Source organism: Eleutherodactylus coqui, chromosome 6, assembly GCF_035609145.1.
Source record: "Eleutherodactylus coqui strain aEleCoq1 chromosome 6, aEleCoq1.hap1, whole genome shotgun sequence".
NCBI classification, from domain to species: Eukaryota; Metazoa; Chordata; class Amphibia; order Anura; family Eleutherodactylidae; genus Eleutherodactylus; species Eleutherodactylus coqui.
Genome location: NC_089842.1, coordinates 218688685 through 218760773, shown reverse-complemented (window position 1 = coordinate 218760773; position 72089 = coordinate 218688685). Strand labels below are relative to the sequence as shown.

At 46.1% G+C, this 72089-nt stretch overlaps 3 protein-coding genes across 5 annotated transcripts; 2 read left to right on the top strand and 1 right to left on the bottom strand.

Moving 5' to 3' along the window:
• The first annotated feature begins 28288 nt into the window (after nucleotides 1–28288).
• On the top strand, nucleotides 28289–37134 carry KLHDC9 (kelch domain containing 9). 2 transcript variants are annotated; one of them, XM_066608775.1, is made up of 5 exons: nucleotides 28289–28340; nucleotides 31994–32507; nucleotides 34207–34375; nucleotides 36420–36618; nucleotides 36744–37134. In XM_066608775.1, the coding sequence occupies exons 2-5, from the start codon at nucleotides 32002–32004 to the stop codon at nucleotides 36905–36907; spliced, it is 1038 nt and encodes a 345-aa protein (XP_066464872.1). In that variant the 5' UTR covers nucleotides 28289–28340; nucleotides 31994–32001; the 3' UTR covers nucleotides 36908–37134. The 2 variants fall into 2 exon arrangements, with proteins under 2 accessions (XP_066464872.1, XP_066464873.1); XM_066608776.1 differs by having other exon boundaries at nucleotides 28297–28340; nucleotides 31997–32507.
• A 3267-nt stretch (nucleotides 37135–40401) lies between these two features.
• On the bottom strand, nucleotides 40402–44531 carry PFDN2 (prefoldin subunit 2). Its single transcript, XM_066608774.1, has 4 exons — nucleotides 44427–44531; nucleotides 41144–41232; nucleotides 40934–41057; nucleotides 40402–40834 (listed from the first exon to the last, which is right to left on the bottom strand). The coding sequence occupies exons 1-4, from the start codon at nucleotides 44463–44465 to the stop codon at nucleotides 40655–40657; spliced, it is 432 nt and encodes a 143-aa protein (XP_066464871.1). The 5' UTR covers nucleotides 44466–44531; the 3' UTR covers nucleotides 40402–40654.
• A 2-nt stretch (nucleotides 44532–44533) lies between these two features.
• NIT1 (nitrilase 1) lies at nucleotides 44534–56326 on the top strand. Of its 2 annotated transcripts, none has more exons than XM_066608773.1 (6): nucleotides 44534–44556; nucleotides 44860–45111; nucleotides 45213–45310; nucleotides 55001–55134; nucleotides 55541–55666; nucleotides 55734–56326. In XM_066608773.1, exons 2-6 carry the CDS (start codon nucleotides 44870–44872, stop codon nucleotides 56001–56003), a joined length of 870 nt encoding a protein of 289 aa, XP_066464870.1. In that variant the 5' UTR covers nucleotides 44534–44556; nucleotides 44860–44869; the 3' UTR covers nucleotides 56004–56326. The 2 variants fall into 2 exon arrangements, with proteins under 2 accessions (XP_066464870.1, XP_066464868.1); XM_066608771.1 differs by having other exon boundaries at nucleotides 44535–44619.
• The last annotated feature ends 15763 nt before the right edge of the window (nucleotides 56327–72089 follow it).

Sequence of the window (72089 nt, the reverse complement as noted above, 5' to 3'; positions counted from 1 at the left end):
TGCTGCACGGGGGCTTCGGGTCTCTAGATGGTGCTACAGTCTGGAGACGGGAGTATAGATCCGCTATTAATTATTTACCATTAATGAGGAGAACATGTAACGTTCACACGTGTCATACGGACAGGGCATTAGTAGAATGTCCCTGTGCGATACAGGAGGGGCTCATCTCTGCGATGCTGCATGTAAAACTCCATAGGTACATGGTGGGCTTTATACCCCCCCTAACCACCATAACCCAATACTGGCGGAGTCCGGGGAAGAGCGTTCAGCTGTATGGGGAACTGAGAAAAATAGATATGGAGTTGGAATTGTAAGTAGGACTATCGGTCTGGTGTATGGAGAAGTCAGGGGAAATCGCTGACGAATGAATGAGCATTCATGTGTGGGGGTTCGGGGAAAATAGCGGTTGGAAGAACAAGCATTCATGTTGGGGGGGCGGTGGAAATAGCTGGCAAATGAATGAGTGTTAATGTGTGGGTGGAGTTGGGAGAAATAGCTGTCAGTAGAATGAGCATATTCATGTATGTGGGGGCTGGCGGTGGAAATAGCTGGCGAATGAATGAGCATTCATGTATGTTGGAGTTAGGTAAAATAGCTGGCGAATGAATGAGCGGTCATGTTTGGGGGGGGGATAGCTGTTGGTAGAATGAGCGATCATGTGTGGGGAAAGTCGGGGAAAATAAATGGTGAATGAATAAGCATTCATGTGTAGGGGAAGGCAGGCGGGAAATAGCTATTGGTAGAGCGATCGTTCTAGTATGGGGGGGGGGGATCAGTGGAATTAGCTGGCAAATGAATGAGCGTTCATGTGTGTATGTGTGTGGGGGGCGTGTCAGGGGAAATAGCTGTCAGTAGAATGAGCATTCATGTTTGGGGAAGTTCTGGGAAATAGCTATCAGTAGAATGAGTGTTCATGTATGTGGGGGTCGGTGGAAATAGCTGGCGCATGAATGAGCATTCATGTGTTAGGGGGTTGGGGGATAGAGCTGTTGGTAGAATGAGCGTTCACGTGTGGGGGGAGTCAGGAGAAATTAATGGTGAATGAATGAGCGTTCATACGGGGGGTGAAAATAGCTGTTAGAGCAATCACTCATATACTGGGAGGGTCAGTGGAAATAGCTGGCAAATGAATGAGCTTTTATGTGTGGGTGGAGTTGGGAGAAATAGCTTGTGGTAGAACGAGCATTCAAGTATGGGGGGGGTCAGTTGAAATAGCTGGTGAATGAATGAAGTGTATGGAGGGAGTCGGGACAAATGGCTGTCGATAGAATGAGCGTTTGTGCGTGAGGGGCATCGGGGTAAATAGCTGAAAGTAGAATGAGCATTCATGTGTGGGGTGAGTCAGGAGAAAAAAATGGCGAATGAATGAGTGCTCATGTGTGGGGAAAGTTGGGGGGGGATAGCTATTGGTAGAGCAATCGTTCATATATTGGGGGGTCAGTGGAAATAGCTGGCAAATGAATGGTATTTTCCTTCAATACCCCCACGTGAATTCATTCGCCAGCTATTTCCACCAACTCCCTCCAAACATGAATGTTCATTCTACCGACAGCTATTTGTTCCAACTCCCCTCATACAAATAAATGCTCATTCATTCGACAGTTATTTTCACCGACCCCCTCCACACATGAGCACTCGTTCTACCACTAGCTATTTCCCTCGACTCACCGCACACATGCTCATTCTTTTGGTAGAATGCTTTAGGTAGAATGAGCATTAGTATATGGGGGGAAGGGGGGTGGTGGAAATAGCTGGCAAATGAATGAGCATATGTATTTGGGGATGGTCTGGGGAAGTAGAAAAGTAGAATGCGCATGCATGTTTGGGTGGATTTGGGGGAAGTAGAGGTCAGTAGAATGAGCGTTCATGTATGGAGGTTTGGGGGAAAATAGCTGTGAGTAGAATGAGAATTCATGTTTGGGGAGGTTTGGGGAAATATCTGGTGAATAAATGAGCATTAGTGGTGAAGGGTTTGGGTGAAATAACTGTTGGTAGAACGAGCGTTCATGTGTCGTGGGAGTCGGTGGAATTACTGGCAAATGAATGAGCATTCATGTTTGGGGTTATTCATGGGAAACAGCTGTCAGTAGAGTGAGCATTCATATATGTTGGGGTCGGTGGAAATAGCTGGCAAATGAATGAGTGTTCATGTGTGGGGATCGGGTAGCTGTTGGGAGAACGAGCGGTCATATGTGGGGGGAGTTGATAGAAATAAATGGTGAATGAATGAGCGTTCATGTGTGAGTGGAGTCGGGAGGAAATATCTATTGGTACGAGTATTCATGTATGTCGGGGTCGGTGGAAATAGCTGGCGAATGAATGAGCATTCATGTGTGTGGTGAGTCGGGAGAAAAAAATGGCGAATGAATGAGTGCTCATGTGTGGGGGAATTTTTTTTTGGGGGGGGGGGTGATAGCTATTGGTAGAGTGATCGTTCATGTATATGGCAGGGGTCAGTGGAAATAGCTGGCAAATTAATGGTATTTTCCTCCAATCCCCCACATGAATTCTTTCGCCACCTATTTCCACCAACTCCCCCCAAACATGAATGCTTATTCTACCAACAGTAATTTGTTCCAACTCCCCCCCCCCACCCATACAAATGAATGCTCATTCACCAACCCCCTCCACACATGAACACTCATTCTACCATGAGCTATTTCTCCCGACTCCCCACACACATGAACGCTCATTCATTTGCCAGCTATTTCCACTGAACACCCCCCCCCATACATGAATGATCGCTCTACCACTAGCTATCCCCCCCAAATTCCCACACACATGAACACTCATTCATTAACCACGTTTTTCTTCCGACTCACCCCACACCTGAATGCTCATTCTTTTAGTACAATGCTTTTGGTAGAACAAGCGTTAGTATATTGGGGGGGGGTGTAAATAGCTGGCAAATGAATGAGCGTATGTATGTGGGGGGTGGTCCGGGGAAATAACTAAGTAGAATGAGCATTCATGTTTGGGTGGATTCGGGGGAAATAGAGGTCAGTAGAATGAGCGTTCATGTATGGGGTGTAACAAGTTCTTTCAGGGGGTTGGGCGGCAAAGACACTCTGAACTCCAAACGTGCCAAAACTTACTTCAGTTTTTATTATGCTCCAGGCAACAAAGGAAATGCAACACCAAATAAAGTCCATGCAGGAAACAAAATGCACCGCTGCACCACGCAGGGTGCTCAGGTAAATTCTTCCTCAGGCTGTTAGACTGTATGTCTCTCCTCAGGCTGTCAGGCCCTGACTTCCTGGAGCTGCAGTCTTTTATGCTCCATTAACGGGACCAGTGCCTGTAGCTGCGCTTTCTGAGAGCTAGGGTGAAGTTGTGGACTGGACCGCCACCCTGTCCAGACTAAAAGCCTGGGAGGGAGGTATACTCCATCCACAACTTCACCCTTTAACTGCCTACAGGGGGTTTGGGGGGGGGGGATAGCTGTGAGTACACTCGTTCTACCACTAGCTATTTCCCTCGACTCACCGCACACATGAATGCTCATTCTTTTGGTAGAATGCTTTAGGTAGAATGAGCGTTAATATATGAGGGGGGGGGGGATAGCTGGCAAATGAATGAACATATGTATTTGGGGATGGTCTGGGGAAATTACTAAGTAGAAAAGTAGAATGAGCATGCATGTTTGGGTGGATTTGGGGGAAATAGAGGTCAGTAGAATGAGCGTTCCTGTATGGAGGTTTGGGGGGTAATTGCTGTGAGTAGAATGAGAATTCATGTTTCGGGAGGTTTGTAGAAATATCTGGTGAATGAATGAGAATTCATTAGTGGTGAGGGGATCGGGGGAAATAACCGTTGGTAGAACGAGCGTTCATGTGTCGTGGGAGTCAGTGGAATTACTGGCAAATGAATGAGCATTCATGTTTGGGGTTATTCAGGGGAAATAGCTGTCAGTAGAGTGAGCATTCATATATGTTGGGGTCGGTGGAAATAGCTGGCGAATGAATGAGCATTCATGTGTGTGGTAAGTCGGTAGAAAAAAATGGCGAATGAATGAGTGCTCGTGTGGGGGAATTTGGGGGGGGGGTGATAGCTATTGGTAGAGTGATCGTTCATGTATATGGCAGGGGTCAGTGGAAATAGCTGGCAAATGAATGGTATTTTCCTCCAATCCCCCACATGAATTCTTTCGCCACCTATTTCCACCAACTCCCCCTAAACATGAATGCTTATTCTACCAACAGTAATTTGTTCCAACTCCCCCCCCCCATACAAATGAATGCTCATTCATTCAACAGTTATTTTCACCAACCCCCTCCACACATGAAATAGCTGTCAATAGAGTGAGCATTCATATATGTTGGGGTCGGTGGAAATAGCTGGCAAATGAATGAGCGTTCATGTGTGGGGGTCGGGTGGCTGTTGGGAGAACGAGTGTTCATATGTGGGGGGGGGGTGGGAGAAATAAATGGTGAATGAATGAGCATTCATGTGTGAGTGGAGATGGGGGGGAAATATCTATTGGTACAACGAGTATTCATGTATGTGGGGGTCGGTGGAAATAGTTGGCGAATGAATGAGCATTCATGTTTGTGGGGGGAGTTGGGATAAATAGATGTCGATAGAATGAGCATTTATGTATGGGAGGTCAGGGGAAATAGCTGACGAATGAATGAGCGTTCATGTGTGGGGGCTCGGGGGAAATAGCTTTTGGTAGAACGAGCGAGCGTTAATATATGAGGGGGCGGTGGAAATAGCTGGCAAATTAATGGCACTATAACTATGTGGGTCACTACAATTTTGACGATACCAGAATTATATATATTTTTTCCACTTTGCACAATAAAAACCCTTTTTTGTAAAATAATCTATTTTCTACTTTTCCACGGATGGAGCTCTGTGAGGGCTTGTCTTTTGCATGACAAACTGTAGTTTTTATTGGTACCATTTTGAGGTACATAGGACTTTTTTTTACTTTAATTAAAGGGGTTGTCCCGCGCCGAAATGGTTTTTTTTTTTTCAACAGCCCCCCCGTTCGGCGCGAGACAAACCCGATGCAGGGGTTAAAAAAGAAAACGGGATAGTGCTTACCTGAATCCCCGCGCTCCGGTGACTTCTTACTTACCTGGTGAAGATGGCCACCGGGATCTTCACCCTCGGTGGACCGCAGGGCTTCTGTGCGGTCCATTGCCGATTCCAGCCTCCTGATTGGCTGGAATCGGCACGTGACGGGGCGGAGCTACGAGGAGCCGCTCTCAGGCACGAGCGGCCCCATTCAGAAAAGAAGACCGGACTGCGCAAGCGCGTCTAATCTGGCGATTAGACGCTGAAAATTAGACGGCACCATGGAGACGAGGACGCCAGCAACGGAACAGGTAAGTGAATAACTTCTGATAACTTCTGTATGGCTCATAATTAATGCACAATGTACATTACAAAGTGCATTAATATGGCCATACAGAAGTGTATACCCCAACTTTTTTTCGCGGGACAACCCCTTTAAATTTTTTGAAAGGCAGAATAAACACAAATAGCATTTTGCGTCCATTTGTAATTTATTTTTGGGTTGTTACAGGTGCAGTGAAAGTAGTTTTTTTTTTACTGGCATATATATTTCACCATTTTTATTTATTTTTACCTTTTTCTATGTCCCTGTAGGGCACCTGAGCCTGTGATCCTATGATCACTCAGATAATACACTGCAGTACTTCTGTATTGCAGTGTAATATCTTTTCTCTCACCAAAAGGCCCTGTTGGCAGTCAGAAGCTTATTGCATCTCCGGGTTTAGGTGGTGGAGGGCCGATGACATCACAAAACCTTCCATATACAGCAATCAACATTCATGGCAGCATGTAAGGGGTTAACTACCAGGATCAGAGTTATCTCCGATCCTGACTGTCAGTTACAGGCGGCTCCCACCGCAGATGCTGCATATATGTGGGATTTCGCATTTCCCTCCCATACCATGTATGTTCATCATGGCGCGGGAAGGGATTACGCTAATTTACCATGCAGGGCTCTGGGAAATCCAGGTGACAAACGCGATGAGATCTTCAGTTGCAGCCAAACTGGTTCTGATAGACAATTTTTGATCTTCAATAGAAGATAATATTCAAACGCGTATTCATGTAAAAAAAATGGCGCATAGTAGATCCGGTATTAAAAGATCAAATCGGGTCAGTGGAATAAAATTGTCGCAGACGGGGGAGGGGATTTCATTTTCACAGGACCAAATTGTCATTTGGAGAATATTTCTATGTAAATATTAGGGGATGCAAGTCAAACAGAGGAGCATTGTGCAAAGTTTAGGTGAAATGGCAGAAAGTAAGAAGGCGGAGACAAGCGGTGGAGATGGCGAACCGATTAATCTGTGATGATGGCCCTGAGACGGCGATGTATATCTCTTAAGATGTGTATACCAAGGAACTAGAAGAAGGGAATTCTTCCTCTTATTCGGAGTCATCAAATATTCCCGATCCGTGTATTTTATTAGTTTGAAGAAAAGCTGAGCATCCAGCGAGCTCTACCCATACAAAGACATCCTAGGCTGGATGTGTATCGCCATCTATTGGTCAGCAGAGGTACTGCACAAACTGTGGGTTAGGGTTTGCAGTCTTGTTTCCCCCTTAACAATAGCAATAGAGGTGTAAACAGTGCCTCACGCGTGTATTTGTCCCCTTTGGTGGTTTTGCTTTTTTGTTACATTACAACTTGGAAATGAAATGGATTTTAATTAGGTTGATGTAAGAAAGTTAACACAATATCCAAATTGTTATTGTGGAATGCAAAAAATACTGAAATACCTGTAAAAGCTGAAAAAGTTGGGAATGTGTATGTATTCACACTCTTTCCTTCCTAAAGTCTGGTCCACCCAAGTGACGGCACGTAGTTGAATAAGGTGCCACCTGATATCAGTATAAATGCAACCGGATGACTGAGGAGCAAACAGGTAAGCGATCAGGAAGATCACACGGAGTGCCATTATATCCACTACACCAACATGGAGAGAGAACCTCACCAACCAGACAAGAAAGACACTGACCAGAACTAAAGGAGCTCCAAAACTCCAGAGAGGAGATGGAAAGATCTGCATATGGAACTCTATAAGCTGTACAAGATATGAGGTGTTAAATGCGTATATACAGATATATCTACATACACAAAGTATTACTGCTGTACTTTATGCTTCTGCCAGGACCTTCAGAGAGATGTCACATGACTTTGTTCTCTCTGATATCATTGCTATGGACTAATAGGACCTGAGGTGCTCATTAATTTGCTGACTGGCTGGGTATAAAAGAGACATCCTATTCCAGCAATATGCCATTTTGGTGCAGACAACATTCCTTCATGGTACGCAGTCGAAGTGAAAAACCGATTTGAAGCGTTAAGCACCAACGGAAAAGACCCTGACGCATTATGGGAGGAAATCAAATCCATCACGCGGAACACAGCTGAACAAGTCATCCCCTTCAAAAAAATCTGCAAAACGACCGCAATGGATATCAGATGAATCCATCAGAATTGCCAACAAGCGCCGAGTAGCTAAAGCAGTGGGCACCATCTTTGAATTCACACAGCTAAATGCGGAATTTCAAAGAATAGTGAAATGAGATAAGAAGCGCTTCTGGAATGACCAATGCGTGAAACTGGAAGAAGACCAGCAAGGCCACACCCGAGCTCTCTTCGCCCATGTGAAGCAGACCCGGGCACCGTTCGCACCATGCAAGGCAGCAACTATCAAAGACTGGGATGGCAAATTATTACAAGAAGATCAAATCAAGCGTAGGTGGCAAGAAGATACAGCTGAGCTCTATGCAGGCGATCAGACAACCCGTTGGATCATGTACGTCACGTAGAACAAGAAACGGGCATTCTGGAGGAAGATGTCACATGGGCCCTGAAAAAACTACCAAACAGGTAAGCTCCAGGCGTTGATCACATAGCAGCCGGACTGCTCAAACCAGTGTCAGTCAAGATCCTAACTGACCCATGTCAAAAGATCTGGAGCTCCAAATCGTGGCCCAAAGACTGGTCAAGATCTGTCGTCATCACACTTCCATAAAAAGGTGATGCTTAAGAATGTTCCAGTTACCGCACCATCGCCCTTATACCTCACAACAGCAAAATTCTTCTAAAGATCATTAAAAAATGCGACAATTGTTGAACGGGAACCGCCGGACGTTCAAGTTGGCTTCCACAAAGGACATGGCACCAAAGAGCAAATTGCGAACCTGCGCTGGATCATGGAGAAGACGCAGGAGTATCACGTGTACATGTGTTTCATCAACTACAGCAAGGCATGTGATTGTGTTGAACATGAAAAGCTTTGGAAGTGTCTGAAGCAAATGGGTGTCCCAGAACATACTGAACAGCTTATAAGGTCGCTTTACATCAACCAAGAAACATCAGTCAGGACAGCTTATGGAGACACGGATTGGTTTGGAGTCGAGAAAGGCGTATGGCAAGGCTGCCTTTGATCACCAGTCCTTCTCAATCTGTATGCAGAAATGATCATGAGGCGATGCAATCTGGACGAATTAGAAATCGGTGGCAGAAATGTCTACTACCTCTGATATGCAGATGACACCACCCTGCTTACGGAAAGTGAGAGGGAGTTGGAATACTTTATCCAACCAGTGCAAAGGAAAGCGAACGCATGGGACTGTACCTCAACAGCAAGAAAACGAAAGTCATGACCACGGTATGCAACGGTACAGGGAACATAAAAATTATCACCAAAGAAGTCGAGTCGGTCCAAGATTTCATCATCTTTGGATCTAAAATCGATTGCAATGGGGGATCTGGACCTGAGATCAAGAGGTGGATTACACTTGGTAGGATGGAATGGAAAAGATCTGGAAAAGCAAGGATATTAGCATTGCAACAAAAACCAGACTGGTCAAAGCATTCATCTCTCCCATACTTACGTGTGGCTGCGAAAGTTGGCCGCTCAGGAAAACCGACAACAGGAATATTGATGCGTTTGAACTCTGGTGCTGGAGGAGAATGCTACGGATACCTTGGACCGCCATGATAAAGAACAAGGTAGTGTTAGATCGCGTCAAACCGAAAATATCACTAGAGGGCGAAATCATCAAACAGCAGCTCTCTTTTTTTGGACACGTGATGCGGGCAATCTCACTGGAAACAGAACTGATGCTTGGCAAGGTCAGTGGGAAGAGAAGAACAGGACGACAAAGAACAAGATGGTTAGATACAATCAAGGCCACCATGAACATGTCAGTCACACTCCTGAAAGACAGGCGTGCGTGGAGAACATTGAACCATAGAGTGACCGAGGGTCAGATGCTACTGAACGGATAATCAGCATTCCCAGACTCCGGTGTGTCTTAGCAGTTAGGCCAGCTGCACATGGCCAAATTTGCATTGTGGATTCTGGAGCAGGGATCCGCCTCTGGGTTCCACAGCAATTGCCATCCATAACATGCTATGGAAAAGCACATGAGAGGAAATCAATTACGATTTTTCACTTGCGGCGGAAAAATTGCAGCATGTTCTATTTTTGTGCGGGCTCCACACGGATGGTTTCCATTGACTTTGTACAAAGGTGAAGGATTCCGCGTAATTGCTCAGCGATAATGCAGAAAAAGCGGAGATTTAAAAAAAAAAAAAATTCTGTACTGCGCATGTCCAACGGCAGACCATCCGCAGTATAGAAGAGAAGCCAAAATGACAGGTCTGCGCGGACGCCAGCCGGGCACAGGGTTGGATACCACTGTGGGCTTAAGCATACGGAATCTGACTCAGTCGTGTGCCGCCAGCCTTACAGGGAGTGCGGGAATGAGATTCCTGGGAGCTGAAGCAGAAAGAGACCTGCAGCTGGACTTTGGGAGAGCCGGAGAGGGAGAGTCTCTGGTGATGGATGCTGCAGCTTCTGTAGTAGTAATAGCCGCAGCACAGACTACAGGTGCGCTCTGTAGGGACGCCAGTAACGCTGCAGGTGAAGGACAGCCGCAGCACAGACTACAGGTGCGCTCTGTAGGGACGCCAGTAACGCTGCAGGTCACAGGAAGACCCCAACAAGAAATGGATCAATATAAAGACCAAGGAGACTTGTTGCTAAGATATGTAAATGATAAAGTTGTCAAGCACCTAGCTCCAATCTGTAGCATGTGGGAGGGGCTTCAGTGGCGTCAAAGCCGGATTGAGGGCTCCTTCATATAGGTGGATTTGCATGCGCAATACGCAGAGAATAGAACCCATTGATTTTAATGGGTTTGTTCATGTTTCCATATTTTGAGCATGCAAAAAAAAACAAATTGCAGCAAGCTCTACTTTTCTGCGCATTCGTGCACCAAAGATCCCCATAGAAGTCAATGGGGATGTTCAAATGTGCGTGCAATATGCAAGGAGGTGCGTTATTCGCTGCATAATTCCACTGAAAACGAACACATCTGGAACTAATTAGCCATATCAAGCGGTGCGGAAAAAATACAGTAAAATACTTTGATATACACACAAAAAAGCATAGATTGCTCCACTGAGGTGTGCGCAAATACACATTCGCTTGTGTGAAGGAGCCTGAAAGCAAGTTTTTTAGCCACATGAATCCTCAAAAATCAGATAGTCTTGTATGATGGTGCGACGCCTCCTGCAGGCTGACGTGTCAGTTATCACTACAAACTGAGAGTGACAGAATCCTTGAACTTGGAGGCCTCAGTTTATCACCCGCAGCTTGCTGAGCGCGTGGGCCGAGATGTCAGCGCCGTTCAACATTAGTTGTCCCAGTGGTTGGAGAAAAGTCATAAACTTTAATGACAGCAAGAGGTGCAGAGAGGAGAACCCCTGCGTGGACAGGAGAACCTCTGCGTGGACAGGAGAACCCCAGGGTGGACAGAGAGAACCCCTGGGTGGACAGAGAGAACCCCTGCGTGGACGGGTCATCAGAGTGAAATTGAATGTCACATCCAGAGCCTCGGACGTGGAACAGTGTCTACACAAACTATGCGGAGGCGCTTGCATGACATTGGGCTATGAGCCAGACAAGTGATCCATTGACCTCACGCCACCGCTCTCCGTAGTTTGCATGGTGCAGAGCAGGATGGCAATGGCGGCTGGACTCTTCAGCGATGGGTCGCGCTTTTGTCTTGGATGTAATGATAGCTGGAGATTGGTCTGTAGACCACGTGGGCAACGCCTTAAAGCGGCATTTACAAGGGGTGACACATTGGTCCGATTTTGGTGTGAGGTGGCATAATGTATGGTAGCCGCACCCCTCTAGTCTTCATTCCAAGTACACTCCAAGCTTAGTGTTACGTTGATTTGGTCGTGGCACTAGCGGTATGACCATTTCTCTGAAGTATCCCAAGAGACGTTTTTCAACATGACAGCACCAGGCCGCTTGTTGCTCATGTAGCCGTGAGCTGCCTGCGTGGCTTAAATATTCTACCACGGCCTGCAGCGTCCCTGGATCCGTCTCCCATCGAGCGCATCTGGGACGTCATTGGTTGGCTACTGCAAAGGAGCTGCCAGCAGCAAATCTTAATGATTTGTGTGCCCAAGGACCGTTCCTCCGACAATCATTAATAAACTCATTGATAGAATGCCAAGGTATTTAAGAATGTGTATTTCTGCACGCAGCGCTCATACTGATGAATATATTGAGAGATTTGAATATTTTGTTTTATGGGGTTTTGGGGTCGGGATGCCCTGTTATGACTTTACAGCCAGACCAGCGCTCCCCGTTACACATTTTTCCTGAACCCTATACTGCTTTTGCTTTCCTTTTTTGTTCCCACCTTTATATCCACTTCTGGTATCTCTTTCCGGAAATGAAGACACCCCCCCCCCATATCGGGGGGGGGGGGGGGCGTTCCAGCAGCTGCAGCACCAGAGCCCCATCTCACTCCTTCCTCCAGATCTGACTTTGAGGCTTTATTCCCACGAGCGCATATATGCCGCGTGTTCACGCCCGGGCGCATATACAGTATCCATGTGAAGCATTGGTTTTCAATGCAGCCGTTCACACGGGCGAATATATGGTGCGTACATATAGAACATATACGCGTCTGGCGCATATACGCTCATATTTGTGCCAATATATCCCATAGACTACAATGGAAGCAGGGAAAGAGAAGGGTGAGGGAGGCATTTTTGCAGCATACAATGCTGCGAAAGCCTACAGGTGTCTCTATATAGGCACTGGAAGGCATCCTGAGGAATTTGGCAAAGCGAGGGTTTTACTGGGTGCAGCGTATTTTTATGCTAAAAACGACGCCCACGGTCGTGTGAATGGACAAGAAAACGCTGGCCCTGATCGCTGAAAGACGCCCATTCAGGTGCTTATACAGAGCAGAAGTGAAAATGTAAAAACGCCGTTGCCATTTATGTGCTCATGTGAAAGAGCCCGGAGGTTGATGGTAGTCCAATCTATTAAGGGAGGAGATTGCTGGGACTTGTAGTGCAGCTCTGTGTCAAGCATTGCTCAGCAGAGCACGCAGGCTGTTCGCTCAGACTCTCCTGAACCTCTTCATAGGCACATCTCTCAGCTCCAGTTTTTCCTTAAAGGGGCCTAAGCGCTGCCTGCAATTGGCTGAGCGCTCAGCCAATCAGCACAGTCCTTTCAGGAGGCAGGGATTTTTAAATCCCCGCCTGCTGAAAGTGCTGGACAGCAGTGCAGGGGAGCCAGCCGGAAGACGCACCTGAACAGCGGAGAGGTGAGTAAACATTTTTTTTGTTTTTTTAAACAGCTAGCAATGATTTTCAGGGAAGGGCTTTTATTTCAAGACCTTCCCCGAAAATCATGCTGCAGGGGTTGACACAAAACTACTGCTTTCAATGGGGCCAGAAGCAGCTTGAGGAAGGCACTCATTTACTACCTATGTCAAGAGGGAACTCAAGATGTCTTTGAAGGTCTTATAATACTATAATGCTAAGCCATCTGGTCCTGGAGATTTTTTTTTTAAGCCAAAGCCCAGTCTAACTTCCTCTTTCCTGATCTCTTTTGTCAAAAAATCAAGTGAGGTTTCTACTCTCTGCGCTGCGGAATAAGTTGGTGCTATACAAATAAAGATTATTATTATTACTCCTGACTCAGGGACAGTTTTAACCAGGAAAGCCAACATCATGTCCAAATCTAGATGAATACAGTTTCAACAGGCATCTCGTCATCCAGGGGGTCTCTGCAACATTCAAAGAAAATATTAGACAGTGATTGGAGAATTCCACCACTTTGACGGACACTGGCGAAGAGATGGCTTCCTCCTTCAAATAAAATCTGTCTATTCTAGACCTGCTCCTGCTTTTATAAAAGGTAAATCCGTCGTGGCCTGGGGTGTGCCGGATGTGGACATCCATCAGGCAAGCTTCACAAGCTACGGTATTAAGCATGACGCTGTCAAAAGCCAACCGTCTGCCTCCCCTATCACAGGCCCTTGTGACTGTATTAAAGTCAACACCAAAGACAACTTGACGGTTGATCCTCACGAAGAGACTCTTCTTGCCCTTTTTTAACTGGGGACTATGGATGTTGACGAGTCTTAGTTCTTGTCCCTTCATGAGGACATCTAAGATCAGGTACCAATTTCTAAATCAATAACTCGTCGGCATTGAACCGTAGTGGTAAAAAGGAGCGCCTCTCTGCTATATGTCTCGGCAGCAAGAGACCAGTAGGAAGGACCTGACCTCCACTCCCTTTTTGCCTTTTGCTTGGCTGCAAAATCAGACAGCCTGGTCTCCTGCAAAAATAAAATATTGGCTTTAACCCGACCAAGAAAATCAAAGGCTGCAAATCTCTCCGTATTTGACTAATTGCTGGCAATGTTAATCGATGTCAGCGGAGTGGGTGCCGACATCATGAATAATTAAATTAGACGACTTTGTTCCTTGCACCCTCTTCCTCGGGGTCAGAGCAAAGCCCCTTGTTTCTCTTTTTGGACATGGATGTATCCATAGCAAAGGGTCCCTGACCCCATTGTCCTTGTCTCAAGGTGCCAGAGTAGCCCCTCCACAAGGAGACTCAGCACCCCCCCATTGACCCTTTCTTCGCCCTACAAACCTTGCCCTCCACTTTCCCCTCAGAAGAGGGGGAAGAGAGGTCCCGGAACCTATTGGAAAGTCCAACTGGAGGTGAGCAGGTTTCTCCTTCCAGGACCTGGCCCGCAGTGGGAGAAGATCTTGAATCCCCCTTTTGTTTCCTTCTCATGGCACCTAGCTTACGCCTTTTCTCTAGCCATCTCTGGCCTTTCTCATCCACACTTTCATAGCAGGAGGAATCTGCAGAGTTGGTCTTATCCTCCTCCCTCTGGATCCTCCTGTCCCCTTCATCTAACTCACTGTGCCTCAAAGCCTCAGCTGCATGATTTGCTTCCAGGGGCCACCATTGATCACCTGCCACGGGGCTCCTGTCAGCTCCCTGTCCCGTCTGCGCTTTTCCTGATGCCTCTGCTGAGCAGCTATCCTTTGCCGCTTTTTCCCTGGCTTCTGAGCTCCCCCACCTCTGCTCGTCCCCTTCCCCAAGAGGCCACATCATGGCCCCCATCCATAGGGGCTGAGACTGCATTGGTAAAGGAGCATGGACCACCAAGGTCACTGCACAGGTGGCACCTAATCTCTGCACAGGAGGCAGCTAGATGACCAACACCCCCACACAGAGCACACTTTGAGGTTTTACAAGCAGTGCTTAAGTGCAAGGGGTCACTGCACCTTTGGCAGAGCTTTGGCTGCCCCTGATAAAAAGCCAGGAAGGCCCAGCCGAGAAAGACAGCAGATAGTATGTGAGCCACTGAGCTGCCTGAATATTTCAGCTTTACCATAATAGTCCAGGCCACAGACCAGATGCTATGCTCATGCCTATTTTTTGGGGCATGTCTGTCACCTCTCCATACCGACTGAGCCATGTCATGATATCAAAGCAAGAAAGTAACTCGTTACGGGTCAAAATGGTCACGTTCTTGACGTTCTGGCAAGACACCTAGAAGGCAAAGTCTCGCCAGTTGGGCTAGTTGTTCACCAGCCCATAATCCCTCCAAAAGAGTTCTAGACCCTCTGGGCGAACAAAACTGATGTCAAACTCGGACATGCCGTAGGGATGGATAAGGGCAAAGATGTCAACCACCATTATGCCCGTTTTCAGCAGAAGCTACACTGCCCTTCCCCTTGGGGGACATGTATCAGTGCTTCTCCACTGAAAACGGACTACATTTCTACGACCTACGTCCTGCCCGAGTGTCGTTAGGTACCTGAAGGCTCAGCAGCAGAGGCACAACCAGTACCCACAGCATTGTCTCCCTCATCCACAGCTTCGCTTTCACATCTACCTCCTTATCTGCTTCTTCTTTAGCTGAAAATCGGCTGGTGTTTGGATCTTTGGATCAGAGGTAACACCTCTGAATTTTTGTCTTTATTTTTATTCTTGTCTTTATTTTTTCCTTTTTAACTTTTCGGCCTTTGCATCACTGGAAACCCGGGATCCTGTCTGACTTGCTCCCTGATCATGGGAGACTCTAGATTTTAGGCCAGCAGCCCTCTCTGCATCACAGGCACCGCTTGATGTATTATTTGTGGCATGGCTGCCACTTTTCATGCCGTTACCTTGATCACCTTCAGCTGTACTGGCCTTTCCTGCACCTTTCTTACTGATCTCTCCGTCCCCATTACCAAATAGCCCAGACCAGAGGTCTTTTCAACCCCCTATTCGAGGCCCACTGCAGAGCCCAAGTCAGGAGGGTTCTTGGGGTCACAACCCTGATCTGACTTTTCAGCCAGCCCAGCTTCTCCTGCAGCTTCTCTGGTTTCTTCTTTCTCCTTTTCCATACCATTGAGTCCTTTACAGAAAGGCCCCGATATCAATAGAAGGCTTCTAGCTGTGGGGTCTTCTGCACCTGCAGCACTTCTTTCCTAGCTTTCCCCTCTACGTCAGGGAAATTGGAAGACCAATCTGCTCAGGCAGGAGACTTCTGGTACTTGTAGTGCTGCTCTGTGTCAGGGATTGCTCAGCACAGCATGCAGACTGCTCCCTCAGACTCTCCTGCACATCTTCATAGGCCGCCTCCTCTCAGTTCTGACCATGACTGGACTGCTCAGCTTGATTGGGGCCACTATGTCCTGAAGCCACCTCTGAAAATTGATCATTAGTAACCAATTGTTCCTTAAAAGGGCTGCTCTCCTCCAATATTCTTTCCCACCCCACATTTTAAGGTAGTCTTTACAGTCTTGTATGGTCTTACAGACTTCACTTTATGTTGTCTGGTTTTCTAGCAGCTTTTTCCATCTGCTTTCCTGCAATTTCATAGTCATTAATGTTTTTTGCCAAATGGGAGGCCATCTTTACTGCTGCCGCTCCCTACTGTCTGCCACTCAACTTCTCCAATCTTCGCAGTATCTGTAGCTTACCTTCCTGTTTGTGGGCTCTTCTGCAAGTAACCTCTTCACTCCCTGCGCTGTCAGATGCAACTGGGCTACGTTACTGCTGCCATGACGTGAGCCTGTGTCACCGCAACCATGACCTGCACCCGTGTCAGCGTAACCATGACCTGAGCCTGTATCATCGCTACCATGGTCTGCACCCGAGTCGCTGCAACCATGGCCTGCACCCATGTCACCGCAACCATGACCCAAGCCTGTGTCACTGCAACCATGATCTGCACCCATGTCACCGCAACCATGATCTGCACCCATGTCACCGCAACCATGATCTGCACCCATGTCACCGCAACCATGATCTGCACCCATGTCACCGCAACCATGACCTGCAACTATGTCACTGCAAACATGACTGCACCCGTGTCACTGCAACCCTGACCCGGGCCTGTGTCAACACAACCGTGACCTGCACCCATGTCACCATAACCATGACCTGCACCAGTGTCACCGCAACCATAACCTGCATTGGTGTCACTGCAACTATGAACCGAGCCTGTGTCACCGCAACCGTGACTTGCACCTATGTCATCGCAACCATGACCTGCACCCGTGTCACCACAACCATGACCCGAGCCTGCGTAACCACAACCATGACCTGCATCCGTGTCACCGCAACCATGACCTGCTCCCCTGTCACCCCAACCATGAACTGAGCCCTGTCAATGCAACCATGACCTGCACCCATGTCACCGCAACCATGACCTGAACCCATGTCAATGCAACCATGACCTGAGCCCTGTCACAGCAACTATGACCATGTCACCGCAACCATGACCTACACCCATGTCACTGCAACCATGACCTGCACCCGTGTCACCGCAACCATGACCTGAGCCCGTGTCACCACAACCATGACCTGCTCCCGTGTGAGCGTAACCATGACCTGAGCCTGTATCATCGCTACCATGGCCTGCACCCGTGTCACCGCAACCATAGCCTGCACCCATGTCACCGCAACCATGATCTGCACCCATGTCACCGCAACCATGACCTGCAACTATGTCACTGCAAACATGACTGCACCCGTGTCACTGCAACCATGACCCGGGCCTGTGTCAACACAACCGTGACCTGCACTCATGTCACCATAACCATGACCTGCACCAGTGTCACCGCAACCATAACCTGCATCGGTGTCACGGCAACCATGACCGAGCTTGTGTCACTGCAACTATGAACCGAGCCTGTGTCACCGCAACCGTGACTTGCACCTATGTCATCGCAACCATGACCTGCACCCGTGTCACCACAACCATGACCCGAGCCTGCGTAACCACAACCATGGCCTGCACCCGTGTTACCGCAACCATGACCTGCTCCAGTGTCACCCCAACCATGAACTGAGTCCTGTCAATCCAACCATGACCTGCACCCATGTCACCGCACCCGTGTCACCGCAAGCATGACCTGAGCCCTGTTACAGCAACCATGATCTGCACCCATGTCACCGCAACCATGACCTACACCCATGTCACCGCAACCATGACCTGAGCCTGTGTAACCGCAACCATGACCTGCACCCATGTCACCGCAACCAAGACCTGCACCCATGTCACCGCAGCCATGACCTGAGCCTGTGTCACCGCAACCATGACCTGAGCTTGTGTCACCGCAACCATAACCTGCACCCATGTCACCGCAGCCATGACTGAGCTTGTGTCACTGCAACTATGACCCGAGCCTGTGTCACCGCAACTGTGACTTACACCCATGTCATCGCAACCATGACCTGCACCCGTGTCACCCCAACCATGACCCGAGCCTGCGTAACCACAACCATGGCCTGCATCCGTGTCACCGCAACCATGACCTGCTCCCCTGTCACCCCAACCATGAACTGAGCCCTGTCAATGCAACCATGACCTGCACCCATGTCACCGCAACCATGACCTGAACCCATGTCAATGCAACCATGACCTGAGCCCTGTCACAGCAACTATGACTATGTCACCGCAACCATGACCTACACCCATGTCACTGCAACCATGACCTGCACCCGTGTCACCGCAACCATGACCTGCACCCATGTCAGCGCAACCAGGACCTGCACCCGTGTCACTGCAACCATGACCTGAGCCTGTGTCACCGCAACCATGAACTGAGCCCTGTCAATGCAACCATGACCTGCACCCGTGTCACCGCCAGCATGACCTGCACCCGTGTCACCGCAACCATGACCTGCACCCGTGTCACTGCAACCACGACTTGAGTCCTGTCACAGCAACCATGACCTGCACCCATGTCACCGCAACCATGACCCGAGCCTGCGTAACCACAACCATGGCCTGCACCCGTGTCACCGCAAACATGACCTGCTCCCCTGCCACCCCAACCATGAACTGAGCCCTGTCAATGCAACCATGACCTGCACCCATGTCACCGCAACCATGACCTGCACCCATGCCACCGCAACCATGACCTGAACCCATGCCACCGCAACCATGACCTGAGCCCTGTCACAGCAACTATGACCGTGTCACCGCAACCATGACCTACACCCATGTCACTGCAACCATGACCTGCACCCGTGTCACCGCAACCATGACCTGCACCCATGTCAGCGCAACCAGGACCTGCACCCGTGTCACTGCAACCATGACCTGAGCCTGTGTCACCGCAACCATGAACTGAGCCCTGTCAATGCAACCACGACCTGCACCCGTGTCACCGCCAGCATGACCTGCACCCGTGTCACCGCAACCATGACCTGCACCCGTGTCACTGCAACCACGACTTGAGTCCTGTCACAGCAACCATGACCTGCACCTGTGTCACCGCAACCATTACCTGCACCCTTGTTACCGCAACCATAACCGAGCCTGTGTCACCGGAACCATGACCAAGCCTGTGTCAATGCAACTATGACTTGCAACCATGTCACCGCAACCATGACCTGCATCCGTGTCCCGCGACCATGACCTGAACCCTGTCAATCTAGCCATGACCTGCACCCATGTCACCCTAACCCTGAGCGCTGTCAATTCAACCATGATCTACACGCGTGTCACTTCAACCATGACTTGAGTCCTGTCACTGCAACCATGATCTGCACCTGTGTCACCCCAATCATGACCTGAGCCCTGTCAATGCAACCATGACCTGCACCCGTGTCACTGCCAGCATGACCTGCACCTGTGTCACTGCAACCATGACCTGCACCCGTGTCACTGCAACCTTGACTTGAGTCCTGTCACAGCAACCATGACCTGCACCCGTGTCACCGCAACCATGACCCGAGCCTGCGTAACCACAACCATGGCCTGCACCCGTGTCACCGCAACCATGACCTGCTCCCCTGCCACCCCAACCATGAACTGAGCCCTGTCAATGCAACCATGACCTGCACCCATGTCACCGCAACCATGACCTGAACCCATGTCAATGCAACCATGACCTGAGCCCTGTCACAGCAACTATGACCATGTCACCGCAACCATGACCTACACCCATGTCACCGCAACCATGACCTGCACCCGTGTCACCGCAACCATGACCTGCACCCATGTCAGCGCAACCAGGACCTGCACCCGTGTCACTGCAACCACGACTTGAGTCCTGTCACAGCAACCATGACCTGCACCCGTGTCACTGCAACCACGACTTGAGTCCTGTCACAGCAACCATGACCTGCACCTGTGTCACCGCAACCATTACCTGCACCCTTGTTACCGCAACCATGACCGAGCCTGTGTCACCAGAACTATGACCAAGCCTGTGTCAACGCAACTATGACTTGCAATCATTTTACCGCAACCATGACCTGCATCCGTGTCCCGCGACCATGACCTGAACCCTGTCACAGCGACCATGACCTGAACCCTGTCACCCCAACCATGACTTGAACCCTGTCAATGCAGCCATGACCTGCACCCATGTCACCCTAACCCTGAGCGCTGTCAATTCAACCATGACCTGCACCCGTGTCACTGCAACCATGACTTGAGTCCTGTCACTGCAACCATGATCTGCACCCGTGTCACCCCAATCATGACCTGAGCCCTGTCAATGCAACCATGACCTGCACCCGTGTCATTGCAACCATGACTTGAGTCCTGTCACAGCAACCATCACCTGCACCTGTGTCACCGCAACCATGACTGAGCCTGTGTCAACTCAACTATGACCTGCACCCATGACACCGCAACCATGACCTGAGCCTGTGTCACCGTAACCATAACTGAGCCTGTGTCAACGCAACTATGACCTGCACCCATATCACCACAACCATGACCTGCACCCGTGTCCCCGCAACCTTGACCTGAACCCTGTCACAGCAACCATGACCTGCATCCGTGTCATCGCAACCATGACCTGCACCCGTGTCACTGCAACCATGACCTGAGTCCTGTCACAGCAACCATGACATGCACCAGTGTCACCAGAACCATGACCTGCACCCGTGTCACCCCAACCATGACCGAGCCTGTGTCAGTGGAACGATGACCGAGCCTATGTCAATGCAATTATGACCTGCAACCGTGTCACCGCAACCATGACCTGCCCCCTATGTCCCCGCAACCATGACCTGCACCCCTGTCACACCAACCATGACCTGAGCCCTGTCAATGCAACCATGACCTACACCCATGTCACCGCAACCATGACCTGCACCCGTGTCACCGCAACCATGACCTGCACCCATGTCAGCGCAACCAGGACCTGCACCCGTGTCACTGCAACCACGACTTGAGTCCTGTCACAGCAACCATGACCTGCACCCGTGTCACTGCAACCACGACTTGAGTCCTGTCACAGCAACCATGACCTGCACCTGTGTCACCGCAACCATTACCTGCACCCTTGTTACCGCAACCATGACCGAGCCTGTGTCACCAGAACCATGACCAAGCCTGTGTCAACGCAACTATGACTTGCAATCATTTTACCGCAACCATGACCTGCATCCGTGTCCCGCGACCATGACCTGAACCCTGTCACAGCGACCATGACCTGAACCCTGTCACCCCAACCATGACTTGAACCCTGTCAATGCAGCCATGACCTGCACCCATGTCACCCTAACCCTGAGCGCTGTCAATTCAACCATGACCTGCACCCGTGTCACTGCAACCATGACTTGAGTCCTGTCACTGCAACCATGATCTGCGCCCGTGTCACCCCAATCATGACCTGAGCCCTGTCAATGCAACCATGACCTGCACCCGTGTCATTGCAACCATGACTTGAGTCCTATCACAGCAACCATGACCTGCACCTGTGTCACCGCAACCATCACCTGCACCTGTGTCACCGCAACCATGACTGAGCCTGTGTCAACTCAACTATGACCTGCACCCTTGTCACCGCAACCATGACCTGAGCCTGTGTCACCGTAACCATAACTGAGCCTGTGTCAACGCAACCATGACCTGCACCCATATCACCACAACCATGACCTGCACCCGTGTCCCCGCAACCTTGACCTGAACCCTGTCACAGCAACCATGACCTGCATCCGTGTCATCGCAACCATGACCTGCACCCGTGTCACTGCAACCATGACCTGAGTCCTGTCACAGCAACCATGACATGCACCAGTGTCACCAGAACCATGACCTGCACCCGTGTCACCCCAACCATGACCGAGCCTGTGTCAGTGGAACCATGACCGAGCCTATGTCAATGCAATTATGACCTGCAACCGTGTCACCGCAACCATGACCTGCCCCCTATGTCCCCGCAACCATGACCTGCACCCCTGTCACACCAACCATGACCTGAGCCCTGTCAATGCAACCATGACCTGCACCCATGTCACCCTAACCATGACCTGAGGACTGTTAATTCAACCATGACCTGCACCCATGTCACCGCAACCATGACCTGCACCCATGTCAGCGCAACCATGACCTGAACTCGTGTCAGCGCAACCATGACCTGTGCCCTGTCACAGCAACCATGACCTACACCCGTGTCATCGCTAACATGACCTACACCCATGTCACCGCAACCATGACCTGAGCCCTGTCACAGCAACCATGACCAGCACCGGTGTCAACGCAACCATGGCCTGCACCTGTGCCACCCTAACCATGACCTGAGTCTGTGTCACCGCAACCATGACCTGCACCCATGTCACCGCAACCATGACCTGCACCCGTGTCAGCGCAACCATGACCTGAACTCGTGTCAGCGCAACCATGACCTGAGCCCTGTCACAGCAACCATGACCTGCACCCCTGTCATCGCTACCATGACCTACACCCATGTCACCGCAACTATGACCTGAGCCCTGTCACAGCAACCATGAACAGCACCGGTGTCAACACAACCATGGCCTGCACCTGTGCCACCCTAACCATGACCTGAGTCTGTGTCACCGCAACCATGACCTGTACCCATGTCACCACAACCATGACCTGAGCCTGTGTCACCGCAACCATGACCTGAGCCTGTGTCACTACAACCATAACCTGCACCCGTGTCACCCCAACCATGACCTGAGCCCTGTCAATGCAACCATGACCTGCACCCGTGTCACCCCCAGCATGACCTGCACCTGTGTCACTGCAACCATGACCTGAGTCCTGTCACAGCAACCATGACCTCCACCTGTGTCACTGCAACCATGACCTGCACCAGTGTCATCGGAGCCATGACCTGCACCCGTGTCACCGCAACCATGACCGAGCCTGTGTCACCGTAAACATGACCGAGCCTGTGTCAATGCAACTATGACCTGCACCTGTGTCACCGCAACCATAACCTGCACCCAGGTCCCCGCAACCATGACCTGAACTCTGTCACAGCAACCATGACCTGCACCCGTGTCACCCCAACCATGACTTGAGCCCTGTCAATGCAACCACGACCTGAGCGCTGTCAATTCAACCATGATTTGTACCCATGTCACCGCAACCATGACCTGCACCCATGTCACTGCAACCATGAACTGCACTCGTGTCGGTGCAACCATGACCTGAGCCCTGTCACAGCAACCATGACCTGCACCCGTGTCACTGCAACCATGACGTACACCCATGGCACCGCAACCATGACCTGAGCCCTGTCACAGCAACAATGACCTACACCTATGTCACCATAAACATGACCTGAGCCTGTGTGACCGCAACCATAACCCGAGCTTGTGTCACCGCAACCATGACCTGCACCCATGTCACCACAACCATGACCTGAGCCTGTGTCACCACAACCATAACCTGCAGCTGTGTCACCGCAACCATGACCTGCACTCACTTTCTTGAATGTTTTACCTGTAGCTCCTATCTTCCTCTGTATTACCACTGCTGAGACCTCCAACACCATGGAAGCAACTGACACCATTGCTGATGCAGAGGCCCTCTCTGTCCTCTATCCATCTGAGATCAGAGAAAGGAGGTGTAACACTCCATTGCAGAGGAAGCCCAGAACACTGCACTCTTCCTGGGATCACACCTGAGACTCCGACAACAGCCTGATCCTGCGGAGCTCTCCAACACACAACCAGTATTAGTGTATCTTGACGCCACCAGCAATTCCTGGTGGAGTCAAGTTGACAGGGGGGGGTCACGCCCCCCGCAGGTGATTGGCTGCAGACAGTGTTTGCCTTCTGGTCCTGCAAGCTAGTAAAGTTAATGAGAAAAGCGATGCAGCCCCCTTCGGTCCAGCAAAGGCACAAAAGGATGAAAAGGCATTTAACGACGGCCGCCGCTGCACAGCCCCGGGAGCAACTGGCTTTATCGCCGGCAGCGGCATCGGCTGCTGGCCACAAGCCGGATCCTACCTCTGACTGCATTCCTGGGAGCGTCCGTCAGGGAGAAGATATGTGGTGGCCGCTACTCAGCTCACAACCGCGGCCTGGAACGCACGCGTGAAGCAGGGGAGGCGGGGACGGAGAGGTGAGCGACCGGCCGTTTACCACGCTTGGGAGACATGGCGCCCGGGACGGACCTTACACGCTTCAGGCTGTGCATACTTTTGTCCCAGGGCTGCACCCTTCGGCTGACGATTACTACTGTTCTTAGACTTGCATTGTTACTAGAGATGAGCGAACGTACTCAGTAAGGGCGATTTCGCAATCGAGCACCGCGATTTTTGAGTACTTCACTACTCGGGTGAAAAGTACTCGGGTGCGCTGTGGGTGAGCGGGGAGTTGCAGCGGGGAGTGGGGGGGAGAGCGAGAGAGAGAGGGCTCCCCCCTGTTCCCCGCTGCTACCCCCCACTCCCCTCTGCAACCCCCCGCCCCACAGCGCACCCGAGTACTTTTCACCCGAGTAGTGAAGTACTCGAAAATCGCGGTGCTCGATTGCGAAATCGCCCTTACCGAGTACATTCGCTCATCTCTAATTGTTACATGTAAATGCTGCCATGTTACAGCGGTTACATGGCAGCATTTACAGGTAATAATGTAAGTCTAAGAACAGTAGTAACCCTGAGGTGAAGGGTGCAGCCCTGGGACAAATCTATGCACACTGTGCTGGTAGGACCTTTGTGCTTTGGCCCAATCGGGAGTTAGGGGTGTGAGAGGGGCGTTCCTCCTATCAAACCCCTAGTTTCCGGTGGCGTCAAGATACACTAATACCCACACAACCTATGACTGTTCTGTATATATACACACTGCAACTTTTCTATTAGAAAAGCAAAAAAAAGGAAAACTGTAACAATAATAACAACAATCTCATAAGGCTACACATCAAAAATAAGTCCCAACCACCGTGTTCCATGATCCACAAGTAAAAGTATTTTAATAAAATCAGTTCATATCCGGACTTTTTTCTACCACCGTACACTTACACACAACATATAACTAAATATACCTGCATCCTGCAGAGCTCTCCAACACACAAACACCACTTCTCCTGCCCTGTATATATATACTGGTAATTATCAGAAAATTATAGTACCAGTGTTTCTGGTTGCACCACTTACTAATGTAATATAGTGAAAAGGATTAGAGTTTTAAGCACACTGCTGCAGTTTTAGGACCTGTTATGACGTCACCGTTATTGCGCCTATAGCGTGCTTGATAGATGTTAAATAGCTCTGCTACATGCACATCACACAGACACATCGCTGCCACACACTCAGCTCTGCTACACGGATGTCACAGACACACACAGATCTGCCACATACATGTCACACACACACAGCTCTGCTACATGCACATCACACACACACAGCTTTGCTACTTGCACGTCACACACATTTCTGCTACATGCATGTCTTACACACACAGCTTTGCTACACACATCACACACACAGCTCTGCTACATGCACGTCACATGTACAGCTCTGCTACATGCACGTCACATACAGCTCTCCTACATACTGTCACGACTGGAGTCCGGGCAAGTAGAAGTCCCTAGTCCTACCCGCAACCCCCGTCCCTACCTACTTGCCCCCCTAGGCTAGGCCCTAGGGCGACAACTGTGCAACAGTCCCTAAGCTCGCTAGGGATGTGGGGCAGGAGTCAGACTCACAGACAAATACAGGAAAACAAACAAACACAAAAGCAGGTCAGGTAATCCGGGCAGGTAACAGGAGAAAACGCGGTACAAGGGGTCAGGTGAAGATAAAGTGAGGTCCAAAGCAAGCGAGACAAAACAGGGCATCAATTCAAGTTAACGCGGGTGTAGCTGGAGACCAAACATACACTGGCAAGGTCAGAAGGAAACTGAGCAGTTTAAATGCTGTCAGAACTCCCGCCCCCGCAGCTGATTGGGGCAGGGAGCCTGACAGCAGCAGGACCCAATCACAGAACGCAGGGAGAAACAGCCGACGGCGCCTGCTAAAGACAGGCAGCGACAGAGCAGCACGCCCGGTTGTCATGGCAACGAGGACATGGCGCGGGACGACAACAACCCGGCTACCTAGGTGCCCGCTCCCTGAGCATGGGAGTGTGTACCCAGAGCTGGCGTCTAGGATTACGGTGGCCTGGGTGGGTCACAAAGACCGGGCTCCCCTGCGCCGCACCCCGGAGCCCGGGTGATAGGACTGGTGGTGCAGGCACAGAGACCCTGAAAGACGCCAGTCCTGACACATTCATTCTTGATCCCATACAACTGTGGTCACAACCAGCACAGCAGAGTCCTGCACACACTGATCACCCCCTGGTCATGTGATCCCGGACTCCTTTCACACGGGTGATTGATCACATGGTGGTGACATCATCACAGGTCCTGTAAGCACACGGCTGCTGTCTGGCTCTGCAGGTTTTATGTTTTAGGACCTGTGATGATGTCATCGTCATGTGATATGGGGCGGAGTATGTAACTCACTCACTCACGGACAGGTGTTCGTCAGTACTTTGCATAGCAGTCCTTCTCCTGTAACATAGTAAGTAAGGCCGAAAAAAAGCCATGCAGTTCAGCCTCCTACCCCCCCCCCCCCCCCCCCAATGTTGATATGAAGTAAAAAAAAAAACAATGGTATAGAAGCCAAATTTCCCTATTTAAGGGGAAAAAAATCCTTCCTGACTCTAATCAGAATAAGCACTGGATCACCAACCCTTCTGAAGTAACCAGTGATATAAAATGTAATATTGTATCACTCAAGAAAGGTGTCCAGGCACCTCTTATACTCTTTTATCGTATCACCATCACCGCATCCTCAGGAGAGAGTTCCTCAGTCTCACTGCTTTTACAATAGAGAACCATTTTCTATGTCGTGCAGAAACCTTCTTTCCCCTAGACGTAGACAGCCCCTTCTTACAGATCTCTTTATTGTCCTCTGATATATCCTGGGAATAAATAGATGATGGGAGAGATCTCTGTACTGACCCCTGATATATCTATGTATAGTTATTAGAGCGCCCCCTTGTTACAGTCTTGGGTATAATAGATGATAGGAGAGATCTCTGTACTGACCCCTCATATATTTATACGTAGTTATTAGAGCGCCCCCTTGTTACAGTCCTGGGTATAATAGATGATGGGAGAGATCTCTATATTGTCCCTTGATATATCTATACATAGTTATTAGAGCGCCCCCTTGTTACAGTCCTGAGTATAATAGATGATAGGAGAGATCTCTGTACTGACCCCTGATATATCTATGTATAGTTATTAGAGTGCCCCCTTGTTACAGTCCTGGGTATAATAGATGATAGCAGAGATCTCTGTACTGACCTGTAATATATTTATACATAGTTATTAGAGCGCCCCCTTGTTACAGTCCTGGGTATAATAGATGATAGCAGAGATCTCTGTACTGACCTGTAATATATTTATACATAGTTATTAGAGCGCCCCCTTGTTACACTCCTGGGTATAAATAGATGATGGGGGAAATCTCTGTACTGACCCCTGATATATTTATATGTATAGTTATTAGAGCGCCCCCTTCTTAAAGTCCTTGGAATAAATAGATGATGGGAGAGATCTCTATATTGCCCCCCTGATATATCTATACATAATTATTAGATTGCCCCTCAGTCATCTTTTTTATAAACAAATCCTAATTTTGATACCCTCTCTGGGTATTGTAGTCCACCCATTCCATTTATTACTTTAGTTGCCCACCTTTGTACCCGCTCAAGCTCTGATATTTTCTTTCTTGAGTCCTGGTGCCCAAAACTGTCCACAATATTCCATGTGTGGTCTGACCAGAGACTTGTAGATAGGAAGTACAATGTCCTCGTCATATACTCCTAGACCTCTTCTGATGCCCCCCCCCCCCCCCCCCCATGATCCTATTTGCCTTGGCAGCAGCTGCCTGACACTGATTGCTCCAGTTAAGCTTACAGTTATAAATCCCCAAGTCCTTCTTCATGTCGGTGTTCCCCAGTGGTTCCCATGTAGTGTGTAATGGTGACATGTATTTCCTGCCCATGTGCAGAACCTTACTTTTAACAGTCCAATATACAGAATACTGCCCAGCACCACTTCTTCTGTCCTGTATATATACACTACACAGCCGCTCTCGACGCCCGGTGTCCGGGGTGTAGCTCAGCGCAGCCTCCCCCCAGCACGTCTTATGTACGGCAGTTGCTCAGGAGATGTGGGAGGGGCCAGGACGTCGCTGCGGCCCCGGAGTGACAGCGAGGTGCCCAGATTAGGTGAGAGAATGGTTTATCCTGCATGCTTTATTAACCCTATATGTCTATTCAGAGAGCAGAATGTGCAAACGCCCAAGTGCCGTCTCTCATCCCACGTATGCAAGTAAGGAGGATAAAATAATACGTCTGCAGCGCCACCCAGCATTTCTGCAAGTCAATGTTAGACTCTTTATACAAGCCTTGAACAATGACTGGGAATATAAAGGATAGCATTCCTGACCCTCATCCCACGTATTACATAGCGGAGCCATCAATAAATGGCGCCCTCTGCTGGGATTACTGTGTAGACTTCCTCGTTGGTAGATCTCAGTAGGGATTGTTGAGCAAGTCAGCATCGGGTTTTCACCAGTGAGTTGTCTGCAGTGAGTTGTCTGCAGTGAAGTGTCACCAGTGGTTTGTCTGCAGTGAAGTGTCACCAGTGAGTTGTCACCAGTGAGTTGTCTGCAGCGAGTTGTCACCAGCGAGTTGTCTGCAGTGAAGTGTCACCAGTGGTTTGTCTGCAGTGAAGTGTCACCAGTGGTTTGTCTGCAGTGAAGTGTCACCAGTGAGTTGTCTGCAGTGAGTTGTCACCAGTGAGTTGTCTGCAGCGAGTTGTCACCAGTGAGTTGTCTGCAGTGAGTTGTCTGCAGTGAAGTGTCACCAGTGGTTTGTCTGCAGTGAGTGAGTTGTCTGGGATGAGTTGTCACCAACGAGTTGTCAGCAGCAAGTTGTATGCAGCGAGTTGTCAGCAGTGAGTGAGTTGTCTGGAGTAAGTTGTCACCAGTGAGTTGCTACAGTGAGTTGTCATCAGCAAGTTGTATGCAGCGAGTCGTCCCCACCGAGTTGTCTGCAGTGAAGTGGCTGCAGTGAGTGAGTTTTCTGGAGTGAGTTGTCACCAGCAAGTTGTCACCAGTGAGTTGTCACCACTGAGTTGCCTGCAGTGAGTTGTCACCTGTGTGTTGTCTGCAGTGAAGTGTCACCAGTGAGTTGTCTGCAGTGAGTGAGTTGTCTGGAGTGAGTTGTCACCAGCGAGTTGTAAGCAGCAAGTTGTATGCAGCGAGTTGTCACTAGTGAGTTGTCAGCAGCGAGTTGTCTGCAGTGAGTTGTCAGCAGTGGAGTGTCACCAGTGAGTTGTCTGCAGTGAGTTGCCACTGGTGAGTTGTCTGCAGTGAGTTGTCAGCAGCAAGTTGTATGCAGCGAGTCGTCCCCACCGAGTTGTCAGCAGTGAGTTGTCTGCAGTGAGTTGTCTGCAGTAAGTTGTCAGCAGTGAGTTGTCTGCAGTGAGTTGTTAGCAGTGAGTGAGTTGTCTGGAGTAAGTTGTCACCAGTAAGTTGTCACCAGCGAGTTGTCTGCAGTTAGTTGTCACCAGCAAGTTCTATGCAGCGAGTTGTTGCCACTGATTTGTCTGCAGCGAGTTGTCACCTGTGTGTTGTCACCAGTGAGTTGTCTGCAGTGAGTTTTCGCCATCGAGTTTTCACCATTGAGTTATCTGCAGTGAGTTGTCAGCAGCAAGTTGTATGCAAAGAGTTGTTGCCACTAAGCTGTCTGGAGTAAGTTGTCACCAGCGAGTTGTTGCCACTGATTTGTCTGCAGGGAGTCGTCACCTTTGTGTTGTCACCAGTGAGTGGTCTGCAGTGAATTCTCGCCAGCGAGTTATCAGCAGGAAGTTGTTAGCAGTGAGTTGTCAGCAGTGAGTTGTTTACAGTGAATTGTCGGCAGTGAGTTGTCAGCAGTGAGTTGTCAGCAGTGAGTTGTCAGCAGTGAGTTGTCAGCAGTGAGTTGTCAGCAGTGAGTTGTCTGCAGTGAGTTGTCAGCAGTGAGTTGTCTGCAGTGAGTTGTTGGCAGTGAGTTATCTGCAGGTAATTGTCTGCAGTGAGTTGTCAGCAGTGAGTGTTCCCCACTAGCTTAGGACCGGTCGTGTCTAAGTCGTGAACACTTGTCCATCGTTTTGGCAAGAAACACATGGATTGTAGATGAGGCCGCTGTGACACGTAGCGCCCTGCGGTTTCTGATGACAACCATGACACACGTGTGGGTGGAGCCTTTACGTTGGAGGATAGTGTAGTGCGCCATGCTGCTCCTTCCGCCAAATAAAACGTAACATGATCTTTTTTTTCAACACTGATGTCAATGGCGATGTATGGAAACAACACTTTACATTTTCATACATTGTACATACATGTTTTAACCCCTTAGTGACAACTGTCATACATGTATGACGTGGCGGGTGCCAGCAGTAAAACCTAGTTGAAACTGAACGGTAATGGTCAGGGCCGGAGATAACTCTGATCCTGGCCACTTAAAGGGGCTTTCTGGCATTTATCCTCTGAATGGGTCATCAGTAGTTGATTTTTGGGGGTCCAGCGCTGGGAACGACTAGTGATAAGTAGAGATGAGCGAGTAGTGCCTTAGCCGAGTATCTCCCCGCTTGTCACTAAAGATTCGGAGTTGCGGCGGGGAGCAGGAGGGAGCGGGTGGAAGAGAGGGAGACAGAGATCTCCCCTCCGTTCCTCCCCGCTCTCCCCTGCCGCTCCCTGCCGGCCCCCGAATCTTCAGAGACGAGCGGGGAGATACTCGGCTAAGGCACTACTCGCTCAAGTAATGTGCCTTAGCGAGTATACTCGCTCATCTCTAGTGATAAGCTGACATCAGGACCACTGAGAGCTGGAAGCGGCCCAGGTTGGTCCGGCAGGTGAAGCTGCCTTTGAACTCAATGCGAATACAACTCGGGCCGCTGCAATGCAGACAGATCTGTCAGATTCTGGTTCCGTCTGTAATGACGGCAGGCCCGATATCGAACCTGAGGGCTGATGAAGTACTCAACCAATCACAAAGTCTCATGGTTGTGTGGATCTTCGGGCAAGTTGCTTAAAATCTAAAATCACGTTGCTGCGCAGTGCAGGGGCCTTCATCATGTTCTGAGCCCCAACAGGGATGAAAGGTCAAGCCCTCTTCTGTTGTCCCTGGAAGACGGCTTGTACCTGGACAGGGGCTTCTTCTCATATCTGAAGAACACCTACCACAATAAAGACATCTGGTATGGCCAATAATACCACTGGAAAGTAGACTTCCCCTTATTAGAGCCCCCAGGACTCCAGCGGGCAAAAAGAGCGCAAAGCTTGTATCTCTGAGCAGCAGAAAAACATCTGGTCAGATGGGTCCACGTTTCTGTCGCTGATGGGAGGTCAGAATTTGGCACAAGCAGCATGAATCGCTGACCCCTTCCTGTCAGGCTGGCAGAAGTGCAGTAATGGCACGGGGAAGGTATTTTTGGCACACCCAAGGGTCCTGTGAGGTTTGTGGAATTACTGCGATTCTGAAGGCCAATGCCCTAATAGATGGGTCTCCTAAAGTGGCCATTCAGTGTATTTTGTGTTATAGTAGATCCCAAATTATGTTGCAGACCTTGTAGACGATCCAAGACTGAAATGGTAACAGAGAAAGGAATAACCCCCTTGTGCTAAGGTATCTTATTACTGTCAGCGCTGCTTTCATCCTGGGTTTCCGTCTTCTATGCAGAACCAGGATGGAACTATAGGGGTCAGTATGCGAGATGGAGGCGTCTGTGGTCTCAGCTTCATAGTTTGTCCTTTCTCCTCTGTCTCTGGTGGGATTACTCAGTGGACATCTCTTTCGGAATTCTCGATTCGCGGTTTAACGCTTCTTTCTTGCAGCAGCATTGATGATGTCTGGAGGAGTTCTGTGGACGTGGACCCCAGTGGCTGAGGATCCACAATTTGCCCGTGCCTACCACACGTGTACACCGATACGAGGCAAGCTCTACCTGTACGGTGGTGTGAAATCCAGTGATCCCAAGGAGCCCCCTCTTGACAACATAGCAATCTTTGACCCGGAGAACATGGCACAGAGTGGCACTCATGGCGGTTTATTCAGGAGGAGTCACCATGATGCTGTGGCGCTCAGCGACAAGTGGCTGTGTGTAGTCGGCGGATGGGACGGCTCGCGAAGATTATCTTCAGTCTTCAGCTACGACACAGAGACGGAACAGTGGGCATCATGGGCAGAGGAACAACGCAGTCATCCCCCGGCGGGGCTGAGCAGTCACACCTGCACCAAGATATCCGACCGTGAGCTCTGCGTAATCGGCAGGGAGGGAGGACTGCGCACACAAAGACGTTATGCCAGTGTATACACTCTAAGGGTCAACGCCAGCGCCAAAACTTACCGGCAAGTAATATTCTGAAGCTGCTTTTCATCCTGACGAATTTAACCCCTGCTGGACCATGGAACGACTAGAAACGTCCTGCGGTCCTGAAGTGTGTGTAGAGCTGGCCTGGGAGCCGAGTTGGCTCTATACCCGGCCACTGTTATACAGCCGGGTGCTTGGAGCGGAGGATGCAGAAGACAAACAGGGTGTCCCCGCTTGTCTTCTGCATCCAGCTGTTTTCTGCACATAGCGCCCGGCTGTTATAGAACCGAGCGCTCCGTGCGGGGTATGAAGAACACAGCTGGAATGCTCTGTTCTTCATACCCCGCCTGTTATCTGGGAGCGGGATACAGCTGAAACAATAGTATCAGCTGCATCCTGCTGTGAATCCCTGATAAGGCTGATCGTCGTCTTTTAGCACGCTGAAAGACGAAGATGAGCGACGGGATAACGAAAACTGCACAATGTCAGTGCAGTCGGACACAACGATTATCGCTCAAAAGACGGCTTTTGAGCGATAATTGTTGTGTCTAAATGGGCCTTAAGCCATGGGTAACTGCAATGATCAATTAGCGCAGATCGCGGTAGTTAACTGTTTAGGTCATAGTCAAAGCTGATTGCGTGTCTAAACAGTCAATCAGAGGGCACCGATGGTCTAGCATGGCCACCCAGAGCCTAGTGAAGTCTCTCAGGGCTGCCAACATAGGTGCCCATCAACCTCTGCCTGAGGCAACATCAAAAAATCACTGTATACTGCAATACTGAATTATTATGGTATATACGGTTGTACAAGCGATCAAATGATCACAAGTTCAAGCCCCACAGAGGAACTAAAAAGTGTAAGAAAAGATTTAATTAAAAAAAAAAAAAAAAACTTTGATAACAGTTCAAAAGAAAATTAAAAGTTAAAAAAATCCTTTCCCCCATTTTTCTATTAAAAAAAAAATTCCACATATACAGTCTCACCCCATATGTAATAGTCCGAACTAATACAATATCAGAATTGTGTTTTGGGGGGGAGGGGGGGTTTTAATCCCAGATTCCAAAAAATTGAATAAAAAGTAATGAAAATAATGTATGCACCCCAAAATGGCACTATTTGGTACTACATCTCACAGGCAATGGACGAAAAAAAAAAACCTGTTACGGGTCTGAGAATACGGCGCTGGAAAGCAATTAAGTAAAAAAAATGTATTTACTTTTTAAAAATAGAAAAACATTAAAAATCATAGCATTGTAATCCCCGTATTTGCCCTGACCCACAGGACAACGTTCATGTGTTATTTTTACTTTATTGTGGACGCTGTAAAAACAACCCAACAAAAATGGCGCAATTGCTCGTCATTTCCCGTCACTTAATTTTTAACCGTTTTTCAGTATATTATATGGTACAATAAATGGTACCATTAAAATTACAACTTATCCTTCAAAAAACAACCCTCCTATGGAGGCACGAAAAAAACCACAAAACTAAGAAAGGTAATAAATCTCGGGTCCTGAATGGGTTAAAGAATGATTGTAACATTTATTAGTGGTTGTCATTCAGCTTTCTACAGACCCTGAATGGCATATATTCCTCCCAGCTATCACGCTCTCCTTTGTGTCAGTCTTAACTGAAGCTTTGACATTCTATTCCTGGCTCAGGATGTGCAGAACTGTAAGGGTGGGGGTGAGGCTGCCCTGTATTCTGTGTACTGTTAGCCGTGTGTCGTCCTGCAGGTACAGAGAAGAGGAATGGCGCACAGCGTCCCGCTCCGGGCACTCGGCCGTCCTCCTGCAGTCTGACATTGCACATGGCACAAGGGATAACTGCTCTCTCTATGTGTTCGGAGGGCGAGAATCGTCTGCTGTAGATCTGGTCGGGAGCTGGAAGGCAGGGAGAACTCAGGTACGAGCCAGAACCTTACTTCATGGGTGAAGCTCAATCATCTGCTTTGAGAGGACTACAAGTCCCATCATACACCAGCGCCAACACAGTGGTAGAAATAACCAACTAGGACCAACTCCACAGCAAGGGGCCTCCGCTAATGGACAGCCGTCATAGCGGTAGATTCACCCTTGTAGGTTCAATTGAGAGGTTAGATACACTCTTAAGTTGTGTGGGCTCTGAGCACTTAGATACATCCTCTCAACTTCCACTGCCGCCGAGCTGTTAGATGCATGCTCTTAGCTTCCATTGTCTCCAAGCAGTTGGATACACTCTTCCATGGTCACTGAGAGGTTAGATACAATTCTTTGTTGTACAGTCCCCAAGCTACTAGATATATCCTTGTAGTTACCATTTCCTCCGAGCCGTTAGATACACCCTCCTAACTTCCATTGTCTCTGAGCTATTAGATACACCCTCTTAGCTTCCACGGTCTGTGGGATGGTAGATACACCCTCTGAGGGTCCTTCTACACAGGACACCTGTTGAGTGTTTAAGCGCCCGACCGTCTTCCCAACCGCCATCACTCCTCTGCCCTCACACAGCGATAATTGCTCACTGAATGGCAGTGGAACGCGTTGGGTTGCTTCCAACCGTATATAATTCCCAGCAGAACACATCGGGGAGGACATTGCTCCATTTCATCTAAAAAAATGAACTCATTCAGAAACTGCTGGCAGCAACACATCTCACAAAAGTTGGGACTGGGTAACAAAAGGCTGGAAAAGTAAGTGGCACTAATGAAAAAAAAGATGAAGGGTGAATTTTCTACCAAGTCACATGACTGTATAAAAAGAACACGTTAGAGAGGCCGAGTCTCTCAGAAGCAAAGATGGTCGGAGGTTCATCAATCTGTGAAAAACTGTCTAAAAATTGTGGAATAATGTCAGAAAAATATTTCTCAACATAAAATTGTAAAGACTTTGAATATTCCACTATCTGCAGAACATTATCCTCATTAGGAGATTCACAGGATCTGGAGTAATTCATATACACAAGGGACAAGGCCGATGGTCAGTATTGGATGTTGGAGACCTACAGGCGGCGCTGCATTATATACAGGCATGATTCTGTAATGTAATCCCTGCATGGGCTCAGGAATACTTCCAGCCGTATCGTGCAGGGAAGACGCCATATATCAGCACAATCCAGAAACGCCGGCATCTTCTATGGGCCAAAGCTGGTTTACAATGGACTGAGGCAAAATGGAGAACTGTCCTGTGATGAAGCAAAATGTGACATTCTTTACTGAACCCACGGATGCCATGTGCTGCAGACTCAAGAGGAGGGGGACCATCCAGCATGTTATCAGCGTACAGTCCTGTATCTCTGCTGGTATGGGGTGGCATTAGTGCCTATGGCATGGCATGGGCAGCTTACACTATGAATGCTGACAGTATATAGGAGGTTGTAGAACAACATGTGTCCCATCCAGACGTCGTCTCTTTCAGAGAAGACCTTGTGTATTCCAGTAAGACAATGCTAACCCACATACTGCATCCACCACAACAGCATGGCTTCCAGAAGAAGAGTCCGGGGTGAACCGGCCGCCTGCAGTCCGGACCTTCCACCAATAGGAAACATTTGGCGCATTATGGAACAAAAAAATCCGGCAGACACGACCGAGGACTGTGGAGCAGCTGGAATCCTCCATCAGACAAGAATGGGACAACATTCCTCTCCCAAAACTCCAGCAACTGGTCTCCTCCCTCCCCTGAAGAGGGGATGCTACACAATGGTAGATATGGGCATGCCCAACTTTTGTGAGATGTGTTGCTGCCATCAACTTCTAAATGGAGAGATGTCCCTTCCCTCCTCTAAGTGCTCTGTGAATAAAATATGGTTAGATGAGATTTCCAAATCATTGCATTTTTTTCTGTACATTATGTTTTCCACAGTAGCCCAACTTTTTTGGAATTGGGCCCTGAGTTTGTGGAGTCTCTGAGCTGGCAAATACACCCTTTCTAAGTTGCACTCACCCCAATACTTTGTCTCCCTTCCCCAGGAGAACACGGCTCCCAGTTCACGGTTGGTGGAGCAGTTGTGCAAACTTGTGGCCTCTGTGAAAGCCGTACATGAAGCTCCTAAGAATCTGCGGCATCATTCGTGCTCAGCGATTGGGCCGTTTCTAGTGGTTTTTGGTGGAGAAACGCTCAGTAAGAGCCGCGATGCCATCTGCAACGAGCTCTACGTCTGTGACACACGTGAGTTCTCCTACTAGAATTCCTCTAGTCTGGCAGCAAATACTTCAGGATGTGTTGACATCCCTTCATTGGCAGCAGTGTTAGTATAGCATGCACCCCACTATCACAACTACCTCTTTTCACAGGCTGCACCCCAATGAGCTGGTTCCGTTTCCCCAGATCAGATCCTCTCCATAAAAGAGTTGGCCACCGGACCGTTCTTCTTAATGACCGGCTCTACCTTGTGGGTGGATTTGGAGTGGATGGCAGGACACCGTGCCCAGAGATCTCTGTGCTGGACTTCCTCTGATGGGCAGTGATAGAGCAAAGGCCTTGTCCTCTGCTGCTAATAAGCGAGGAAAATGTCGAATCTACAAAATGAAAGTGAAGGTGGGGGAAAACAAAAAACTGTAACCTGGCCACCGCAGCAGCGTTATATTGCTAGCATACTCAGTGGCATTGCTAGGGTTACATATGTATCTTTATGTAGTCTGGTGACCATACAAGTAATTACACGATTAAAACCAGTGATCACAAGTGATGTCCTCTCTGATTTGAGTTATTCACTTTTCTTCTCCACCCTGCCCTAACCACCATGGTGGCTTCTTCCAGCCATGAAGTGTCTCTGCAGAACATAAACACGAGGATATATTTGGTTCCTTGCTTTTCCAGCACATCTCTGCCTCTACCCAAACACTCAATCTATAATGCTCTCCTTACTTAGGTCCTGCCACGCCTTTCGGCGCGTCAGGTGAGAAAAGAATACCATCATTGGCAATCAAAAGCATCAGTTTCGGCATCATCCGCTCAAAGGTCAATAGTACTCAAAACTTCTAAAAACGTACGTTGCCAGGTGATTTTTTTTATTTTTTACTTCCCGTTTTTTGGACACCATGAGCTAGCTATACTTGCCAGCCTTGCCTCAGGGAGGCGTAAAACGTGTCCAGTGAAAGCGTCAGCCTTCTGTGAGTCAGGAATAGGGTGCCACATACCAGAACAGCAGCAGATTTCTTCATTCATAAACCGATCCTGGTAAGTGACGTTAAGCAGGTGACGAAGGCATCGCTGTTGGAAAACATCAAGTCGCCGGCTGATATGTGCGCAGCTGCTTTCCATGTTTCACATGCATGTAGTGCCGTCGGGATCACGGTAGTGTTCAGAAGTCGTACCTTCATTTGTAAGGGGAGTGAGGTGGTGGCCCATATAGAACGCAGACAGGAAAGTCACCCACGCCTTCCTGATACGACATTGGACATCATGTTCAGCATCACCGTCATTGGTGAACGCACTGCCTAAGTAGACAAACCAGTCAACCTCTTGCAGCCGCCGTTGTTGGTTGAGTGATTGAGGTATTTGAGGACTTGCATTGTCTTCCTGCTGTTAATCCATAAGTTAACCATGCCCCCCTTGGTACCCCATTAATCATGCCTGCATTAGCCCCCATACAGAAATAGTACCTCCTCTAATATTACCGTAGCATCCATGCAGTAAGTGCCCAAATACACTAATAGTTATCCAATTGTACCCCATACAGTAAGAGTATCACAACAAGCAACAGGTACCTAATTTTGCTCCCACACAATAACAGGGCTCCATTGTGCCCTCATATAGTAAATGACCCATTGTGCTCTCACATAGCAGCAGTGCCCCCATACCGTATTACCCCCAATGTAACCTGAGTTAGTGGCCCCCTACATTAGCACCCCAATATGCCAACTAAAATAAAAATAGCCAACAGCCATTCCCACAAGGAACCGATCCTCTTCCTCTGCCTGCATGGCAACATGTCCCCGCCAGCAGGAAGACTGACAGTTGCAGAGTGCTTTGATGCAACACAGCGTTCACACGGGCATCCAGTTGGCACCCTTTCCCACTGGGCCCGGTCACACCCCACAACCCCAATTGTTATGCCGCTGCTAAATGACCCTTAACCCCTTCCCACTCTACGACGTCTATTTACGTCCTAGAGCGTCGGGGTATGTATAAAGAGCGGTAGCGGGGCGACCTCTCTTCATACAGCGTGGGCATCAGCTGTTTATTACAGCTGACACCCGTGGGCAATAGCTACAAGCGGCCGCATGGCCGATCGGCATTTAAAGGGTTAATTGCTGCAGTGTCAATTCTGACAGCGGCATTGAAATCCCCCAAACGATGTTCGGGGGTTTCATATGGCAGTGCCCCCCCCCCCCTCCCGCGTGAGATCAAAGAGACGTAGAGATGTCATGGCAGCCAGAGGCCTTCTAAAAGGCCCCAGGGCTGCCTTAGGAGACTGCCCGTCAAGCCTTCCCCGTGGGGTGACTTGATAGACTGCCTGTCAAATCGCAGTATGACGTAATGCTATAGCATTACGTCATACTGCAGGAGTGATCAAAGCTTCGCTAGTTGTGGTGTCCCAGGGGAACTTTAAAAAAAAAACCTGAAAATAAGATCAATAAACTTTTATTAATTGTAAAAGAAAGGTAATAAAGTTTAAATCCCCTCCTTTTGCCAGATCTATAATAAAAAAAATCTAAAATCATAAAAGAAAAATACATAATTGGTATCGCCGCATCCGTAAAAGTCCGATCTACCGTGTTTCCCCAAAAATAAGACAGTGTCATATTAATTTTTGTTCAAAAAGGTTTAACTTTTTTACCTGTATAGCTGCCTGGACACTATTTCAATTGACTTTTTAAATTAACTGATAGCAGGGCTTAATTTTGGAATAGGGCTTATATTTCAAGCATTTTCAAAAAGCCTGAAAAATCATTTTACATCCTGGAAAATCATGCTGTGTCTTATTTTCAGGGTATCAAAGTAGCGCATTATTTACCCTGCACGGTAAATGTCGTCTGAAAAAAGAAGAAAGAAAGAACTGACATCAGAAATGCTCTTTTTCAGTCACCCTGTCTCCCAGAAAAAAATGCAATAAAAAGGGATCAAAAAGTGGTATGCATTCCGAATTGGTACTAACGGAAACTACAGGACATCCCGCAAAAAATGAGCCCTCGCTCAGCCACGTCGACGGAAAAATAAAAAAACTTATTGTGTACAGAAAATATATAAAAAAAAAAACTAAAATAACAAACAAAAAAAATCTATACAAGTTTGGTATCGTGGCAATCGTACCGACCCAGAGAATACAGTTATCGGGTCATTTTTGTTGCAGTTTGTGCGCCGTAGAAACAAGACGCACCGAAAGATGGTGGAATGTCGTTTTTTTTCCATTTTACTCCACTTAGAATTTTTTTAAAGTTTTTCAGTACTTTATATAGTACTATTAAAAAATACAACTCGTCCCGCAAAAAACAAGCCCTCATACAGCGATGTTGATGGATAAATAAAGGAGTTATGATTTTTTTTAAAGGGGGGGAGGAAAAAACGAAAATGGAAAAAAAAAGGCCGCGTCATTAAGGGGTTAAAGAGTACCTGCACTTTTTTACTGCTCTGTCGCCTATTTCCGGCAGCTGAAGACGACCCCATGTAGTGCTATACAGGGCAGCCTTCAGCCGCCGGAAGGGGACGAAACCGGCTGACGGAGGATCGCCTGAAGTGAAGGTGCAGGCTCCCTTTAAGATCAATATTCTATGCAACTACCAATAGTGTTCCCTAAAACATCACACTCCAAGACAAGGGTTAGTCAGCGACTACAGACACCGCTGTCACCTGGGTAAGAGCCGTCATCCTCAGTCTGAACCTCATTACCCATCTCCGCACATTAGACGACCCAGAACCCCTCATTCTTATAGCGGAGCTGCTGCCACCTGCAGGAGGTTCCATCACATCTCGTCCTCCTGAGGGAGGGGCAACAAAGCATCAACGTACTTTAACAGCAACAATAACTTTATTTAACAGGGAAAAAAAAACCATAAAAACAAACAAAACGAAAAAAAAAAAAATAAAAAAAAAATAAAAAAAAATCGCACCCAACGTTTTTTATGAAACAGATGCTGGCCTAAGTCAAGTCCAGGAGTCGCCTGGCAAGGAGTAACCCAACTTCTGAGGTGCACAGTTCCCAGGGCATTTAGATATACCCTCCCATTAAACAGCGATAAAGATGGCCGACCGCAGGGCAAAATCATGACACCAGGACCCCGGCAGAGCTTGGCTTGCCCCCAGATCCGTCGCCGCTCTCCTTGGGTGGCTGCTTCTGGTCATCCTCGCCCATGACGCGGATGTTATGCTTCTCGCGGTACTCGTTCAGCTCGCGCCCCTTGGCCTGCAGCTGCGTGCCCAGCGTCTCGATGATTTTATTGATCTGCGATGACATTCAATAGGATTGCTTAGGAGGATCTCTGGCAGCTTGTGGTACAACAAGACCCAGCAGGTCAGACCTGAGACGTCAGCTACTCCTTACCTGCTCCTTATTGTTCTCCAGAGCGGGGAGGACTTCCTTCACCGTCCGCTCCACCAAGACGCCTCCAACCATGCGGAAACACTTCCTGCTCTGATCCACTTCCTTCAGAGTGTCAATCACCAGTCTACACGCCAGGGGAACAAAGGGTTAACAGAGAGCAGCGGTGCCATCACTGGGACGGCCGCCTATCCCTTCATCTACTATACTCACGTGTGTTCATTTAACTCCATCTCCAGCTCCGCCGCCTTAGAGGCCAAACCCCGCTGCTCCTGTCGGAGGCGATTAAACCCGGCCACCACCTGCAGGGGCAGAGAGCACAGCGGCTGAGAACACAGCAGAAACTCCGCTCTTACATCATACACGACGGCAGTGACATCATCGCTCTCCCCGCGTAGGCGATACACGACGGCAGTGACGTCATCGCTCTCCCCAACGTCGGCGATACACGACGGCAGTGACGTCATCGCTCTCCCCAGCGTCGGCGATACACGACGGCAGTGACGTCATCGCTCTCCCCAGCGTCGGCGATACACGACGGCAGTGACGTCATCGCTCTCCCCAGCGTCGGCGATACACGACGGCAGTGACGTCATCGCTCTCCCCAGCGTCGGCGATACACGACGGCAGTGACGTCATCGCTCTCCCCAGCGTCGGCGATACACGACGGCAGTGACGTCATCGCTCTCCCCAGCGTCGGCGATACACGACGGCAGTGACGTCATCGCTCTCCCCAGCGTCGGCGATACACGACGGCAGTGACGTCATCGCTCTCCCCAGCGTCGGCGATACACGACGGCAGTGACGTCATCGCTCTCCCCAGCGTCGGCGATACACGACGGCAGTGACGTCATCGCTCTCCCCAGCGTCGGCGATACACGACGGCAGTGACGTCATCGCTCTCCCCAGCGTCGGCGATACACGACGGCAGTGACGTCATCGCTCTCCCCAGCGTCGGCGATACACGACGGCAGTGACGTCATCGCTCTCCCCAGCGTCGGCGATACACGACGGCAGTGACGTCATCGCTCTCCCCAGCGTCGGCGATACACGACGGCAGTGACGTCATCGCTCTCCCCAGCGTCGGCGATACACGACGGCAGTGACGTCATCGCTCTCCCCAGCGTCGGCGATACACGACGGCAGTGACGTCATCGCTCTCCCCAGCGTCGGCGATACACGACGGCAGTGACGTCATCGCTCTCCCCAGCGTCGGCGATACACGACGGCAGTGACGTCATCGCTCTCCCCAGCGTCGGCGATACACGACGGCAGTGACGTCATCGCTCTCCCCAGCGTCGGCGATACACGACGGCAGTGACGTCATCGCTCTCCCCAGCGTCGGCGATACACGACGGCAGTGACGTCATCGCTCTCCCCAGCGTCGGCGATACACGACGGCAGTGACGTCATCGCTCTCCCCAGCGTCGGCGATACACGACGGCAGTGACGTCATCGCTCTCCCCAGCGTCGGCGATACACGACGGCAGTGACGTCATCGCTCTCCCCAGCGTCGGCGATACACGACGGCAGTGACGTCATCGCTCTCCCCAGCGTCGGCGATACACGACGGCAGTGACGTCATCGCTCTCCCCAGCGTCGGCGATACACGACGGCAGTGACGTCATCGCTCTCCCCAGCGTCGGCGATACACGACGGCAGTGACGTCATCGCTCTCCCCAGCGTCGGCGATACACGACGGCAGTGACGTCATCGCTCTCCCCAGCGTCGGCGATACACGACGGCAGTGACGTCATCGCTCTCCCCAGCGTCGGCGATACACGACGGCAGTGACGTCATCGCTCTCCCCAGCGTCGGCGATACACGACGGCAGTGACGTCATCGCTCTCCCCAGCGTCGGCGATACACGACGGCAGTGACGTCATCGCTCTCCCCAGCGTCGGCGATACACGACGGCAGTGACGTCATCGCTCTCCCCAACGTCGGCGATACACGACGGCAGTGACGTCATCGCTCTCCCCAACGTCGGCGATACACGACGGCAGTGACGTCATCGCTCTCCCCAACGTCGGCGATACACGACGGCAGTGACGTCATCGCTCTCCCCAACGTCGGCGATACACGACGGCAGTGACGTCATCGCTCTCCCCAACGTCGGCGATACACGACGGCAGTGACGTCATCGCTCTCCCCAACGTCGGCGATACACGACGGCAGTGACGTCATCGCTCTCCCCAACGTCGGCGATACACGACGGCAGTGACGTCATCGCTCTCCCCAACGTCGGCGATACACGACGGCAGTGACGTCATCGCTCTCCCCAACGTCGGCGATACACGACGGCAGTGACGTCATCGCTCTCCCCAACGTCGGCGATACACGACGGCAGTGACGTCATCGCTCTCCCCAGCGTCGGCGATACACGACGGCAGTGACGTCATCGCTCTCCCCAACGTCGGCGATACACGACGGCAGTGACGTCATCGCTCTCCCCAACGTCGGCGATACACGACGGCAGTGACGTCATCGCTCTCCCCAACGTCGGCGATACACGACGGCAGTGACGTCATCGCTCTCCCCAACGTCGGCGATACACGACGGCAGTGACGTCATCGCTCTCCCCGCGTCGGCGATACACGACGGCAGTGACGTCATCGCTCTCCCCGCGTCGGCGATACACGACGGCAGTGACGTCATCGCTCTCCCCGCGTAGGCGATACACGACGGCAGTGACGTCATCGCTCTCCCCGCGTAGGCGATACACGACGGCAGTGACGTCATCGCTCTCCCCGCGTAGGCGATACACGACGGCAGTGACGTCATCGCTCTCCCCGCGTAGGCGATACACGACGGCAGTGACGTCATCGCTCTCCCCCGCGTAGGCGATACACGACGGCAGTGACGTCATCGCTCTCCCCGCGTAGGCGATACACGACGGCAGTGACGTCATCGCTCTCCCCGCGTAGGCGATACACGACGGCAGTGACGTCATCGCTCTCCCCGCGTAGGCGATACACGACGGCAGTGACGTCATCGCTCTCCCCGCGTAGGCGATACACGACGGCAGTGACGTCATCGCTCTCCCCGCGCGGGCGATACACGACGGCAGTGACATCATCACTCTCCCCAACGTCGGCGATACATGACAGCAGTGACATCATCGCTCTCCCCGCGCCGGCGATACATGACGGCAGTGACATCATCGCTCTCCCCAACGTCGGCGATACATGACGGCAGTGACATCATCACTCTCCCCAACGTCGGCGATACATGACGGCAGTGACAACATCGCTCTCCACATTTAAATGATGGATGACAGCAGTGACATCATCACTCTTCGGTACGTCATCCATGTCATCCCTATATATATATATATATATATATATATATATATGGACATTCCGGAACCCTCTTTGGATAACACTCGGTTATAATGCACATGCATTTATAAAGTTTCCCTCGGGTAACAGATGAGACAGCAGACACGTGGGTGACACCCGGTAGAGGGCGCATACGGACGCACTGGGCGCGCTACCTGTTCCGCCGCTATCTGTTTGGCCGCCGCTGACGCCATCTTTCTTCTCCTCACGCTCTCAGCAGTTGCTCAGCGCACAGGAAGCTCGCGCACTCACGTGACTTCCGGTCGCGCTCCGCCGACATCTTGAGTGAGGGCAGCGCCGAATGTGGGGGAGCGGGCGGCTGCTGGGGGGTGTCATCGGGGCGCGCTGGTCAGTGACGTCAGAACTGCTTATGCTGGAGGAATGCTGGGACTTGTAGTGGAGCAGGGGGAATGCTGGGACTTGTAGTGGAGCAGGGGGAGTGCTGGGACTTGTAGTGGAGCAGGGGGAATGCTGGGACTTGTAGTTGCCTCCCGCCTCTGTCTTCTGATATGTTATAATAACCTTTATTTGTATAGCGCCAACTTATTCCGCAGTACTTAAATATGTACCATGTTGTGTTCTGTGCAGGTCCAAGAAGATGGCGTCCGCCGTGGAGGCGCTGAAGCCGCTGATCGCCGTCTGTCAGATGACGTCCACGTCTGACAAGGAGGAGAACTTCTCCACGTGCTCTCGGCTCGTCCGTGAAGCCGCTGCTCGCCGCGCCGCTGTCGTCTTCCTTCCTGAGGCTTTCGATTATATTGGCGGCAGCACAGAGGAGACCCTCAGCCTGGCGGAGACCCTCGAAGGGGACCTCATGCAGCGCTACAGAGGCCTGGCCAGGTGAGACCGGCGGCGATGGCCTGTGTGAGGGACACCATGTCTGCCGCTCCAGTCACACCGAGAGCTGCACTTACATGACTTTTGTTTCCTTCCGGTCTCAGAGCTTGCGGCGTCTGGTTGTCTCTCGGAGGTTTCCATGAGAAGGGATCTGACGAGGATCCGAGGATCTCCAACTCCCATGTGATTGTGGACGCAGCAGGTGGGATCCTGAACTCCTGTACTCCAGTCACAGACAGAGCTGCGTACACAGTGTTAGAGGGCAGACGCTGCAGGGAGCCGTCCGGTGTGATCATGTGACGGACCGCTGTACTGCTGCGCTCACCGGGGCCCCGGGCCCTACAATACACTTCTGCAGTTTTCCCGCGTCGCATTATTAGGTGAGGTCAGACTGACGTTACCGTTCTCTCCTCGGATGGAACGCAGTGCGAGCGCCATCACCGGGGGTGTACAAGCGTCCATCGTTCCTGTGTGTGCTGAATGTGCGCTGTCATGGCGTTACCTGCAGGGTCACATGACCTCAGGTGCAGTCTCGCTGCTTTAGTGGATGCACATTGAGCTTGCTGGCTGTCAGGTGACCCTGCGGCGAGAGATCGCATGAGCGAGAGTAAAGGTGGGCGTTCGTATGCGAGTGCAGCATCGCGGGACATAGAACCTGCGCGGGACTCCGTTAGAGGATGGAAAGGATGCCTGTCCAGTAAAACTGGGGTGTATGCCTAATGCTGGTGGAAGGGGCCTGGTGCTGGATAGAGGGTAGTGCCTGGTGCTGGATAGGGGGTAGTGCCTGGTGCTGGATAGGGGGTAGTGCCTGGTGCTGGGTTGGAGCTGGTGCTGGGGGGGAGGGGCCTAGTGCTGGGTAGGGGGTAGTGCCTGGTGCTGGGTTGGAGCTGGTGCTGGGGGGGAGGGGCCTAGTGCTGGGTAGGGGGTAGTGCCTGGTGCTGGGTTGGAGCTGGTGCTGGGGGGAGGGGCCTAGTGCTGGGTAGGGGGTAGTGCCTGGTGCTGGGGAAGGGGCCTAGTGGTGGATAGGGGGTAGTGCCTGGTGCTGGGTTGGAGCTGGTGCTGGGGGGGAGGGGCCTAGTGCTGGGTAGGGGGTAGTGCCTGGTGCTGGGTAGGGGGTAGTGCCTGGTGCTGGGTTGGAGCTGGTGCTGGGGGGAGGGGCCTAGTGCTGGGTAGGGGGTAGTGCCTGGTGCTGGGGAAGGGGCCTAGTGGTGGATAGGGGGTAGTGCCTGGTGCTGGGTAGGGGGTAGTGCCTGGTGCTGGGTTGGAGCTGGTGCTGGGGGGAGGGGCCTAGTGCTGGGTAGGGGGTAGTGCCTGGTGCTGGGGGTATGGGCCTGCGCAGAGAACATCGGACTGTTTTCGCCTAATTTTAATACAGTTCAAGAATCCTTTAGAAGCGACTGTAGGGCCCGTGGGACAGTATATGGCGGTGTTAGGGATAAAATCCATGTTACGTTAATATGCTGTGGGGCTCCAAATCAGAGCTGGTTATGCCGGCCACCATGAGAAAGCAATAGACACAGGCATCACGGTCGTGTCTTAGAGCAATCTGCTTTATTGTGTAAATTGACTTAGTCTTATACAGAAAAAAAGGAGGCGTATCAGTAGGTTAGTGTTACAGAGGTTGGCCTGTTTTACTGGTACATAAGTTTGTCTTCTCTATAAAACAATGCTTTATTTGTTTGTTTGTAGACATCGTGTCTGGTACCCTGATTATCATCACACTCTACATTCTAATTGCATGCCCTACCTAGACAGCAGTACAAAGCATTCCATACAACCTTTTGATCAGTGTAACGAGATAATCAAGATCTTGGAGACATGATGGACACTTAAGATTACACCTCTACATAATGTAATTAAGTACTTCATTTAGCAGAGCTTTTCATAGGACACAGAATAGAGTGTACCGTTTAGGCCTACAGCCTCCGGAAACGTATATTACAGATGGATGAAATGTATACATATATAAGTTTTCATGTTCATAACCCTCACAGTCCCCCATTTTGAAACAGTCCATCTTGAAAAGAGCCTTTGTAGTGGTACTATCAAGGGTGCTAAGCCACCCCCGCCGGTCTTTCTATCCTCTTCGCCGGATCCCCACTGTTGTTGCTCTTTTACGTATGACTGTTTTAACGATATCGTAGAGGGAGCGATTCCAGATAATTTGCTTGTCTCCGTATCCCACAGAATGTCCATAAATTGCAAACACTCAAAAGAATGAACAAAAGAAACAGTATTAGTAAAGGGTGAAACATAAAATCCATCATCTTTCCTGCAATAGGTGACCATTCAGTAAAAATATCATACCAGTTATACTCTGTGTCTACCTGGATCTTAGTACCTAGGCTGACTAGCTTATCTCCTACCCATACATTTTTCTAATTCCATAAGGGAGAGGTTAGTAACATCCAAATGTTTTTAAAGGTGTTCAGTATCTATCATTAGTCTTACAATTCTACCCAAGGATACAGTCAGAGTTGACATAGGGATAGCATCTGGGTGCTAGTAATACTTTATTGCAGCTTCAGCATCTGGCAAAAAGGTGTAAGTTTCTGTAAATCAATGTATCACCGATATGTTCTGTATACATCCAGACAATGGAGTGGTGAGATTATACATACTGGTGGTTCCAGTTCGGTTGGCAACAAAGAATATATATTGGGGGCCAACTTCTATCAGCATATAGAAGAAGCAGGTAACACCGTCCAATCACATATGCTGATTGAAGGCTGCTGGAAACATGGCCCATATGCGGCTGTACTCCGTCCGCATGCTAGGCCATCCAGTGTTTCTTCACAGTTCTCTATACCATGGGTTTTACTTTCACTATAAATCATCATACCTGTGAACTTGGGCAACCAATATTGTAAAGCATATAGAGGCGGTCCGAACACCACAGGTAGTACTACAGACTTACACATCAGACTTGTGTCCTTCACATCATAAAAAGTCATTTCTCCAGTGCTATACTCATCAGAGCATTCTACACCATCAGCCCCGGGCCGTATCCAGGATGCTACTGGAATTACATTATTGAGAATATTTCTCCACAATTTTTCATTATTTGTCATCACATCTGACTGTTCTTTGTCCCTCTCGTGAATCATATATACATATTGCAGGCTACATTGTGTATAGTTCATGAATTTACTCATATTTACAAACAAATCCTTTTAAACCGCAAAACCAGATTAAAAAAGCGTTAATACATCCTTATCATATCCTAATGCAAGACATCGGGGGAGGAACAAGGAAGGCATGCATTGTGCCTGAACATTTATCAATCTAGAAACATCCTGTCCTACCCCAGCCATTTTAATCTTCATCACCTCTAAATCTATAGAGTTCAGAACCCCTACACCTGTACCAATTCCCCCTAATAGGGTATCATACCATTTTCGTTTTCCTCTGGTGCAGGGTTTCATTGCCTGAAGAGAAATATTATAATGCAATATGGTTTTCTGGCTCTTTGTGGATAAGGGGTGTCAAATGCCTGGGAGTTACCCAGGGCAGACATGAAGTGTTGCATTATTTCACCTGTGAAATGTGTACCTCTATCTGACTCGATTACCTCTGGTACCCCGTATCTGCAGATTACCTTATTCATGAGCTTCTTTTCGGTTACCTGCTCATTTACTTTTGTAACAGGGTACGCCTCCAACCTGAAAAACATCAACAACAAGCACATATTCATACTTCCCAACACGTGGGAGCTGAATGTCGTCAATTTGCAATCCCTGAAATGGGTAGAGTGGTCCTGGCAAGTGCCTTTGTGGTCAATTTACTTCTACCCTGTTGCTTACGGCATAGCTCATGCAAAACTGGACAAATGATGTAGCAGCTACAAAGAACCCAGGGGGCAACCCTTTCTCTCTCAAGCGTAGGTAACATAGCTGCCTTCGATAGGTGAGTCTTTCCATGGATCAGCTGGGCCATCATGGGGTACAGGGATCGTGGTAGGCAAGTTACTGACTGTTTGCCATACGCCACCCTGTTCTACTGCTCTCATATTAGTCCATTTATCTTTTTCTTCTTTGCTGGCTTGTGACTGTAATGTCTTTAGTACATCAATGTTCAAATTTTTATCAAAGTCCAAATCATAGTCTCTGACTTGTGCGGTCAGTATCTTCTTTTCTTCTTTCTTCCACGGCTTGAGGGCCGCTGTCTGCGCTGAAGTCTGCTAGGGCGTTGCCTTTTGCTTCTGCACTGTTGGCTTTAGTATGAGCTTTCACCTTCAGGATTGCTACTTTGTCTGGTAGGAGTAGGGCTTTCATAAGGTTCTGTACTGCTACACCATTCTCAATGGGTTGTCCTACAGAAGTTTAAAAATGTCTGGCCTTCCATATTGGGCCGTAACCATGATCTATGCCGAATACATACCAGGAGTCAGTGTAAATGGTTACCTTCTGTCACTCTACACGCCTCAGTGAGGGCCTTCAGTTCCGCTTCTTGTATCGAGACATGCGGAGGCATTCTGCTTTTAGAGATCTTGTTGTGTGAACATCTGGTGTGGAGTCGTCAATCACCCTGGTACCATCTATAAAATACAACTCAAAATATGTATTAACAAGGGGTTTCAATAACTCTTTAAAACGTAAACTTTCTTGTTGCATCAATGCTAGACAATCATGCTGATATTCTATTCCAAATAGATCACGTTCTTATTTGCAAAAATTTTTAAAAATAGCTGATCTGTAATACATAGATCACCTATGCATCCCCCTCCCCCATTTGATCACCTATGCCTCCCCCTCCCCCATTTGAAACAGGATACTCGATTGGAAGAAGAGTAGCCGGGTTCACCATTGAAAAGAAATATTAAAGGGGGGGGCATGAGCAAAGCACATTGCAACCTTATTTGACGAGCTAGAGACAGGTGTTTAGGTTGTACTTGAGTGAGTATACTCTGGATGTCATGAGGGGTGAGAACCACTAGGGGGTAGTCCAGGACCAACTCAGAAGATTTGTCAACCATTGCTTGTACTGCTGCCACCGCACAGACACAGGAGGGGGCTCCTCGGGCTACCGGATCCAATCTCATGGAGTAATACCCAAGTGACCGTGGACGTCCTCCATGTTTTTGCGTCAATACTGCTGTCGCATGAAAGGCCAGGGACGGCAGTATGAGACAAGTCCCAAAAAGGTGCGAAGCTTTGGCAGCAGAAGAAGATACAGAAATGGCTTGAACTGCAGCCCTGCGTCGTTCTGTGAGATGTCTGCCTTCTTGAGCTAGACAACAACCTTTTGTTTACAAAGCTGTAATTTTTCCTTTTTAAGCCTTGCAGCCATTTTCTGTTAAAAAAAATTTTAGAAGAAAAATAGATGCAGATTGACATGTTTCAGATCCTCAACACAAAGCTGGAAAGTCATTAACATATTGCAACAGCACAGTCCCCTCAGGCGGAGTCCAAGCCTGCAGGACAGTTACATAAATGCCCTTTTGTCTGAAAAAGGGCCGGAGATTCAGACTGTCTCCACTCTGGTTTATTATCTATGACCTTAGGGATTCCAATAGACCTTCTACAAAGGCCATACTAAGTACTTGTTTACCCATCTCTTCTATGCCCCTATACCCCAGATCTGACTAATGTTGTTGAAGGCGGGCATAGAATTGTTTTACACTTTCTTCCTTCTCTTTGTGTGATATTAGAAAGAGACAAGGAGGATTCTCTCAAATTTTTGTTTTTCTTTTTCCCAATGTTCCAGACAAATTAAAAATATTTTACCACTTCTCAATTCTCTATGATTAATTTAATCCTAATCTGTGCCACAATAGTTTTTCACATAATTTTAGATTATCGTTCCCACTGCCTTCCCTGTTTTACATCTGCTCCTATTCCACCCTCCGCTCCCTGCATCTCTTTCTTGTCCTCATGCTTCCACTCACTAGCCTAGGATCTAGTGAGCATAGGCATAACCGGTTTGTGCCGAGGAGCTCCGCAAGCAGGGCAGCTCTCTCTCCAATCCGGGTTCTGTTGTCCACAATGCCAGCAGGTCCATCCCTCCAGTCCAATGTTTGACCTTGGAGTGGATGACTTGGCATAGGGTGGGGAGGAGACGGTTGGAATTGAGATGAAGGAGGGGGTGAAGATGGAAGAGGGAACTAACCCGACAATGAGAGAACATCTTTGAATTCTTTTCTCATTTCATTTTCAGCTACTGAACAGTATATATATATATATATATAATACAACATACTTCCTGTATAGCCAAATATAACCAATTCTTAATTCAGATTTCTTTGCAAAGACAAGTAGGTCTTCTAAAGCCCAGTACTCCCCACCCTTTGAAATGTATCTTATCTTCTATAGAACACAGAAACTTGTCCAGACAGATAGCTGTATAACTGGTTCCACTGCCTGTGACTATCTTCCTGGGCTGTCTATTTAATATTAACCCAGAATGTAATACACTTGCCCCCACCTTACAAAAACTGCAAATTCACACTCACTAAGGGGGGGTTTTATTCATTCCTATACGGACTGATAATATGTGAAGTAGAAATTGGGATTGTATTTACTGTACACCAGACTTCCAATAATGAGCGAATTATGTATAGATAAGAAAAACTCTTAGTACCGCGGTTTTTACACAATTCGTTCAGAATAGGCTACCCAATGACAAACACAATACAACTTATGCCCATTTCTACTCACATACTGATATTCACCACACTGTGACCACTCAGCGGCCAATATATTATAGGGGGCTTTATTCCACCCTGGCATTATTAACAATTCATCGGACACTCCTTTGTTCTTAGCTGCCGACATTTTCGTACTATTGCGGATTTTCTTAAACAGCGACATTTTCACACTATGCCAGATTATCACAAGAAATTCTTCAACTATCAGTTTATCAAAATTTTCCTTAAAAACAAACTAGTGTATTACTCTCTGCGTAATCCTGTTCACAGCGCCATTAATGTATTGCTGGAAGGAGCAAGACTTAGTTCAAATTACGCTTTATAGAGAGTTAGACACTATAAAAGGCTCATACTGTAGTTGATTGGGACCCTAATAAGTGGGATGGGGACCAATATTCATTTGCCAATCTCTTTAGCTATCTTCCGCACCTTATCCTCTTTACCAGCAGTATGGACAATGGCTGGCGGTTTATGTATACCAAGAGGCTTATTGTTTTTATTCTTTCACACACATAAAACGATTGTTTGTTTCACTATTTTCTTATGCAGTCTTCCATACCTTATCCTCTTTACCAGCACTATGGCCAATGGCTGGCGGTTTATATACACCAAGAGGCTTATTATTTTTATTATTATTTTCTTTATACACTCTTCAAATAAAATACTGTTGTTCATTGAAGATGAATTACACTTTAAATAGAACTTTTGTTATTAATTTGACTAAAGTACTTATCAGGTGTTTCAAGTACACAATTATCTCATATTAATATCTTAATTCAATAATATTCAAATTAACACAACCCAATATTTTTGAATTCCACATATTCCACGAATCTGTATATACATATATACACTGTGGTAATCCTGGGCTATTATCTCACACAACTAGTCTCAGGAATAAAATTAGATAATTAGATGCCCCTCCTTTGGTCACTCCATTTGTTCAAGTGGGAGACTTAACATGGAGTCTAAGAGTGACCTTCACTCTATACATTACCACAATATACATATATATACACCAACGTCCACTTAAAATGGAGACACACTTTTCACCTAGGCTGGACTGTGTGTAGGGTGGAGCAAGACCTGTTCCTATTGTTCTTCCCTCCCATCTCCTTACATCACCTAGCTCCACCCCCTGTGGTCTGGCTCAGCATTTGGTCATTTTTGCTTCATTTAGTTTCTGGTTACCGGACAGTATACACCATATAACACAGTCTAACTCTCATACAGGTCCTTCCATTTATACACACACATAAAGACAAAAACATTTGCATGTCAGTTACTATTTTTTTTTTTTTTTGTCAGTACTTTAAGTGTCAGTACTTCCTCACTTGTCTAAAAGTGTCGGTACTTCCCAACCCTGCTTATTTCCCCCCGTCTCAATTACTTCTCTTATACCTATAAGAGGCTCCCATCAGGGATTTTATCCCCTGAAAATTTTAGGCTTCCCTGGTACAATTTATACCATGCCTTCCCGAGATCGGCAAGCGGGTTTCATATTCTGTACTTCCTCACCCTGCATATTTTACCTCGTCTCTACTACTTCTCTTATGTTTATAAGAGGATCCCATCAGGGGTTTTATCCCCTGAAAATTTTAGGCTTCCCTGATATAACTTATACCATGCCTTCCAGAGATTGGCAATAGGGTATTACTTCCTCACCCTGTATATTTTACCTCGTCTCTACTACTTCTCTTATGTTTATAAGAGGATCCCATCAGGGGTTTTATCCCCTGAAAATTTTAGGCTTCCCTGATATAACTTATATCATGCCTTCCAGAGATTGGCAATAGGGTATCATATTCTGTACACTGACCATGCAAAGTAACAAATAAAGACAATAACAGTTAAACACCCGCACAGCATATTCAGCCCACCATATGAATTCTTAAAAAGCTTGAAGATTTATAAGAGGCATGCACTTCTTACCCCTCGGACAGGAAAGGAGCAGCCAGGAAGCACGGATAGATTGTGGCAAGATAAAACCTTACCTTACTGCGCAGTTTTTGTCAATCCGTGGTTCCGAGTGGCTCCTTATCCCATCTGGGTCCGGGGGGGTTCGAGGTGTAGGTGGTCCTCTTGTTCCATCAAGCCCCGCGTTCGGGCGCCAATTTTGTTAGGGATAAAATCCATGTTACGTTAATATGCTGTGGGGCTCCAAATCAGAGCTGGTTATGCCGGCCACCATGAGAAAGCAATAGACACAGGCATCACGGTCGTGTCTTAGAGCAATCTGCTTTATTGTGTAAATTGACTTAGTCTTATACAGAAAAAAAGGAGGCGTATCAGTAGGTTAGTGTTACAGAGGTTGGCCTGTTTTACTGGTACATAAGTTTGTCTTCTCTATAAAACAATGCTTTATTTGTTTGTTTGTAGACATCGTGTCTGGTACCCTGATTATCATCACACTCTACATTCTAATTGCATGCCCTACCTAGACAGCAGTACAAAGCATTCCATACAACCTTTTGATCAGTGTAACGAGATAATCAAGATCTTGGAGACATGATGGACACTTAAGATTACACCTCTACATAATGTAATTAAGTACTTCATTTAGCAGAGCTTTTCATAGGACACAGAATAGAGTGTACCGTTTAGGCCTACAGCCTCCGGAAACGTATATTACAGATGGATGAAATGTATACATATATAAGTTTTCATGTTCATAACCCTCACAGCGGCATAATAATCCCACTAGGACTGTTAGATTGCGCAGGAACACCCTGATGGCGGGTGTCCATATGTAGCTCTGGATGTGTTTGGAGTGAGAGGGGAGGTCTCACACAAACAGGTTTTAATTGTGAATTCTGCAATCGCCATACGCGGTAAAAAGCGAGCATTGGAAGCCATATATTCTTGAATTTTCCTTAACATTTAAGGGAACGAATTGCATTTTCCACGAGCGGAAAAAGAATCCTAGCGTGCTCTATTTTCGCGCGGATTCCGTGCCGGCGGCCCCCACTGAAGTCAATGGATGCGTCCGTTGCCCAGATGTAATCGTTGTGTAGGAGCGGCGTGAACGCTCGCAACTTCATAGGCAGCCAGAATGGAGGGGAGAGAGACCTTTCTACCGCGCAGACGATACGCTATGCATCCGCACGGAAAAACATCTGTGATCTGCCGCAACCATTCATAATTACTTTCCGCGGATGGTCGCAGGTCTTCGTGTGAGATGATGTAACTCGTTGTCCGTTGCGGCTGCCGGATGGAAGCTTCTATCCATATTTCCAATCTCCGCAGGACACATTGTATCCGTTTACCGTAAAGCCCACCTGTTTGACGTAGACCTGCAGAGCGGCGTCACCCTGCGGGAGAGCGGATTCACCGTCCCCGGAGCGGAGATGGCGCCACCTGTCAGCACCCCGGGGGGAAAGGTAAGTGTCTTATAGTGACTTCAGTCCGAAGCAAAGTCACGCAACCACCGCGCTTATAGTATTCCACGGAGCGGCGTAGATCCAAGCTGAAAGCAACAACACACTGAACAGGAACATTATTCTACCTGCAGCTGAGGGTTTGTTACAGTGTATCCATTCTAGACCACCCTCTGTGGGCTAAACATAGCAATAATATGATAGTTTGTCTGCTGCTCCAGTCCCATCCAAAGCTGCACTCACGGTTCAGATGCTCCAGTCCCATCCAAAGCTGCACTGGCGGTTCAGATGCTCCAGTCAGTCTGTTTCAGAATGTGTTCTTTTTTTTAAATCATACTGTGATTCAGCGTTATTTACATGGGACTGCTGGCTCCTTTAAGAGATATGTTGTACCTGATCTCCGCTGTAGGTTGGTCTCGCGGTTTGCTATGATCTGCGGTTTCCAGAGATGTCTTTGGCGTTATCGAGGGCCGGAGCTGAAATCCTTACCTACCCGTCAGCGTTCACCGTCACCACCGAGTTGGCACACTGGGAGGTAAGTGCTCATGTGTGCGTTAATGATTTGATACAGTGTGATACTTAACTTGTCCTCTGCCCTGCAGGTGTTATTGCGAGCTCGTGCTATAGAAAACCAGTGCTACGTGGCAGCTGCGGCACAGACTGGCACCCACAACGTGCGCCGCAGCTCCTTTGGTCATGCCATGGTGGTAGATCCTTGGGGTGTGGTCGTGGCGCAGTGCTCAGAGGGACCCGGCGTCTGCTATGCTGAGATCGACCTGCCATATCTCCAGAGGGTGCGGAGGGAGATGCCGCTGCAGAAACACTGCCGCCCTGACCTGTACGGCTGTGTGATCCGGAAGACTCCAGGCTGAAGAACGCACCAACCTGGAGGAGCGGAATCAGTGGAGCGTCGGCACATCGTAATTGACAGCCGCGAACCGCACACCGGCCGGAGGCAGGAAATAAACAGACACAGTGATTTCTAAATGATGATCTTCTCTAGAGGGCAGCGCAAGGCGGTCGGGCTGCACAGAGGAAACTACAACTCCCAGCATATCTTCTCTAGGCCATGGCTCTCACAAGTGGACAAACTACAACTCCCAGGCTGCCCTGACTGACATGATGAGAACTAAAGAGTAATTAGCGTTCCAGAAATTGGCAGTAAAAACGAATAAAAAGAAACATTATTATATCACTTGTTAGCAGAAATGCTTCTTTCTCTGCTGATCACTCATTCCCCATAAAAGCCAAACACTGAGAGACCAGATTACAGCTGTAGCCCACAGAAGTCTATAGAGAGAAGAGGAGGGGGGCTGCTGGAGGGAGAGAGACAAAGAGAAGTAGCGGCAGCTTCTAGAAAGTGATTTCCTGTCTTACAGCTACTGCAATCTCCGCCCCACTGCTCAGTACTGTATAATATTCTCCACTATGCTGGTACTTACAGATGAAGTCATAAGTTTACATACACTTGGGGTGTAGTTATTAACCCCTTCCTGCCTCATGGTGTTCACATAGGTCATGGTTGAGAGGGGCTTCCTGTGAAATGCAATCATTTACGCCATATGTATAACTCGGGCTCAGAAGCTGAACCTGGGTATCTGCAATGGGATCCGGTTGTGATTGACAGGCTAGGTCCCACTGCAACAGTGGAGATCGGAGAGACCACCGATCCCCGCTCTTAACCTCTTACATGCTGCGATCAATGTTAACGAGTGACAGAGGGAGTGAGCGCCCCGTAACATCATCAGCCCTCTGCCATGACTTTCACGAATAACACTTTATAACGCTGCACCCATGTGAAGTCGGCCGCAGGGAGCTTTTACACAGGCGAGTGCAGTATCAGTGAGAGACATAGATCAATATAGCACTTGCACACATGCGTTTTTTTAATGCAAGTGCGATGCGTTTTGCGAGAAAATGACATCACACATCACTGCACTTCCATTTTCACGTGCGTGAAAATCGCTCGTTCCTTATAGGAGCAAAAACGCAAATATTGCGCTCGTTTATATTGCACTGTGAACGCAGGAAAAGCAAAGGCAGAACTTGTCTTCTCATTGCCGCCTGTCAGATAAAATTATAAAGTAAATGAACCCCAAAATGGTACAAATAAAAGCTATAGCTCGTCCCGCTAAAAACACGTGTAGCAATGTAACCAGAGAAGTAAAAAAAGCTACTATGATTTGAAAGGGTAGGGGGGATGAAAAACAAAAAACAGCTGTGGGAGGAAGGGGTTATGGCCGCCTTTGAGGAAGGATAATAATGTGGTGGTACCAAAGCAACATCTTAAGGCATCAGCCAGGAAGTTAAAGCTTTGGCACAAATGGACAATGACTCTGGCTGTACTTCCGGAGTTGTGGCAAGATGGCTTAACCCCATTCACACCCCAGGATCCATTTACGTTCTGAGTGTGCAGAGTCTGTATGGATCAGGAGCTGATCCTGCGCCATATAAGGCGGCTGTCTATGACGGCAGACACCCACCCACAACAGCAACGATCAGCGTGAATGACAGACTGCTGTCAGAACACGGTATAATGCAATACTATGGCGTTACAGTATACCGTATGAGTGATCAAATTAGGTGAAGTGCCGGCTGGAGACTTGAAAATATGTAACAATGATATAAAACAAGTTTTATTAAACGGCTTGTCTGAGAGAAGAGAAACAAAAGAGCAATAACTTACCTTTCCCCAATCCCGCATTGGCTGTCCGCTGCCGACTCTGTTACTTCAAGTCGCAGGTCATAGACAGAGAAGAGATCCTGCTCTCCTATGTGTGCAGTGTATACAGATATAGCAGCAATCTACACCCTCCAGCTCATAGGCATTCTGCACAGACAGGCAGCCTATCAAGCCGTCCAATTGCTGTACAGTATGATGTCATGCCATATAATTACATCATACTTACTGAAAGGCTTGTTCGTATTTTGCAAAGTTCGTAAATCAAACGTTCATTAATACGGGAGCAACTGTATTATAATACCACCCCCTATGTACAAGAATATAACTACTATAATACTGCCCCCTATGTACAAGAATAAAACTACTATAAAACTGCTCCTATACAAAAGCATATAACTACTATAATACTGCCTCCTATGTACAATACTATACCTAGTATAATACTGCTCCCTATGTACAAGACTATAACTATTATAATACTGTCCCCTATGTACAAGAATATAACTACTATAATACTGCCCCCTATGTACAAGAATATAACTACTATAATACTGCCTCCTATTTACAATAATATAACTACTATAATACTGCCCCCTATGTACAAGAATATAACTACTATAATACTGCCCTCTATATACAAGAATATAACTACTATAATACTGCCACCATATACAAGAATATAACTACTATAATACTGCCTCCTATGTATAAGAATATAACTACTATAATACTGCCCTATGTACAAGAATATAACTACTATAATACTGCCTCCTATGTACAATAATATAACTACTATAATACTGCCTCCTATATACAAGAATATAACTACTATAATACTGCCCCCTATGTACAAGAATATAACTACTATAATACTGCCTCCTATGTACAAGAATATAACTACTATAATACTGCCCTCTATATACAAGAATATAACTACTATAATACTGCCACCATATACAAGAATATAACTACTATAATACTGCCACCATATACAAGAATATAACTACTATAATACTGCCACCATATACAAGAATATAACTACTATAATACTGCCCCCTATATACAAGAATATAACTACTATAATACTGCCTCCTATGTATAAGAATATAACTACTATAATACTGCCCCCTATGTACAAGAATATAACTATTATAATACTGCCTCCTATGTACAAGAATATAACTACTATAATACTGCCCCTATATACAAGAATATAACTACTATCATACTGCCTCCCATGTATAAGACTATAACTACTATAATACTGCCTCCTATGTACAAGATGATAGCTACTATAATACTGCCCCTTATGGAGAGGGATAGAGCTACAATACTACTGCCCCCTATGTACAAGACTTTAACTACCTTAATACTGCCTCCTATGTACAATAATATAACTACTATAATACTGCCCCTTATGTACAAGACTATAACTACTATAATACGGCTCCCCTATGTATAAGACTATAACTACTATAATACTGCCTCATATGTACAAGATTATAGCTACTATAATACTGCCCCCTATGGACAGGGATAGAGCTACAATACTACTGCCCCCTATGTACTAGACTATAACTACTATAATACTGCTCCCTATGTACAAAAATATAACTACAATAATACTATTTCCTATGTACAAGAATATAACTACTATACTACTGCTCATATGTACAAGAATATAACTACTATAATACTGCCCCCTATGTACAAGAATATAACTACTATAATACTGCCCCCTATGTACAAGTATATAACTACTATAATACTGCCCCCTGTGTACAAGAATATAACTACTATAATACTGCTCCCTATGTACAAGAATATAACTGCTATAATACTGCCCCTATGTACAAGAATATAACTACTATAATACTGTCCCTTATGTACAAGAATATAACTACTATAATACTGTCCCCTATGTACAAGAATTAGAGATGAGCGAGTATACTCGCTAAAGGCAATTGCTCGAGCAAGCATTGCCTTTAGCAAGTACCTGCCCGCTTGAGATGGAAGGTTCGGGTGCCGCGGCGGGGGAGCGGTGAGTAGCGGCAGTCAGCAGGAGGGAGCAGGGGGGAGAGAGGGAGAGAGAGATCTCCCCTCCGTTCCTCCCCGCTCTCCCTGTCCGCTGCCGGAACCCGAATCTTCAGCCTCGAGCGGGCAGGTACTCGCTAAAGGCAATGCTCGCTCGAGCAATTGCCTTCAGCGAGTATACTCGCTCATCTCTAACAAGAATATAATCACTATAATACTGCCCCCTATGGACAGGAATAGAGCTACAACATTATTGCCTCGTATCTACAACAATATAACTACTATAATACTGCTCCTATATAAAAGCAAATAACTACTATAATACTGCCCACTATGTACAAGACTATAACTATTATAATACTGCCCCCTATGTACAAGAATACAACTATTATAATACTGCCCCCTATGTACAAGAATACAACTAATATAATACTGCCCCCTATGTACAAGAATACAACTACTATAATACTGCCCCCTATGTACAAGAATACAACTACTATAATACTGCCCCCTATGTACAAGAATATAACTACTATAATACTGCCCCCTATGTACAAGAATATAACTACTATAATACTGCCCCCTATGTACAAGAATATAACTACTATAATACTGCCCCCTATATACAAGAATATAACTACTATAATACTGCCTCCTATACACAAGAATATAACTACTTTAATACTGCCCCTATGTACAAGAATATAACTAGTATAATACTGCCCCCTATGTACAAGAATATAACTACTATAATACTGCTTCTATGTACAAGAATATAACTGCTATAATACTGCCCCCTATGTACAAGAATATAACTACTATAATACTGCCCACTATGTACAAGAATATAACTACTATAATACTGCTCTCCTATGTACAAGAATATAACTACTATAATACTGCCTCATATGTACAAGAATATAACTACTATAATACTGCCCCCTATGTACAAGACTATAACCACTACAATAATGTCCCTATGTACAGAAATATAACTACTATAATACTCCCCTATGTACAAGAATATAACTACTATAATACTGCCTCCTGTTCGACCCCGCCCCTGTTTTGGCCCCTCCCCGCCGCTGATGTGTGAGATTTGACCCCTTCCCACTGCGACGCTGCGCACGTCAACGCTAATTTGAGTAGTGGGAGAGGGAGAGAGAGAGAGAAAAAAAAAAGCTCAGCAACTGGCTGGTCACATACAAAAATGCTCGAGTCTCCCATTAATGCCAATGGGGTTCATTACTCGAACAGAGTTCTCGAATTTTACGAAAAGCTCGACTCGAATAACGAGGACCCGAGCATTTTGGTGCTTGCTCATCTCTTCTAGTTATATTCTTGGAAGCAGTATTATACCGATAGTAGGTATATTCTTGTACATAGGAGGCAGTATTATAGTAGTTATAGTCTTGTACATAGGAGGCAGTATTATAGTAGTTATAGTCTTGTACATAGGAGGCAGTATTATAGTAGTTATATTCTTGTACATAGGAGGCAGTATTATAGTAGTTATATTCTTGTACATAGGGGGCAGTATTATAGTAGTTATATTCTTATACATAGGAGGCAGTATTATAGTAGTTATATTCTTGTACATAGGGGGCAGTATTATAGTAGTTATATTCTTGTACATAGGGGGCAGTATTATAGTAGTTATATTCTTGTAGATAGGAGGCAGTAATTTTGTAGCTCTATTGCTTTCCATAGGGGGCAGTATTATAGTGATTATATTCTTGTACATAGGGGGCAGTAGTATAGTAGTTATATTCTTATACATAGGAGGCAGTATTATAGTAGTTATATTCTTGTACATAGGGGGCAGTATTATAGTAGTTATATTCTTGTACATAGGGGGCAGTATTATAGTAGTTATATTCTTGTAGATAGGAGGCAGTAATTTTGTAGCTCTATTGCTTTCCATAGGGGGCAGTATTATAGTGATTATATTCTTGTACATAGGGGACAGTATTATAGTAGTTATATTGTTGTACATAGGAGGCAGTATTATAGTAGTTATATTCTTGTACATAGGAGCAGTATTATAGCAGTTATATTCTTGTACATAGGGGGCGGTATTATAGTAGCTATTTTCTTGTACATAGGATCAGTATTATAGTAGTTATATTCTTGTACATAGGAGCAGTATTATAGTAGTTATGTTCTTGTACATAGGGGACAGTATTATAGTAGTTATATTGTTGTACATAGGAGGCAGTATTATAGTAGTTATATTCTTGTACATAGGGAGCAGTATTATAGCAGTTATATACTTCTACATAGGGAGCAGTATTATAGAAGTTATATTCTTGTACATAGGAGCAGTATTAAAGTAGTTATATTCCTGTACATAGGGAGCAGTATTATAGTAGTTATATTCTTGTACATAGGGGGCGGTATTATAGTAGTTATATTCTTGTACATAGGAGCAGTATTGTAGTAGTTATATTCTTGTACATAGGGGGCAGCATTATAGTAGTTATATTCTTGTACATAGGAGGCAGTATTATAGTAGTTATATTCTTGTAGATAGGAGGCAGTAATTTTGCAGCTCTATTGCTTTCCATAGGGGGCAGTATTATAGTGATTATATTCTTGTACATAGGGGACAGTATTATAGTAGTTATATTGTTGTACATAGGAGGCATTATTATAATATTTATAGTCTTGTAGATAGGGGGCAGTATTATAGTAGTTATTAGAGTTGAGCGAACGTAGCGAGCACCATCAAGTATGCTAATACTCGAATGAGCATCCAGCTCGGCAGAGTACGTTTGCTCAACTCTAATAACTACTATAATACTGCCTCCTATCTACAAGACTATAACTATTATAATACTGCCACCTATGTACAAGAATATAATTACTATAATACTGCCCCTATGTACAAGAATATACTACTATAATACTGCTCCTGTATAAAAGCAAATAACTACTATAATACTGCCCCCTATGTACAAGAATATAACTACTATAATACTGCCCACTATGTACAAGAATATAACTACTATAATACTGGCCCCTAAGGACAGGAATAGAGCTACAATACTACTGCCTCTACAAGAATATAACTACTATAATACTGCCCACTATGTACAAGAATATAACTACTATAATACTGCCCCCTATGTAAAAGGCTATGACTACTATAATACTGCCGCCCATGTACAAGAATATAACTACTATAATACTGCCCCCTATGTACAAGAATATAACTACTATAATACTGCCCCCTATGTACAAGAATATAACTACTATAATACTGCTCCTATGTACAAAACTATAACTACTATAATAGATTCTTGTAAATAAGGAGGATTTAAAGTAGTTCTATTCTTATACCTAGGAGGGCAGTATTATAGTAGATATATTCTTGCACATAGGGAAAAGTAGCTACTATACTGCTGCCCCATATGTACAAGAATAGAACTACCTAATACTGCCCCTATAGACAAAAACATAACTATTGTAATACTGCACCATATACACAATAATATAACTACTACCATATTGTCCCCACGGTACAAAAATATAACTTCTATAATACTGTGCCCAATGTACAAGAATATAACTAGCATAATAGTGCCCGCTATATACAAGAATATAACTACTATAATACTGCCCCCTATGTACACAAATATAACTACTATACTATTTCCTCCTATTTACAAGAATATAACTACTATAATACTGCCCCCTATGTACAAGAATATAATCACTATAATACTGCCTCCTATGTACAAGAATATAACTACTACGGTATAATACTGCCTCCTATGTACCAGAATATAACTACCATAATACTGTCCCCTATGGGGAGGACTAGACCTACAAAACTACTGACCCCCATCTACAAGAATATAACTACTATATTCTCCTATATTACTGCCCCCTACGTACAAGGCTATAACTACTATAATACTGTCCCCTGTGGACAGGAATAGAGCTACAAAACTACTGCCCCCTATGTACAATAATATAACTACTATAATACTGCCCCCTATATACAAGAATATAACTACTATAATACTGCTCCCTATGTACAAGAATATAACTACTATAATACTGCCCCCTATGTACAAGAATATAATTACTATAATACTGCCTCCCTATGTAGAAGAATATAACTGCTATAATACTGCCTCCTATGTACAAGAATATAACTATTATAATACTAGTCCTATGTACAAGAATATAACTACTATAATATAGCCCCCTATGTACAAGAATATATCTACTATAATACTCTCCCCCCCTACGTACAAGACTATAACTACTATAATAATGTCCCCCCTTCCGTACAAGAATATAACTACTATAATACTGTCTCCCCTACGTACAAGAATAAAACTACTATAATACTGTCCCCTATGTACAAGAATAGAACTACTATAATACTGTCACCCCCTACGTACAAGAATATAACCACTATAATACTGTCCCCTATGTACAAGAATAGAACTACTATAATACTGTCACCCCCTACGTACAAGAATATAACTACTATAATACTGTCCCCCCTATGTACAAGAATATAACTACTATAATACTGCCCCCTATGTACAAGAATAGAACTACCATAATACTGTCCCCTATGTACAAGAATATAACTACTATAATACTGACCCCTATCTACAAGAATATTACTACCATAATACTGCACCCTATATACAAGAATATAACTACTATAGTCTCCTATATTACTGCCCCCTATGTACAAGAATATAACTACTATAATACTGTCCTTATGTACAAGAATATAACTACTATAATACTGCTCCTATTTACAAGAATATAACTACTATACTACTGCCCCCTACGTACAAGAATATAACTACTATAATACTGTCCCCTATGGACAGGATTAGAGCTACAAAACTACTGAGCCCCATCTACAAGAATTTTACTACTATAATACTGCCCCCTATATACAAGAATATAACTACTATATTCTCCTATATTATACCCCCTACGTACAAGACTATAACTACTATAATACTGTCACCTGTGGACAGGAATAAAGCTACAAAACTACTCCCTTTATACAAGAATATAACTACTATATTCTCCTATATTACTGCCCCCTATGTACAATAATATAATTACTATAATACTGTCTCCCTATGTACAAGAATATAACTACTATAATACTGCCCCCTATGTACAAGAATATAACTACTATAATACTGCCTCCCTATGTACAAGAACATAACTGCTATAATACTGCCTCCCTATTTACAAGAATATAACTGCTATAATACTGTCCCCCATGTACAAGAATATAACTACTATAATACTGCTCCTATGTACAAGAATATAACTATTATAATACTACTCCTATGTACAAGAATATAACTACTATAATACTCCCCTATGTACAAGAATATAACTACTATAATACTGTCCCCCCCCCTACGTACAAGAATATATCTACTATAATACTGTCCCCCCCCCTACATACAAGAATATAACAACTATAATACTGTCCCCTATGTACAAGAATATAACTACTATAATACTGCCCCCTATGTACAAGAATATAACTACTATAATACTGCCCCCTATGTACAAGAATATAACTACTATAATACAGCCCCCTATGTACAAGAATATAACTACTATAATACTGCCCCTATGTACAAGAATATAATTACTATAATACTGCCTCCCTATGTAGAAGAATATAACTGCTATAATACTGCTCCCTATGTACAAGAATATAACTGCTATAATACTGCTCCCTATGTACAAGAATATAACTATTATAATACTGCTCCTATGTACAAGAATATAACTACTATAATACTGCCCCCTATGTACAAGAATATAACTACTATAATACTGCCCCCCTTCTCTAGGTACAAGAATAGAACTACTATATTACTGCCCCCCTTCTCTACGTACAAGAATAGAACTACTATAATACTGCCCCCTATGTACAATAATAGTACTATATTACTGCCCCCCCTATGTACAAGAATATAACTACTATAATACTACCCGCTATGTACAAGACTATAACTACTATACTACTGCGTCCTATGCACAAGAATATAACTACTATAATCCCGCTCCCTATGTACAAGAATATAACTACTATAATACCGCCCCTTATGTACAAGAATATAACTGCTATAATACCGCCTCCTATGTACCAGAATATAACTGCTATAATACTGCCTATGTACAAGAATATAACTACAATACTGCCCCCTATGTGCAAAAATATAACTATTATAATACTGCTCCCTATGTACAAGAATAGAACTACTATAATACTGCTCCTATGTACAAGAATATAACTGCTATAATACTGTCTCCTATGTACAAGAATATAACTGCTATAATACCGCCTCCTATGTACAAGAATATAACTGCTATAATACCGCCCCCTATGTACAAGAATATAACTACTATAATACCGCCCCCTATGTACAAGAATATAACTACTATAATACCGCCCCCCATGTACAAGAATATAACTGCTATAATACCGCCCCCTATGTACAAGAATATAATTACTATAATACCGCCCCCTATGTACAAGAATATAACCACTATAATACTGCCCCTATGTACAAGAATATAACTACTACGGTATAATACTGCCTCCTATGTACCAGACTATAACTACCATAATACTGTCCCCTATGGGGAGGACTAGACCTACAAAACTACTGACCCCCATCTACAAGAATATAACTACTATATTCTCCTATATTACTGCCCCCTACGTACAAGGCTATAACTACTATAATACTGTCCCCTGTGGACAGGAATAGAGCTACAAAACTACTGCCCCCTATGTACAATAATATAACTACTATAATACTGCCCCCTATATACAAGAATATAACTACTATAATACTGCTCCCTATGTACAAGAATATAACTACTATAATACTGCCCCCTATGTACAAGAATATAATTACTATAATACTGCCTCCCTATGTAGAAGAATATAACTGCTATAATACTGTCTCCTATGTACAAGAATATAACTGCTATAATACCGCCTCCTATGTACAAGAATATAACTGCTATAATACCGCCCCCTATGTACAAGAATATAACTACTATAATACCGCCCCCTATGTACAAGAATATAACTACTATAATACCGCCCCCTATGTACAAGAATATAACTACTATAATACCGCCCCCCATGTACAAGAATATAACTGCTATAATACCGCCCCCTATGTACAAGAATATAACTACTATAATACCGCCCCCTATGTACAAGAATATAACCACTATAATACTGCCCCTATGTACAAGAATATAACTACTACGGTATAATACTGCCTCCTATGTACCAGAATATAACTACCATAATACTGTCCTCTATGGGGAGGACTAGACCTACAAAACTACTGACCCCCATCTACAAGAATATAACTACTATATTCTCCTATATTACTGCCCCCTACGTACAAGGCTATAACTACTATAATACTGTCCCCTGTGGACAGGAATAGAGCTACAAAACTACTGCCCCCTATGTACAATAATATAACTACTATAATACTGCCCCCTATATACAAGAATATAACTACTATAATACTGCTCCCTATGTACAAGAATATAACTACTATAATACTGCCCCCTATGTACAAGAATATAATTACTATAATACTGCCTCCCTATGTAGAAGAATATAACTGCTATAATACTGCCTCCTATGTACAAGAATATAACTATTATAATACTAGTCCTATGTACAAGAATATAACTACTATAATATAGCCCCCTATGTACAAGAATATATCTACTATAATACTCTCCCCCCCTACGTACAAGACTATAACTACTATAATAATGTCCCCCCTTCCGTACAAGAATATAACTACTATAATACTGTCTCCCCTACGTACAAGAATAAAACTACTATAATACTGTCCCCTATGTACAAGAATAGAACTACTATAATACTGTCACCCCCTACGTACAAGAATATAACCACTATAATACTGTCCCCTATGTACAAGAATAGAACTACTATAATACTGTCACCCCCTACGTACAAGAATATAACTACTATAATACTGTCCCCCCTATGTACAAGAATATAACTACTATAATACTGCCCCCTATGTACAAGAATAGAACTACCATAATACTGTCCCCTATGTACAAGAATATAACTACTATAATACTGACCCCTATCTACAAGAATATTACTACCATAATACTGCACCCTATATACAAGAATATAACTACTATAGTCTCCTATATTACTGCCCCCTATGTACAAGAATATAACTACTATAATACTGTCCTTATGTACAAGAATATAACTACTATAATACTGCTCCTATTTACAAGAATATAACTACTATACTACTGCCCCCTACGTACAAGAATATAACTACTATAATACTGTCCCCTATGGACAGGATTAGAGCTACAAAACTACTGAGCCCCATCTACAAGAATTTTACTACTATAATACTGCCCCCTATATACAAGAATATAACTACTATATTCTCCTATATTATACCCCCTACGTACAAGACTATAACTACTATAATACTGTCACCTGTGGACAGGAATAAAGCTACAAAACTACTCCCTTTATACAAGAATATAACTACTATATTCTCCTATATTACTGCCCCCTATGTACAATAATATAATTACTATAATACTGTCTCCCTATGTACAAGAATATAACTACTATAATACTGCCCCCTATGTACAAGAATATAACTACTATAATACTGCCTCCCTATGTACAAGAACATAACTGCTATAATACTGCCTCCCTATGTACAAGAATATAACTGCTATAATACTGTCCCCCATGTACAAGAATATAACTACTATAATACTGCTCCTATGTACAAGAATATAACTATTATAATACTACTCCTATGTACAAGAATATAACTACTATAATACTCCCCTATGTACAAGAATATAACTACTATAATACTGTCCCCCCCCCTACGTACAAGAATATATCTACTATAATACTGTCCCCCCCCCTACATACAAGAATATAACTACTATAATACTGCCTCCTATGTACAAGAATATAACTACTATAATACTGCCCCCTATGTACAAGAATATAACTACTATAATACTCCCCTATGTACAAGAATATAACTACTATAATACTGTCCCCCCCCCTACGTACAAGAATATATCTACTATAATACTGTCCCCCCCCCTACATACAAGAATATAACTACTATAATACTGCCTCCTATGTACAAGAATATAACTACTATAATACTGCCCCCTATGTACAAGAATATAACTACTATAATACTGCCCCCTATGTACAAGAATATAACTACTATAATACAGCCCCCTATGTACAAGAATATAACTACTATAATACTGCCCCTATGTACAAGAATATAACTACTATAATACTGCCTCCTATGTACAAGAATATAACTGCTATAATACCGCCCCCTATGTACAAGAATATAACTACTATAATACTGCCTCCTATGTACAAGAATATAACTGCTATAATACCGCCCCCTATGTACAAGAATATAACTACTATAATACCGCCCCCTATGTACAAGAATATAACCACTATAATACTGCCCCTATGTACAAGAATATGACAACTATAATACTGCTCCCTATGTACAAGAATATAACTACTATAATACTGCTCCCTATGTACAAGAATATAGCTACTATAATACTGCCTCCTATGTTCAAGAATATAACCACTATAATACTGCTCCCTATGTAGAAGAATATAACTACTACAATACTGTCCTTATGTACAAGAATATAACTACTATAATACTGCCCCCTATATACAAGAATATAACTACTATAATACTGCTCCTATGTACAAGAATAGAACTACTATAATACTGTCCCCTATGTACAAGAATATAACTAGTATAATACTGACCCCCATGTACAAGAATATAACTAGTATAATACTGCCCCCTATTTACAAGAATATAACTAGTATAATACTGCCCCCTATGTACAAGAATATAACTAGTATAATACTGCCCCCTATGTACAAGAATATAACTAGTATAATACTGCCCCCTATGTACAAGAATATAACTAGTATAATACTGCCTCCTATGTACAAGAATATAACTACTATAATACTGCCCCTATGTACAAGAATATAACTACTATAATACTGCCCCCTATGTACAAGAATATGACAACTATAATACTGCTCCCTATGTACAAGAATATAACTACTATAATACTGCTCCCTATGTACAAGAATATAGCTACTATAATACTGCCCCCTACATACAAGAATATAACTACTATAATACTGCTCCTATGTACAAGAATAGAACTACTATAATACTGCCCCCATGTACAAGAATACAACTACTATAATACTGTCCCTATGTACAAGAATATAACTATTATAATACTGCCCCCTATGTACAAGAATATAACTAGTATAATACTGCCCCCTATGTACAAGAATATAACTAGTATAATACTGCCCCCTATGTACAAGAATATAACTAGTATAATACTGCCCCATGTACAAGAATATAACTACTATATAACTGTTCTCTGTACAAGAATATAACTAGTATAATACTGCCCCCTATGTACAAGAATATAAGTAGTATAATACTGCCCCATGTACAAGAATATAACTACTATATAACTGTTCTCTGTACAAGAATATAACTAGTATAATACTGCGCCCTATGTGCAAGAGTATAACTAGTATAATACTGCCCCCTATGTACAAGAATATAACTAGTATAATACTGCCCCCTATGTACAAGAATATAACTAGTATAATACTGCCCCCTATGTACAAGAATATAACTAGTATAATACTGCCCCCTATGTACAAGAATATAACTAGTATAATACTGCCCCCTATGTACAAGAATATAACTACTATAATACTGCCCCCTATGTACAAGAATATAACTACTATAATACTGCCTCCTATGTACAAGAATATAACTAGTATAATACTGCCCCCTATGTACAAGAATATAAGTAGTATAATACTGCCCCATGTACAAGAATATAACTACTATATAACTGTTCTCTGTACAAGAATATAACTAGTATAATACTGCGCCCTATGTGCAAGAGTATAACTAGTATAATACTGCCCCCTATGTACAAGAATATAACTAGTATAATACTGCCCCCTATGTACAAGAATATAACTAGTATAATACTGCCCCCTATGTACAAGAATATAACTAGTATAATACTGCCCCCTATGTACAAGAATATAACTACTATAATACTGCCCCCTATGTACAAGAATATAACTACTATAATACTGCCTCCTATGTACAAGAATATAACTAGTATAATACTGCCCCCTATGTACAAGAATATAAGTAGTATAATACTGCCCCATGTACAAGAATATAACTACTATATAACTGTTCTCTGTACAAGAATATAACTAGTATAATACTGCCCCCCTATGTGCAAGAGTATAACTACTATATAACTGTTCTCTGTACAAGAATATAACTAGTATAATACTGCCCCCTATGTGCAAGAGTATAACTACTATAATACTGCCCCCTATGTACAAGAATATAACTACTATAATACTGCCCCTTATGTACAAGAATATAACTACTATAATACTGCTCCCTATGTACAAGACTATAACTACTATAATACTGCCTCCTATGTGCAAGAATATAACTACTATAATACTGCCCCCTATGTACAAGAATATAACTACTATAATACTGCCCCCTATGTACAAGAATATAACTACTATAATACTGCCCCCTATGTACAAGAATATAATTACTATAATACTGCCTCCTATGTGCAAGAATATAACTACTATAATACTGCCCCCTATGTACAAGAATATAACTACTATAATACTGCTCCTATGTACAAGAATATAACTACTATAATACTGCCCCCTATGTGCAAGAATATAACTACTATAATACTGCCCCTATGTACTAGAATATAACTACTATAATACTGCTCCTATGTACAAGAATATAACTACTATAATACTGCCTCCCATGTACAAGAATATAACTACTATAATACTGCCCCTATGTACAAGAATATAACTACTATAATACTGCCCCCTATGTACAAGAATATAACTACTATAATACTGCCCCCTATGTACAAGAATATAATTACTATAATACTGCCCCCTATATACAAGAATATAACTACTATAATACTGCCCCCTACAGAGTAGGATAGGCTCTAGGATACAACAAGGACACGGTTGTACAGATTCCGGGGATCATAGATC

Excerpts from the sequence above, each read along its gene's own strand:
- KLHDC9 (XM_066608775.1), top strand. The coding sequence starts at position 32,002 with ATGATGTCTGGAGGAGTTCTGTGGACGTGGACCCCAGTGGCTGAGGAT. Across the intron at positions 32,508-34,206 it reads GCCAGCGCCAAAACTTACCG|GTACAGAGAAGAGGAATGGC; the intron begins GCAAGTAATATT and ends GTCGTCCTGCAG. Across the intron at positions 36,619-36,743 it reads GCTCTACGTCTGTGACACAC|GCTGCACCCCAATGAGCTGG; the intron begins GTGAGTTCTCCT and ends CTCTTTTCACAG.
- PFDN2 (XM_066608774.1), bottom strand. The coding sequence starts at position 44,465 with ATGGCGTCAGCGGCGGCCAAACAGATAGCGGCGGAACAG. Across the intron at positions 41,233-44,426 it reads AACAGATAGCGGCGGAACAG|GTGGTGGCCGGGTTTAATCG; the intron begins GTAGCGCGCCCA and ends CTGCCCCTGCAG. Across the intron at positions 41,058-41,143 it reads ATGGAGTTAAATGAACACAC|ACTGGTGATTGACACTCTGA; the intron begins GTGAGTATAGTA and ends CCTGGCGTGTAG.
- NIT1 (XM_066608771.1), top strand. The coding sequence starts at position 44,573 with ATGTGGGGGAGCGGGCGGCTGCTGGGGGGTGTCATCGGGGCGCGCTG. Across the intron at positions 45,311-55,000 it reads TGTGATTGTGGACGCAGCAG|GACACATTGTATCCGTTTAC; the intron begins GTGGGATCCTGA and ends CAATCTCCGCAG. Across the intron at positions 55,135-55,540 it reads TCAGCACCCCGGGGGGAAAG|GTTGGTCTCGCGGTTTGCTA; the intron begins GTAAGTGTCTTA and ends TCTCCGCTGTAG.